Source organism: Schistocerca serialis, chromosome 9, assembly GCF_023864345.2.
Source record: "Schistocerca serialis cubense isolate TAMUIC-IGC-003099 chromosome 9, iqSchSeri2.2, whole genome shotgun sequence".
Taxonomy (NCBI): domain Eukaryota; kingdom Metazoa; phylum Arthropoda; class Insecta; order Orthoptera; family Acrididae; genus Schistocerca; species Schistocerca serialis.
The window spans coordinates 206,786,780-206,858,868 of NC_064646.1; the positions used below are offsets into that span (position 1 = coordinate 206,786,780).

A 72,089-nucleotide genomic window follows, 5' to 3' on the forward strand; every position below is an offset into this window, starting at 1 on the left:
GTAAACAAAAATACCCTGGAGAAGGTAACTTGGAACAGTTTTACTTACTGACAATGCGGTCACAAACCCAGAAAAATTTTATTGACTGTGACAATGGCCGCGTAAGCCTACGTTTATATGTTAGTTATAGTAAGTGGCATTTCTTGTGCTTGGCTGAAAATTCGTAATGTATTTTCATTGAGGCGGCCGCTGTAGCCGAACGGTTCTAGGCGCTTCAGTCCGGAACCGCGCTGCTGCTGCGGTCGCAGGTTCGAATCTTGCCTCGGGCATGGATGTGTGTGATGTCCATAGGTTAGTTAAGTAGTTGTAAGTACAGTGGACTGACGACCTCAGATGTTAAGTCCCATAGTGCTTAGAGCCATTTTAACCATTATTATTGAAATTTGATCTGACATCTTAGGTGTTAACTGATTTGAGATTTCATTATGTTTTGCGAAAACATTACCAAATTATTTAACTGACAACTCATCAAATTTTGATGATACATCAACAGATAAGTTATAAGAAGTCTTTGTTGTCTTTTCACTTTTAGTAGACTTAAGGAGGAAATATTACTGTTAATAATAGATACTTCAGACGATACAAGTTGATACCTGACTGTTCATTAAATTTAGTGGGTATTTCAGATAATACTTCTATTCACATTTTATTCATCTGTTGTAACACTTGGTGCAATATAGCATTTTTGGGGTGTGCAGGGCTGCCTCCAGCATAGTTCCACCACCACATTTCCGTCTACGTTTAGCGGATCAGGTACGGCCCCTGTCGCACCTACAAGTTTATTGATAAATAGAGGAGGCAAGGCATTGTATACAGTCGAACTGCCAGCAGCTTCTACAGGTCCAGGGATGCCACGTACTGAGGCGCAGCTCTCAACGCTGCGATCTGGAAAGCACTGTTTTACGCCCACGCTGTCACGTGCTCATGTGGTACCAGTTTGCATCCTTCTGCAGGCGGCTACGCAGGTCCTCGCCCACCGAGAGGAGGCCAGACACGTCCCGTACTCTAACGGATCAAGAACCGCTTCGATTCTCCACAACGGACCCTGCCTGCTGTGACCGCTGCCACTCCTGCTGCCCGCCGACTGCTGTCTTCGCCAAGAACTACACCTGCCGCTGCGCACACAACAGCCACTGACGAGGCATGACTTCAGCGTGGTTACCAGGAGCTGCCTCCGAGCCCCTCGTCTCAAAGGACCATGCCAAACTCTCTTTCCAGCCCCGCAAGATATTGTCCAGGACAGACAGTTTTCAGTTATGTATTGAAGATATTCTCTCTCAGAAGTGTACTTAGTTTACTTACTGTAATCAACAGTTGTGGTGTAAAAGTGTGTTTCATCACTCCTCAGCAGACAATAGAACTGCATTTATATCTAGTACTTGACTGATAGTTGGAGTAGCCATAGAATTGATTATAGTTAAAATCTGCAGATTAACCACAGTATTATCCGCATTGCCTTTAGCTCGAGATTCATCTTCACTCCCTGCAGCGTTCGCATTTTTTACAATTACGTCATCATACTCATTCTCGTCAGCAACAGATTCAGTTTCGGGTTGCGTTTCTGGTCTCGTTCGCTCCATTTTCCTATCTTTACCACACATGACTGAACTCACACGTTTTATGTGTAGCATAATTCAAAATAAACCCAGTATGCAAATACAACACGGATGCGCTGTTGTGATATGAATTCAGCCATCTTGAACGACTCATTAACTGCTAATGTTGGACCACGTCATTGTGTAACTATGAATTCTACTGTGATAAGCAAAACTATTGAATGAGAACTGGCTGCAATTGACATCAGTCTACACACGAGCTGTTGTAATTGACAATTTTGTACTTACCTGTTACTGTACGTCGAGTGTTGTCAGCAATTCTTTTGATATGATTTTCTTCGTGTTTCCAAGAAAATTTGTTGTTGTGGTTTACGATTCATATTTTTCCTTTCTTTTAAGCGACTGTCCTATTTATCTTCACTTTCCTCTTATAATACTACGCATTTTTCATTCGTAAACAAAACAAAAACAGATTAGAACAATGCGATAACATCTAATATAGATATAATATGCATTTTCTGAAGGGAGCCAGTGTGATTATTCCCGTAAAGTAAGTTCTGGAGTCAAGACAGGATGTTAATTGGCGGGACGTATCACATTCAGTAATAAGACTGACGTTTGATTTAAATTTAAAAGTAGATCAGTAAATGAAATAAAATTACGGAATAGTATTATCAAGTTAGATACATTAGGAATTGAGTATAGTTACAAGTCAAATATATTTTCGAATGGTACCTTTTCGAAACCAATAGAAATTTCCTTTTGGAAAATAAGTAATATTGTTAAGACATTAAAGAAATCGTGTTTATTTGCAGGTATCGTATGTTCAGTGGTAAAAGACCTTCTGTTTCTATGTGCAGGACAGTGCCGATCAACGAAGTACGACTGGACTGTCCATTCCAAATGGCTTCAATATATTATACATGATTCAAATGCATAGAGCGCAAAATAATAACAAAAGCTGTACAAAATACAACCTCATGTCTAACAACAACAGAAACGGTAGGCAATGGCGGAAACCGTTTATGGTGGTCTCTAGTGTGCATTCCTTCAAGTAATTCGAAAATAAGTCACTGGACTAAAGTGCCGATTTACAATAATCTTGTGTTCCCAGGTACACCATCCTCTAGGTTCAACATTCCCCTATATATGCTTAGTAATTAACTTTTTCCATAATTATTTCTAATCAGATCAGATCATTATTTGTTACTTTTTCATAATATAGTGTCGCGTAGCATGGCCACCATCTTGATGTATTTCGTGGATTCGTCTCGCTGTACGTCATTATTCTGACGTATCAGAGACCACGTATTGAGCTTCACTCGTAAAACATTAATAATAAGTTTGTGACAAAATAAAACGCCTACAGCCGTCCTTATGATTTTATTTTGTTGCTACCAGTTTCGCCGCTTTAATGTGCCATCTTCAGGCTGTAGGTGACGTGGAAGGGGTTGATAAGATCCCTACATACTATCACATCAGTGGCCAGCATAACTGGATACGCAGGTAATCTGAAAACTTAGGTGTCAGCACTCTAGGTGATGGTTGGAATTCTGACGCCTAAGTTTTCAGATTATCTGCATATCCAGTTATGGCGGCCAGTGAGGCAGTATATATAGGGATCGTATCAACCCCTTTCGCATCAACTACAGCCTGAAGACGGCGCACTGCACCACCGAAACTGGTTGCAACAAAATAAATAAAATCATAAGGACAGCTGTAAGTGTTTTATTTTCTCACAATGGTAAACAGCCGTCATCCCAAAGAATTACTGCCAGAAGGATGGAAATACAAAAACTTAATAATTAGTAGTCATCTTTGCATATTATCGGGTTTCAGATGACAAGGTAGGTCGACGGGTACTATTTAGACAATTACCGCTTGTTTAATATTGTGCACAGTGATTTCGCACATTAATGTGATGTTAGGTGTGACTGATGTTCACAAACGATGTGTTGATCCTGATGCCTTACTTATTCTTTTTTTATTTAAAGTCTATGATAGATAAACTGAGGAAATATTCTCATTCTCACAGCTGGAAGCTATACGAGGAAAGCTGATACTCGAATTCTTTTTTTTTTTTTCTTTTTAATCATCAGTCTTTTGATTGGGTATGATGCAGCCCGACACGAATTCCTCTCCTGCACAAATCTGTTCATCACAGAGTAGTATTTGCACCATACGTCATCAGTTATTTTATGGACGTATTCCAGTCTCTTGTCTCCCCAACAGTTTTTTCCCTCGGCAGCTCACTCTAGTACCACGGAAGTTATTCCTTGATGTCTTAATAAATGTTCTAGCGTCCTGCCCCTTCTTTTTATCAGTGTTTTCCATATGTTCCTTTCTTCGTCAATTTTGCGGAGAACGTCCTCATTCCTTATCTCATCATTCCGTCTAATTTACAAAATTATTGTCTAGCACCACATCTCAAACGCTTCGATTTTCCTCCGTTCTGGTTTTCCCACAGTCCATGTTTCACTACCGTACAATGCTGTGCTCTTAACGTACATTCTCAGAACTTTCTTCCTCGAATTAAGGCCTATGTTTGATTCTAGCAGAGATTGAACATTAGAGGTGAAAGACTGCATCCCCGTCTTACATCCTCTGAAAATGAGCATTTAGATCTCGGTCTTCTAATCTTTTTTTTCCCTCTTGGTTCTTGTGCATACTATATATTACACGCGATAGCTTACTTATATTTTTATCAGAATTTTGAACATCCTGCACCATTTTACATTGTCGAACGCTATTTCCAGATCGACAAATCCTACGAGCTTGTCCTGAGTTTTCTTCAGTCTTGCCTCTGTTATCAAGCACAACCAGAGAATGGCCTCTCTGCTGATTCTAACTTTTCTAAGCCTAACTGATCCTCATCTAACTGAACCTCAATTTTTTTCTTTCATTCCTCTGTATATTACTCTTCTCCGCGTCTTGGATGCATCAGTTTGTGCGCTAATTTTCTCATTTATCTGCCCTTGCGATTTTGGAATTGATTGGATGATATATTTCTGGAATTGTATAGTTGATTTCCGAAAGTTTGATGGTATGTTGCCAGTCCCATAGATCCTACACACGAACGTGAATATTCGTTTTGTTATCTCTTTCACTCATGATTTTAGAAATTCCAATGGAATGTTATCTACCCCTACTGTCTTATTTGTTCTCAAGTCAACCAGAGCGCTTTCGGATTCTAATACAGGATCTCCCATGTCTTCCGTTCCGTCTCCAGTTTCTTCTAACAAGTCATCAGGCAAGTCCGCCTCCTCATAGAGACCATCAGGGTGCTCTTTCCATCTACACTGTTCTCTGCGTATAACACTGGAATTGCTTGTGCGCTATTAATATTACAACCCTTGCTTTTTCTACGTGCTGAGTCAGCCCGCCGGGCGACCATTTCTTTTTCGATTTCTTCACTTTCTTCCTGCAGTCATATCGCCTTGTCTACCATCTACTTCCTATTTAATTCATTCCAAAGTGATTTCCGTTTTCTTGTTATTTCCCTGAACATTTTTGTACTTCCTTCCTTCGTGGATCGAATATTTTTCTGTTATTCAAGGCTTTCTCGGAGTTACCTTCTTTCTACCTATGTATCTATGTGCAACAACTGTGATTGCCCTTATTAGCGATGGCGACTCCTCTTCAATCTTCATCTTTCCTCAGTACCAAAGTATCCCAATTCCTTCTGGCCGATTCTTTTAAATTTCAATCTGTTCTTCATCATTACTAAACTGTCATCTGAATGTATGTCTCGGTATGCCTTACTCTGGAATACCTAATTTCGTAATCTCTGTCTGACCACAAGGTAATCCAGTTGGAGCCTTCCCATATCTCCGGGTCTTTTCCAACTACACTTTCTCCTTTTATGCTTCTCGAACATAGTAGTCGTTACTACCACTTGAAATATGTTGCAGAACTCAGTGTTTTCCTCTCTTATTACGACTGCCAAGCCCCCATAGCTCATCTTCTACTCCTTCCTCTACAACCGCTTGATCAGTCCTCCATGGTTATTACATTTTCATTTCCCTTTACATACTGAATCATTACTTGCTGTTTAATATTCAGATGATAGCTATACTAACCTCATTTTCAGATGCGCTGTATTATATAAGTGTGTATGACTACTTCCTTTAAATATACGAGTCAGCCGATGTGGCCGAGCGGTTCTAGGCGCTTCAGTTTGGAGCCGCGCGACCGCTACGGTCGCAGGTTCGAATCCTGCCTCGGGCATGGATGTGTGTGATGTCGTTAGGTTTAAGTGGTTCTAAGTTCTAGGGGACTGATGACCTGAGATGTGAAGTCCCATACTGCTCAGAGCCATTTTTTAAATATACGAGTCATATTACGTTTTAGAATCATTTACTGGGGCATAAAAATTATACTTACTAGATAGCTTGAACTTTCAGGGCCTTATTATCACTAGATTTGGAAGTATTTCACTGGTTTTTAACACGTACGCAGCTTCCACACACCCCTCCCCAACCGGAGAAATATCTGCGGGCGCCTACGCTCAGAGGTTGGTATATAAGTCCAAGGGAACTTTGCTAAATAGCTGGTTGGCCGAAGCATGCTGAATGTACTGTCATTTAAATTTTATATCCAGTTTAGGATTTTCAGTAAGTTCGTTTCCATACACTTCGTTCAAGATTCTGCTATGCATAAACCAAGGAATAAACGTAACCAGAATGAGATTTTCACTCTGGAACGGTGTGTGCACTGGTATGAAACTTCCTGATGACTCAGTCGGTAGACCATTTGCCCGCAAAAAGCAAAGGTACCGAGTTCTAGTCTCGGTCCGGCACAATGATTTTAATCTGCCAGGAATTTTGATATCGGTGCACACTACGCTGCATCTGTGGCTAAGCCAAGCCTTCGCAATGTCCTGTCTTGTAGATGTGCTAGTGTTGCAAGTTTCGTAGGATAGCTTGTGTGAAGTTTAAAAAGTATTAGATGAGTTACTGGCGGAAGTAAAGCTATGAGGACGAGTCGTGCTTGTGTAGCTGAGTCAGTAGAGCACTTGCCCGTAAAAGGCAAAGCCCGAGCTTGAGTCTTGGTCCAACACACAGCCTTAATTTGATACATAACGTCTGTTTTAGTTGTTATGTATCAACTACACACTCAAAGAAGCAAGGTTTCCTTAAATTGTATTACCATTATTGTTTCAGAAGTTGTTACATATCTTTTCTTTATTTGTGTTTTTTGAGAAGCTCCTGCTTTGGATAGATAGCACTACATATCTACTGCTGGAAGACATCTTTAATATGTGGTGATATATAAAAACCTTCCTCGGGAATCCGTCTATTAGTGAAATCCGTATCTAAAATCCCTGAAATTGCTGCCGTGACTATCTTTCGCATATAGACAGAAAAACAAATTGGGGGTTCCAGGGTACTGTAACAAGTAATATTTAAAGACTGTGATCAAGCTTCGCAGCTCTCTGGAGATATGGCAGATGTTGCGTTACTGCCTTTCCCACCAGACATCACTTGCTCTCTGGATGACCAGTTCTCATCTCTCATCATTACCAAAGCATGTCACTCCAAATGCGAACTGATTATGGAGCAGATAGTAATACAAAATACGTTACACACTTATCATCACTATAAGCAGTTCTTCGTGAATCAATTTGTTTCCTAGTGAAAACCCTATCAAAACCTCTACAGTAGTTCCTGGATTAGCCATTACATTCATACAGGGGTTATTTTTATAATATCAATAGATGAATCAAGAACTAAACTATTTCCATAAACCACATGAAGTAAAAATTTGCATTGCAACTTGGTTGTTTATACATCTCAAATACTTAATATTTTTACACCTAGCTGTAGGATTATCTGCATTACGAAAAACATAGGCCTTACATTAACAATAAGTGACACGGAACTCGAAAATTATTACTGCAAACGAAGAATTTGGCAGGTGGTACGACAAAAAAGTTTTAACGCTTCTCTCAGTCCGAGTTGTTGCTCGTATGTAAGGCGAAAGAAAATTATGGTCATATTTTAAGGATTAAATATATTTACTACATAGCTAGGATTAGCTATATCTTCTATCGTAGTGGGTAGTTTGTTATTTTACTTCTTGAAGGTCACCAGATTTGATTACCAAGTATTAAGGTTCTTGTTTTTACTCTCTTGTAGAATGCACTGGCTCATATGGTAAACTAATTTTGCTGTTGCAGGTTCGTCAAACAGTTAGAGAAGACAATGAGCTCAATTGCAATTATGCAATTCTGCTTCAGCGTTCTCAGCATATGTGTGACATTATTTCAAGCAACATATGTAAGATCTTAATTGTAAATTGTAGTAAACAGATCGTAACATTTCTATGCACGCACTTTTAGTGGTAAATAATATTTTTGCACGTAAAAAATGCGTTTCTTGTAAGTATTTACCTATACAGCAAGCTGCAGTGTTCAATGATTCTTTTCATTCAACGATTCGTTTATTAACAAGGGCACCTGTGTCCTTATTATAGACAGACGAAATAATTCTTTTTTGCCTCATTGATTGTGACACTTTCATTTTTCATGACTGTTTATAAAGATTTTGTTCATCAGAATACTGTATTCAATGCGACTGATAAAAGGAGTGACGATGTAGAAAAAAATTTGAAACATAGGTTTCAAACAGCCAACTAGCATTTATTTTTTACATTTCATAGTTAAGAATCAACTGATGTACATACTCCGTGCCTTATACTTGCTGATGGTGGCCCGTTTGGTTTTAATTAACGTCGCGTTTGATGTGTGAACATTCTGGAAGATGAACTTCCAGAAATTTTACCAAAATACTGAAAACCTTACTAAACGCAATAACTTTATGGAGACTATATATGTTGAAAACTGGCAAATAAAATTTAAGAAAAATACAGCTAATAAAATTATAAACAGCCGACCAGTTGCAATGGATAAAGAAATTCTTTACCTAGGTTTCGACTGTTTATAATTTTATTACGTGAAACCGTTTCTGTTGTGCAGCTATGTTTAAAATATTAAAAATACAGCTTTTGTTTTTCAAATCAAATCGTAATTTATAAAAGAAGTATGACAGTTTGATGTGTTTACATAACACATTTTAAGGATATTTCCTTAAAGAATTTATTTTTAGTGAATTTTCCAATGTTGCGCAAATAAGCAGAGTAATCAGGATGTGATGAACAATAAATAATTGTCTTTAGGATTTCACATGAACTTTCACCATTTTGAATAACTACTCACATCTCAGTTTTTGATTGATGAAAAATACAGAATAAAATACATTATTAATTAATACAGTTATATACCCACCACTCTCTGTTGTAGTTTACTTATTGAAAACTGAGGGAATGGAATGATAAACTTAGAAAAAAATTACGGTTATGTGTAGTGAGTGACAAAAACTTTTACGTTAATTATATGCAGGGAATATATATATATATATATATATATATATATATATATATATATGGTTTATACACCAAGAGTAGGTGTAAATATACTTAGTATACTTAGAAAGTCTATTTGTTGTGTATCTGTCTAGTATTTTAGACAACATATATATATATATATATATATATATATATATATATATATATATATATATATATATATATGGAGTGAAAAACACCACACAGAAAAGAAGGAAGAAAGTATTTTTACTTCTTAAACTCAAAAATAATTTTACAAAGGAGTGAGGAAGTTTTTTTTATTGCATTGTATCAGTTAAACTGGACAACATACACTATGTTTACACACAGAACGTGATCAGTTATAGTGACAGAAATGTAACATTTCCAAAGGAGATGACAGAGTCGTTATCTGAAGCATAAAATCTTCGATAAAATTGCTTATAATTTATAAAGCACAAAAGAATTTCATTAGGTGTTTCTTGTCAACTTGGCTCGTTACATCATCTTGGATCTTTTAATTTCGCACACTAGCACAACTGGGCTAGTTCTGCCATCGTTGATTTTGTTTGGCTGTTGAAAGAGGGGGGCAAAGTGAGAGTGTATGACTTGAAGATACCACTGATAAAGAGTCTGCTGTCATCTTGTTGATGCCTTGCATTCAAGGTCTTTGCCTCCGCCCTTGTATCTAGGCAAACCACGCTAACACTTGCACTTTCCGTGGTTACTTAAGAGCAAAGCGTGTCAGAAGCCACATAGTTACACTACTGTTAAAGGTGAACAGTTTATGCAGGTAGATATAAGGCTCTTTGATAATTAGTTGATGTATTCTCCCCTCCCCATGCCCCCAACACCACCGTTTCCCAGAAATACACTTCACACATCTAACTCTCTACTTCCTACTGTTTAATTCAGAAATGATGTTGCTATTAAAATTATCCCAATGAAGTATCCTTTCATTCAAGTTGAAAATGCCACAGCTGTCATTTATGTTAATTTGAAAACTATTTGATAGTCTTCAGCATCACCGACGGCGCTCTTAAATTCCTGTCTTGGGTACTGTTAACCATCAATTATTGGTTCCCAGAGAATGGTTTCCACACTTTTGATACTTATCTCCTCTGAGCCTTGGTAAGTCTTCGCACACTCGGTACTCGCAAAGCAAGATTATTTTTAACTGGCTGTGACAATTGTATTGAAAGAAAAAAAACACTGACATCGAAACAAAAGGAAAGGAAGAAAACAAGATTAGGGTTTAACGTTCCATCGGCGACGTGGTCATCAGAGACAGAGCGAAAGACCGATCGAGGTCGCGCAATGCATACACATTCGGGAGGACAATGGAACAGATCCACGCTCGGCTTTTCCAGATTTATATTTCCTGTGATTTTCCTCAATCATTCCAGTGCAGTGATCATTTTTTTTGAAAAGGATCGTCCGATTTCTTTACTCATCCTTGAAACATTCCGAGCATGTGCTCCGTCTTTAATGACCTGAATGTTGACAGAACTTTAAATCCTAATCTTCCTTCTACGTAGATTGCAAGTTCGGATTAGGAAACTGAAGCTGATAGGCCATCCCCTTCTCCTTGAGCTATTTAAGGATATCATATTGTTGTTGTTGTTGTTGTGATCTTCAGTCCTGAGACTGGTTTGATGCAGCTCTCCATGCTACTCTATCCTGTGCAAGCTTCTTCATCTCCCAGTACCTGCTGCAGCCTACATCCTTCTGAATCTGCTTAGTGTATTCATCTCGTGGTCTCCCTCTACGATTTTTACCCTCCACGCCGCCCTCCAGTACTAAATTGGTGATCCCTTGATGCCTCAGAACGTGTCTTACAAACCGATCCCATCTTCTAGTCAAGTTGTGCCACAAACCCCTCTTCTCCCCAATTCTATTCAGTACCTCCTCATTAGTTATGTGATCCACCCATCTAATCATCAGCATTCTTCTGTAGCACCACATGTCGAAAGCTTCTATTCTCTTCTTGTCTAAACTATTTATCGTCCATGTTTCACTTCCATGCATGGCTACACTCCATACAAATACTTTCAGAAACGACTTCCTGACACTTAAATCAATACTCGATGTTAACAAATTTCTCTTCTTCAGAAACGCTTTCCTTGCCATTGCCAGTCTACATTTTATATCCTCTCTACTTTGACCATCATCAGTTATTTTGCTCCCCAAATAGCAAAACTCCTTTACTACTTTAAGTGTCTCATTTCCTAATCTAATTCCCTCAGCATCACCTGACTTAATTCAACTACATTCCATTATGCTCGTTTTGCTTTTGTTGATGTTCATCTTATACCATCCTTTCAAGACAATGTCCATTCCCTTCAACTGCTCTTCCAAGTCCTTTGCTGTCTCTGATAGAATTACAATGTCATCGGCGAACCTCAAAGTTTTTATTTCTTCTCCATGGATTTTAATAAGTACCCAAACTTTTCTTTTGTTTCCTTTACTGCTTGCTCAATATACAGATTGAATAGCACCGGGGAGAGGCTACAACCCTGTCTCACTCCCTTCCCAACCACTGCATCCCTTTCATGTCCCTCGACTCTTATAACTGCCATCTGGTTTCTGTACAAACTGTAAATAGCCTTTCGCTTCCTGTATTTTACCCCTGCCACCTTCAGAGTTTGAAAGAGAGTATTCCAGTCAACATTGTCAAAAGCTTTCTCTAAGTCTACAAAGGCTAAAAACATAGGTTTGCCTTTCCTTAATATATTTTCTAAGATAAGTCGTAGGGTCAGTATTGCCTCACGTGTTCCAACATTTCTACGGAACCCAAACTGATCTTCCACGAGGTCGGCTTCTACCAGTTTTTCCATTCGTCTGTAAAGAATTCGCGTTAGCATTTGAAGCTCTGACTCATTAAACTGATAGTTCGGTAATTTTCACATCTGTCAACACCTGCTTACTTTGGGATTGGAATTATTATATTCTTCTTGAAGTCTGAGGGAATTTCACCTGTCTCATACATCTTGCTCACCAGATGGTAGAGTTTTGTCAGGACTGGCTCTCCTAAGGCTGTCAGTAGTTCTAATGGAATGTTGTCTACTCCCGGGAATTTGTTTCGTCTTAAGTCTTTCAGTGTTTTGTCAAACTCGTGACGCAGTATCATGTCTCCCATTTCATCTTCATCTGCATCCTCTTCCATTTCCATAATATTGTCCTCAAGAACATCGCCCCTGTATAGACCCTCTTTATACTCCTTCCACCTTTCTGTTTTCCCCTCTTCTCTTAGAACTGGGTTTCCATCTGAGCTCTTGATATTCATACAAGTGGTTCTCTTTTCTCGCCGTCCGAAGTGGCCGTGCGGTTAAAGGCGCTGCAGTCTGGAACCGCAAGACCGCTACGTTCGCAGGTTCGAATCCTGCCTCGGGCATGGATGTTTGTGATGTCCTTAGGTTAGTTAGGTTTAAATAGTTCTAAGTTCTAGGGGACTAATGACCACAGCAGTTGAGTCCCATAGTGCTCAGAGCCATTTGAACCATTTCTCTTTTCTCCAAAGGTCTCTTTAATTTTCCTGTAGGCAGTATCTGTCTTACCCTTCGTTAGATAAGCCTCTACATCCTTACATTTGTCCTCTAGCCATCCCTGCTTAGCCATTGTGCACTTCCTGTCGATCTTGTTTTTGAGACGTTTGTATTCCTTTTTGCCTGCTTCATTTACTGCTATTCTGTATTTTCTCCTTTCATCAATTAAATTCAATATCTTTTCTGTTACCCAAGGATTTCTACTAGCCCTCTTCTTTTTATCTACTTGATCCTCTGCTGCCTTCACTATTTCATCCCTTAAAGCTACCCATTCTTCTTCTACTGTACTTTTTTCCCCCATTTCTCTCAATTGTTCCCTTATGCTCTCCCTGAAACTCTTTACAACCTCTGGTTCTTTCAGTTTATCCAGGTCCCATCTCCTTAAATTCCCACCTCTTTGCAGTTTCTTCAGTTTTAATCTACAGTTCATAACCAATAGATTGTGTTCAGAGTCCACGTCTGGCCCTGGAAATGTCTTACAATTTAAAACCTGGTTCCTAAATCTCTGTCTTACCATTACGTAATCTATCTGAAACCTTCTAATATCTCCAGGATTCTTCCATGTATACAACCTTCTTTTATGATTCTTGAACCCAGTGTTAGCTATAATTAAGTTATGCTCTGTGCAAAATTCTACCATGCAGCTTCCTCTTTCATTTCTTACCCCCAATCCATATTCACCTACTACGTTTCCTTCTCTTCCTCTTCCTACTGTCGAATTCCAGTCAGCCATGCCTATTAAATTTTCGTCTTCCTTCACTACCTGAATAATTTCTTTTATCTCGTCATACATTTCATCAATTTCTTCATCATCTGCAGAGCTAGTTGGCGTATAAACTTGTACTACTGTAGTAGGTGTGGGCTTCGTGTCTATCTTGGCTACAATAATGCGTTCACTATGGTGTTTGTAGTAGCTTACCCTCACTCCTATTTTCCATTCATTATTAAAACTACTCCAGCATTACCCCTATTTGATTTTGTGTTTATAACCCTGTATTCACCTGACCAAAATTCTTGTTCCTCCTGCCACCGAACTTCACTAATTCCCACTATATCTAACTTTAACCTATCCATTTCCCTTTTTAAATTTTCTAACCTACCTGCCCGATTAAGGGATCTGACATTCCACGCTCCGATCCGTAGAACGCCAGTTTTCTTTCTCCTGATAACGTCGTCCTCTTGAGTAGTCCCCGCCCGGAGATCCGAATGGGGGACTGTTCTACCTCCGAAATATTTTACCCAAGAGGACGCCATCATCATTTAATCACACAGTAAACCTGTATGCCCTCGGGAAAAATTGCAGCTTTAGTTTTCCCTTGCTTTCAGCCGTTCACAGTACCACAGCAGCAAGGCCGTTTTGGTTAGTGTTACAAGGCCAGATCAGTCAATCATCCAGACTGTTGCCCCTGCAACTACCGAAAAGGCTACTACCCCTCTTCAGGAACCACGCGTTTGTCTGGCATCTCAACAGATACCCCTCCGTTGTGGTTGCACCTATGGTACGGCTATCTGTATCGTTGAGGCACGCAAGCCTCCCCATCAACGGCAAGGTCCATGGTTCATGGGGGGGGGGGGGGGGGGGGGGTGGGGGGAAGATATAATGGAAAATGTAAATTCGGATGACCAGAAGAAGATTTGAACCTCTGTCTACCCGAATGCGATCCAGAGCCCTACCCATGCGTTGTCTTACTCAGTGCCATCTGCATAAAGAAGAAAAATTTGATGTTACGTTCTGCAGACATTCTAAGGAAGGAATTTTTGCATTGCGGATGATCCGGTAGAGAAATAGTGGAAGTTCGCTGCTCTAACTCGTTTGGGCAATTTTCTGATCATCTAAGTAAAAAACTGACCTTTTATTCTGTGCATAAAAGGGCTAGCGGTTAATCTGGATTTTATGTAACATGCAGCTCACACATATCTGTAGATGGAAGCAAAAGAATGTAAAATCTTGAAAGATAGCGGACAGGAAAGCTGTCGTTCATGAACCTAGTTTCAGGCAGTGATGTAAAAGACACCATAAAAGATAAACTGCGAAGCGGCACATTACATACTACTTCGTCCCAAGGCGGATCAGTCCCAGATTCAAGAAAGACTACGAGCAATATGCTGAAATTGCTGGCAGTTATACTCAACATTAAATGAAGATAAACACTCCGGAAATGGAGGTATTAGAGTTAGATAGGACTGATCACTGGAAACCCATAAACACTAGCATTCGGAAAGTTCAGAATTGGAAAGGTAATTAAATTTTATCATTTAGTGAGTACGATAATTGAAGACAACAAGTTCACTCATAGGTAGTTAAACCTGCTAACTGTGAATTACTGTAGCATCGAATAAAAAGTGTCTTTTACTAAGGCTTTTGCCTCCAGTATGGCACTTTTTTAATGTGTGTCCTGTAAGACAGGTAAAAGTGTCATACAACAATTAGAATCTACAGAAATGTTGATGTACTGGAGAATCGCCTGAATAATCAGGATCTTCAGAAAGAAAGAAATAATAACGTTCTGAAAGTATAAATAATGAAAGAGAACTCGACAGTAGTCAAACAAAGTAAAAGAAAAAGACAAAACGTCTGAGCCATGTACAGCGGCATAATAAGTGGATAACGAACAGTTTTGAAGACAAAATTCGAAATGGAAGGGGCAGAGGCGGACCAACGGAACAGTTATTTGAAGACCTGAAGACGATACTAAGAATACTGTTACGGTTCAGAGCTTTTAATGTGAACTATGATTTGTTTCCACGACAGCTCATTCTGATGTCAGTTCAATACCCCTGCATTTAACTACGTAATGCTGGAAGATCGATTCTTACCTCATAATACGATCATAGGTTCCTACTAGGCAAAACTGTATTTTATCATTGTCTACATCTCAACTCGGATTGCAAAAACAGATATTATAGAAATACATTAAATCATTCACTGTTGTACAGTGCTTAATATAAGTTCATCTCATACTTTCTTGCCAAGTGAGCTTTTTTAGAAAAATTTAGTTTCACTTTTATCTTATTTATGTGTGTCTCACATACATGTTAATCTAATTCAGTAACTGCCGTTTTCGCCTTCTAACCGTTTATATTTGTGGCTACATAATTTATTTGTTACAGAGCACGGATTTCAGCTCAGTGCTAAAATGCGCCTGTTTTCTTCCTGTACCCACTGGTCAGATCTTCTTGTATTGCTGGGGAGCACACAACATTACCGAACAGGTGGGTACAACTTGGGGTTTGGAAACGGGAGCCCATGATGTTCAACAGCAGATGTTCATAAGTACAACAACAATCCTCTGTCGGTAGACTAGTTTCATGGGGTCCGTTCACAACATTAGGTGTGAAACTGCGGGCCACGGACAGCATGTGGCCCAATGAAGTGTTCTTGCAGCCTGCAGTTCTCCTATAGGGACACTCTCATGGGTTAATAAATGGTACTGATGAAACACGGAGAGTTTGTAGAGGGGCGAAACAATGGAAAACGGTTTTTTCTTGTTTGTGCCCAGTTTCACGTTCACGGGGTAAATCACAGCCTAAAAGATAATTTGGCACGTTAGGTTTAGACGGAATATCTTCCAAATGATAAAGTATAAAAAAATATTTTCATATAAAAGTTGATAAGTAATCAACATTCTTGAAAACCGTGTAATAACTTTTGCAATAATATTAAATTTTGCAAAATATCGCACCACCATTAAGTAGTTCCGGAAAACGAAAACTTCTGTTACAACATAAATTGAAGAAGCTACCAAGTCACATGTATCCATATATATTAAAGCTGATTTCTGCAATACCACTTTGTAAAATATGCTTCACACAATTTCATGTCAGGTTATTCTCAACGTACCTCGATAAAATATCTAATCATTCATTATTTTTCTAATTGTTTATTTAACTTGTATCTGTTTTACATTGTAAATTATGACTTTACATTTTACATTCCGTTTCTTTTGTTTTTAATTTACCATAGCATATATGTGTATTTGTTAAACGAAAATAATAAGTAACCCTTTATTACAATACAAAATCATTACAATAAGGATGATGTGAAAAGAAATGGTTAAAGCATAACGTTTTCTACTCAATGCACATAAAATTAACCTAATTTCTTCACAAGGGCGCCCATATCTGGGGGGTAAGCTGTGGCTGTAGATACCCCTAGTTCTCAGGAAAAAGAAAAAAAAATGGTGTAGTCAGTTATTTTTCTTTCAAGTGAATGATTTATAAGTCGGTTTCCTCAGGTTTTTAACGAGGCCATAACTGGAAGTTTTTTGTGACTATCTACAAGTCGGCAAATCGTAGTTAGTCTCCTCAAACACTGAAAATACTCCTTATTCGCAGGAGACTATCCGATGGGCGCCCTTGCGACTTGGTGCTCCAACACTTAAAATATAACGGAAGTGATCTTTGTTGGGTGCAGTTCTAATAATAAAAAAACAAATGGTGTGATTGAGTACTTAAAATTCCACAAATAAAATGTTGTTCAATAGGCTACAATATTTATTATTTATGTCACTAACTGGTTTTCTGCTGTTACACAGTCATCAAGTACAGAGATAAGCATGTGGTGTAGTGAAAGTTGACTGAACAAGGTAATTTTTTTAACACAATGAGAGAAATTATAGTAACTGAAATAATGGAAAATGGAGCATGTGAGTAAGAGGGGTAATTTAGAACATGGCCATGATGGGATTATGATTCGAATCTACAGTTGTAAGTAGCAAGTAAGGCAACTGAGTCTGGTCATTCAGTACTAAGCTTGGGCTGATCAACATAAGTATATTAATTTTCATTATTTCAAAATAGTTGAACTTCCTTGCCTGTGAAAGGGCTGTAATACGTTTTGTTTTACCTTGTAACTAAAGACTCCTTTAAGCAGGTGATACAAGTTTTCCTAAACGTGGAATTGTGCACTGTTTATTGCATTCTTGAGGTTTTGGTTCGAGAACAAGGTAAAGAAAAGAGCGCACATCTTATTTCTGCTAGGTGTACATTATGGGATCCACAAAGGTGGGTGGGTAGCCATTGTTTGACGTTGTTTGTCTGATATATTACATTTGTTGCTGTTTAAATTAGTTGTTGAGAAAAAACCTACAACTAATGTAAACAACAACATTCAAAATATGAATGTTAACTGCCATCAGAAATGTTGGTTCAAAACCGATAGTTCGTGTAAACAAATAGCATTGTTAACGATCACTGGATGCTTTTTTTTCTTCTTTGCAAGAATCAATTTGCAAAAACTTTCTTCTTGGCACAGGATCTGTTATTTTACTGGTATGATATTTAGAACGTTCTTAATAACGTATTATTTTCTGATGTGTTTCATTATTTTTTTGCAGTGGAGGGGTTAGCGGGACAAATCTGGGGCACCAGGATATCTTCGCTTTTTTTGAGATACAAATCAGTTATGTACAAATAGAAATAAAATATTTTTTCATTCTCCTAACAAATGTGAGATTTGACACTTACAGTGTTCACAATTTCCCCTCTTCATAAGGATTCGAAAACACACGAACATGTTCAAATGTGGTACATATTTTTAACAAGGAATATGAAATTAAATTAATATTAGAAAATGGCTGAAACTGAGATTTCGAGGAACCGAGTCAAAGGAATACTTTTGACCTGCCAAACAAGATGAGATCTGCAGAGAAATAGTATTTGATGAAGGAGACATTATTTCTGAGAGCTGAGGAAGTAGTCAAAGATAACAAAAAGTGAAGAGTAAAAATAACGAACCTACACAAGTCATTGAGGACAGAAAAGTATTAGAGGAAACTCAGAAGTACCGCAAGTTATCGGCGTTGATACAGAGGAGCTGCTGAAGGCACAAAAATAATTGCATCAATGAAACATGCGGAAGAATTGAGAAACTCTGGGAACGCAATGAGACCACATGCATGTTCAATGAAATGAACAAAGTAACAAGATGCTTCAACCAAGAACATACGTTACAGAAGACGAAGATGACACGTCTGTAACAAACATAGAATTAGCTGCTGATAGGTGGAGAATGTAAAAAGTTGTACATGAATAAAAATGGAAAAGTTGGCCGAGGAAAAACATTCCAGTAGAGAAGGACTCTAACATCTTAAAAGAAGAAGTCAGAAAAGCTATAGCTAAACAAAAAATAACAAGCTACCTGGAAAAACCTTATTACTGCTGAACTGATCAATATATCCGGAGATTTTGATTTGAAAATCTAGCGTGAAATATATAACAGCATATGGAATAACAGAACATGGATAGAGGACTGAGCCATGTGAGTAATGATTCTCTTTCATAAGAAAGGAAACGAACAGCTTTGTGAGAACCATTCCATTAACTTCATATGCCAACAAAATTTTCTAAATGTCATCCATGAATGCCTGAGAACATACTTATATAACAAAATATCACCAGAGCAAGCTGGGTTTATACATAATAAAGGAACATGAAAACAGATTCCCGGTGTCAAACAGCAACCGAAAAATGTAGGGAATTTAGTACCCCATCAGCTCTTCGTTTCTCGGACTAGAGCAAGGCCTTCGATTGTGTTCGATGGAAAGAACTTCGGAGCATCCTAGCAGAAACGGGTGTTCCTGATCATCTTATTATTCTTATCAGAAATCTGTTCTCTGATAGTAGGTAGTAATCAGACTAGATAAAACTGTTTCAGATCGATTTGAACCATGTAAAGGAGCTAGACAGAGGTGCATTTTATAGCCAGTTCTATTTGCCATCTACGGAGAATGTGTTATGAGAGAAGGTCTTCGTGGCTGGACTGGTCGGATCCGAATTGGAGGATGTAGAATCAGTAATTTAAATTTTTCTAGTGGCACCACAACGCGCACAGTGTCACAAGTGGAAATGAAGAAATTACTGGATAGAGTTAAGAGAGAAACCAAGAACTTTGGATTGTCAGTTAATAAGAAAAAGCCCAAGGTGACGATTACTGATAGAGGTGAGTGACTACCACCTACTATCAGAATGTGAAGAAGTCGATCGTTTTGTCTACCTAGGTCCGGTGGTTGAGAAAGACGATGACTCTACACAGGGAACACTATGTAAGATTGTTCTGGGTAGATATGCTGTATCGAAGCTGGCATTAACATGGAAAGACTAAGCCCTAACCAGACTTACTAAATTGAGAGTGCTGAAATGTTTGGTGTTTCCAGTTAGGGTGCTGAAACAGACAATAACTGAAGGGAACCGCAAAACAATTGATTCTTTTGAGATTTGAACATGTAGAGAACTGCTGAGAATATCGTGGATGGATAAACGGATCAAGAAATCAATCCTTCAAGAACTCAGGACGGAGAAAATGTTGTCCAGTATTGGTAATCCTGCAGTTCTTTGGGCACATAATTTGACGATAGGAGGATTTGGATGAGATGATCATCTAAGGCAAAGTCGAAGGGAAGAGATTACAGGGAAGACCACCGAGACGATAGACGTACCAAATAAAGGAGAAGGCAACTATAAAGGGTGCTAGGAAAGTTTTACAATATCACGCAAAAATAAGTCGCAGGAGGCTGATTGTCGCTGTGTTCTGAGAATAGTTCGTAATTGCACTGTAGCCGCTGTGCCAGACCTATGGGCGATGTCGTTTACTAGCAGTGTTAGTTTGAAGTGTTTGCTAAGGCATCGTGGTCATGAAGTGAGATTCGGGCAGTTTTGCGGTACAACTTGGCCCGTGGTTTAAGCAAAGATAAGTGCTTTGAAGAAATGAATCTTGCACTCTGTGATGTGTGTCCACATTGTACTGCTATATTCAGGTGGTACAGAGATTTCCGAAGAGGACGGGAAGGCCACGACCATGTGTTACGGAGGAAAACATCGATGCTGTGAGGAAAATGTTAGGCGAAGACAAAAAAATGGTTCAAATGGCTCTGAGCACTATGGGACTTTAATTTCTGAGGTCATCAGTCCCCTAGAACTTAAAACTACTTAAACCTAACTAACCTAAGGACATCACACATCCATGCCCGAGGCAGAATTCGAACCTGCAACCGTAGCGGTCGCGCGGTTCCAGACTGTAGCGCCTAGAACCGCTCGGCCACTCTGGCCGGCTAGGCGAAGACACGCGAGTGACCTATAAGCAGACAGAGGATACGCTAGGGCTAAATGCATCAGCAATTCGTTCAATTTTGCATGATCATTTGCAAGTAAAGAAACTTTGTCTCTGGGTGCCGCATAGACCGATGGAAGAGCAGATGTCACGACGTGTGACTTGGTGCTGGGAGATGTTAAAGAAGTTTTCTGAGGGACAATCTCAGTATGTGAATAACATCGTGACAGATGACGAGATTTTTCTGTACTATTGTGACTTGCCGACTGAGACTAAAGAAAAACTTTGGGTCTCTGAAGACGACGACAAACCCGGAGCTGTCAGAAAATTCCGACCAGTAAAGAAGAAAAACAAAGCTGTCTTTTTTTTTCAAATCGAATGGAATTGTGGAACTTGGTGTTTTGGACACACAGAAGACGGTCACAGCTAAGTGGTACATTGGGCAGTCCTTGCCCAGTTTTCCAGTCTTTGAAGAAACTTCCAGCGAAGTCAAGTATGGATACTTGGTTCCTTAAACACGACAACGCTCCAGCTCACCACGCCAAAGCATGCACCAAGTACTTGCATGGTACAAGACTGAAACGTCTTGAGCACCCTGCTTACAGTCCAGACCTTGCTCGTTGTGACTTTGCACTGTTCCCACATGTGAAAATGAAGCTGAAAGGAGTCCAATACCCTATTCTTCTATTTTGAAACTTACAGTAAGCGTCCTAAGTATATTTTCAATTTAAATGAAAGAATTCTTTAAGCTGCTTTTTAATAGATCGAGGATTCAAGCTATGCAATAAGGTACGTTTGTAAATTTTGCACTGTCTTTCAGAACACATAAGCAAGAATAAAGATGTGCGATTTACAGTATTCTGTGAAGGTGTTTCTTACCTTTGCTTTTTATCTTTTCTTTTTAAAACTTAATACACAATTAAATGTGCTACACTGACGAGTCTTAAATTGTTAATTTTTATTAATTGTTTTGTTTTGTCTTATGATAGAGCAATCTCTTTTACACTGCTTTGATGTACTAGACCATGACTTGTTTACATGTCGCGTTACTACATGAAATGTGTTTCCCACGACGTTCTTGCATTTTGCGTTTGTTTTACTACACTATTGACAAAATGCATTTTGCGGCACCGGATGTGTGTGAGTTCAGAATAATTTGTTGTTATTTGTACAACCATTGAGCGCGTAATTTGTAATACAACACTTGCATGTTTTTATTGTTGATGCCAGTTTTCCAGTCCAACATGGACCTGAAGATGATCTCTAGTACAGTTTGAAACCAATAATCGGTAATAAGTAATTTTATTGCAGATGTTGTTTGTTTATTCATTATAACAGAAGAGATCGTGATTTTTAAGACGTGGCGTCAATCATGAAAAACCCATTACGAAAAAAAGATCTACGTGCATTCCAGAACAATTTCGCCATATCTCCTCAGTTAGTGAACTGGATGTGCTGTTGGGCTGGGTTGTTTGGGGGAGGAGACCAGACAGTGAGGTCATCGGTCTCACCGGATTAGGGAAGGACGGGGAAGGAAGTCGGCCGTGCACTTTCAAAGGAACCATCCCGGCATTTCCTGGAGCGATTTAGGGAAATCACCGAAAACCTACATCAAGATGGTCGGACGTGGGATTGAACCGTCGTCCTCCATAATGCGAGTCCAGTCGTGCTGTTGGGTAATATCTACATCTACATGGATATTCTGTAAACCACATTTAAGTTCCTGGCAGAGGTTCATTGAACCACCTTCACAACTCTCTATTATTCCAATCTCGTATAGCGCGCGGAAAGAATGAACACTTGTATCTTTCCGTACGAGTGGCCGTGCGGTTAAAGGCGCTGCAGTCTGGAACCGCAAGACCGCTACGGCCGCAGGTTCGAATCCTGCCTCGGGCATGGATGTTTGTGATGTCCTCAGGTTAGTTAGGTTTAACTAGTTCTAAGTTCTAGGAGACTAATGATCTCAGCAGTTGCGTCCCATAGTGCTCAGAGCCATTTGAACCATTTTTTTCCGTACAAGTTCTGATTTCCCTTATTTATCTTGGTGATCGTTCCTCCCTATGTATGTCTGAGTCACCAAAATATTTTCGCATTCGGAGGAGAAACTTGGTGATTGGAATTTCGTGAGAAGATTCCGTCGCAACGAAAAACGCCTTTCTTTTAATGGTGTCCAGCCCAAATCCTGAATCATTTATGTGACACTCTTTCCCATATTTCGCGATAATACAATACGTGCTGCCTTTCTTTGAACTTTTTCGATGTACTCCGTCAGTCCTATCTGGTAAGGATCCCAAACCGAGCAGCAGTATTCTAAAAGAGGACGCACAAGCGTAGTATAGGCAGTCTCCTTAGTAGGTCTGTTACATTTTCTAAGCGTCTTGCCAATAAGACGCAGTCTTTGGTTAGCCTTCCCAACAACATTTTCTATGTGTTCCTTCCAATTTAAATTGTTCGTTATTTTAATGCCTAGGTATTTAGTTGAATTTACGGCTTTTAGATTAGACTGATTTATCGTGTAACCGAAGTTTAACGAGTTCCTTTTAGCACTCATGATGATGACCTCACACTTTTCGTTATTTAGGGTCAACTGCCAGTTTTCGCACCATTCAGATATCTTTTCTAAATCGTTTTGCAGTTTGTTTTGATCTTCTGATGACTTTATTAGTCGATAAACGACAGCGACATCCGCAAAGAACCGAATACGGCTGCTCAGATTGTCTACAAAATAGTTTATATTCATAAGGAACAGCAAAGGGCCTATAACACTACCTTGGGGAACGCCAGAAATCACTGGCTTGATTTTCCGTCAGTTACTAGGAACTGTGACCTCTCTGACAGGAAATGACAAATCCAGTCACATAACTGAGACGATATTCCATAAGCACGTAATTTCACTACGAGCCGCTTGTGTGGTACAGTGTCAAAAGCCTCCCGTAAATCCAGAAATACAGAATCGATCTGAAATCCCTTGTCAATAGTACTCAACACTTCAAGTGAATAAAGAGGTAGTTGTGTTTCACAGGAACGATGTTTTCTAAACCCATGTTGACTGTGTGTCAATAGACCGTTTTCTTCGAGGTAATTCATAATGTTCGAACACAATATATGTTCTAAAATCGTGCTGCATATTGACGTTAACGATATAGGCCTGTAATTTTGTGGATTTCTCCTAAAACCTTTCTTGAATATTGGTGTGACCTGTGCAACCTTCCAGTCTTTGGATACGGATCTTTCGTCTAGCGAACGATTGTATATGATTGTTAAATATGGAGCTAATGCATCAGCATACTCAGAAAGGAACCTAATTGGTATACAGTCTGGATCAGAAGACTTGCTTTTATTAAGTGATTTAAGTTGCTTCACTACTCCGAGGATATTTACTTCTGCGTTAGTCATGTTGGGAGCTGTTCTCCGTTCGAGTTCTGGAATATTTACTTCGTCTTCTTTTGTGAAGGCATTTCGGAAGGCTGTGTTTAGTAACTCTGCTTTGACAGCACTGTCTTCGATAGTATCTCCATTGCTATCGTGCAGAGAAGGCATTGATTGTTTCTTGCCGCTAACATAATTCACATACGACCAGAACCTCTTTGGATTTTCTGCCAGATTTCGAGACGAAGATTTGTTTTAGAAACTATTATAGGCATCTCGCACTGAAGTCCGCGCTAAATTTGAAGCTTCTGTAAAAGATCACCAATCTTCGGAATTTTGCGTCTCTTAGGATTTGGCTTGTTTTTTTCGTTGTTTCTGCATCAATGTTCTAACCCGTTTTGTGTACCAAGGAGGATCAGCTCCGTCGTTTGTTAATTTATTTGGTATAAATCTCTCAATTGATGCCGATACTACTTCCTTGAATTTAAGCCACATCTGGTCTACACTTAATTTGAAATGAGTGGAGATTGTCTCTCAGGAAGGTGTCAAGTGAATTTTTGTCTGCTTTTTTGAATATGTATGTTTTTCGCTTATTTTTCGAGGATTTGGGGATTACAGTATTCAATCTCGCAACGACAACCGTGTGTTCACTATAGAGTGCTGCAACGCTCGATGTTTGACCGGTCGCGGCTCGCCTGTTGACAGGCGGACCGAGCCGCTCGTGTCCGGCCCCACACGACTCGGCTCGGTCACGTACTCGCCCCATGTCTGTTGTCCGGATTCCGGACACGCGGATAACCGAGCATGACCGGTCACCGCTGACATCTCACCTCGCCTCGCCCCGGCTCGCTCCACTGCACTGTACAAATCCAACGCCTCTCTCTCTCTCTCTCTCTCTCTCTCTCTCTCTCTCTCTCACACACACACAATTTTGTTGTAAATAAAACATTGTTCATAAGAAACCAATCTGTGTTAATGTAATGTGTTGTAAGCGTCAAATAGTGCATCTGATTATGCGAATCAGTCCACATATCAACTGTCGCAGCACATGCTTTATTAATAACTTCCGCAATAACAGAAGGCATTATGCTGTATCGTATTGCATTAACTTGTTCTTTGACATGTCTGCTTATAGTAGAGAGATATGGCATGACATCTGCCACGTTAACTTCCCCATAATGCGCACCTAGATGTATTAATTCTTGGCCTAGTTCTCTGAAACCTTCACCAGAAACAGCATTAAAAGGTCTCATATCTTTAGCACACATTGCAACACACTTTGCTGTAATACTATTTTTTATTACTGCCGGTATTCCTGAAGGAGCTGTATCTTTGAGAGGTTTCTTACAACTGTGTTTCTTTAAATGAGCGGTTCCCGATTGGAAACACAATAATGTGGAGTAGTTTATGCACGATACGTACCCAGTAGACGCACTGTTTTCATCTACAACCAACAAAAATGTGCTCCGTACTTGGCTTTTTAGACCTTCCCGTCTCTTCAATGTGTAAACATTGGTTTCAATCTTACGTCTTACTGCACTGGCTTCCTCGCACTGCGTGATTACAGAGAGAGAGACACACCACAAATGAGAAGCCCGTACTGGCTGCAGTCTCACACGGATAATGACACGTGTAATGTGTTTGAAGTTACGTGCTACTTACTCGGCCACGGCTTCTATGCTTGCTCACTAGAAATAGTGCGGGCAGCCTATCCAGTTAGGGTGTGCTCGCCCCATCTCGTATTTTGTGCTCGCTTACTCGGTCATGCTGGACTCTAGTTCACTAATCCCTGATTCGGTTTTGACGCTCGTTATTAACTCAGGATCATTTGTTGCTTAGAGGTCAAGTGTGTTTTGATAACCGTAGTCTAAGATTCACCCCTTGTGCATTATCGCCACTGACATACAAAACAAACGTAGTAGTCCCTCCTCAACCCATAATAATCCTTCTGGATGAAGAACGATTGGATTGTCACTGTCCAGAAAGATGTTCGCTTTCTCGTGTCTCAATCCCCCTCCGACGCCTGTAGAGACACACAATATCGAAACAATTATGTTTCATTTTAGAAGATGATAATATTGAAGTAAGAAACTATAGCACATTCTCGCTGTGGTGATTCATATGCTCTTATGCAAAGTTAAAAATGTTCTTCGACATAAACTATAGCACATTCTCGCTGTGGTGATTCACATGCTCTTATGCAAAGTTAAAAATGTTCTTCGACATCTTGTATCGTCAGTGTTACGTAAGTGCCGAACGAAACACGATGATGTAGTGCATTCTGTGATTTTACCACAGCTTACTGTGTTACAAAGCATTAATTCAATTTGAATTCTGGAAATCTGAAATCCGTAGAAATTTGCTGCCTACTACAGTAGTTGCATGAGAACATTAAAGTAAACGAAAGAGGTGTGAGGAAGTGGTGTGAAATATTCAGCAGTCGTTGAACAAATCTGTGCAACGAAATTTCATTGCACGTATGATTTGAAGAATAAAGTGGAAAACAAAGTCATGCTCGACATATTTCCATGAAACTGGAGGAGTTCTCAGACTAGAAATGATTTGGAAATGATAACGAGGTGAAGAATGCAGCGACAAAGTGTCTAAATGTAATGGTGGCAGTTAACTGGTATGCAAAAATTATGAACTCCTGGACAGATACGACAAATGATTCAACATCCCAAGTAATTATGTGGGGATATACATTACGCTTCAGTTGTTCAGGTGACATGTTTTTTGTCAATAAAGTTTTGCGTATCTGCTACTTTTAATGTTTCATAACAAAATTTTTAAGATTCGATTAACCAAATTTCATCATTTCAAGTGAAACACTTCATACGTTTATGGTATTCACAGTTGTAAAGCAATGATTTTCGAAAAATATGTTAAGTGGCGTAGGACGTCAAACGGGCCATCTTGGAGCAGGAGAGACACCACAGGACATATTAATTGCCGGCCGGAGTGGCTGTGCGGTTATAGGCGCTACAGTCTGGAACCGCGTGACCGCTACGGTCACAGGTTCGAATCCTGCCTCGGGCATGGATGTGTGTGATGTCCTTAGGTTAGTTAGGTTTAAGTAGTTCTAAGTTCTAGGGGACTGATGACCACAGTAGTTAAGTCCCATGGTGCTCAGAGCCATTTGAACCATTTTTGAACATATTAATTTCCACTCTCTATACTTTTACGAATAAATTCATAAAACTTTGTCAGCATGGCCCAGAAGGATTCAGGATTCACAATCATAGCAGTGGAAGTTCAAAACAATAACAAAATAATTTCTTTTTACATGTGGAAGTTCATCATTATTTCACTTCTATTGGCTGCGTTTGTTGTTATAGGTACACATTTCTTCATAAGTAAGAGAGATTCTTCGATAAATTTTGCACAGCATACAAACGCCACTTACAGGTGTATGAAACTCTAGAAATTATTTAATTTATGAAAAAATGAATGTTCTGTTACATTTTATACTTCATGTTTAGAATAAAACTCAAAATTTATAGTTAATTATCTCAGTTTTTACAACTGTTTTTAATAGATTTGGAAAATTCTAGAGTTTCATTCACCTGTAAGTATGGTTTGTATGCTGTGCAAAATTCATCGAAGAATCTCCTTACTTATGAAGAAAAGTGTACCTATAGCAACAAATGCAGCCAATGGTAAGTGAAAAAAGGTGAAATACAAATGTAAAAAAATAAATTATTTTCTTATATTTTTGAACTTCCACCACTATAAATGTAAATCCTGAATCCTTTCTGGTCATTCTGACAAAGTTTTATGAATTTATTTTTAAAAGCATAGACTGTGGAAATTAAAAATTTCTGTGGTGTCTCTCCTGCTCCAAGACGTCCCGTTTGACGTCCTACCCACCTTAAAAGCAACAGTCCCGCTGCCCATCCAGGGTCAGTGGAACCAGACTCAAAGTGGTTAGCACACTGGACTCGCATTCGGGAGGACGACGGTTCAATCCCGTCTCCGGCCATCCTGATTTAGGTTTTCCGTGATTTCCCTAAATCGTTTCAGGCAAATGCCGGGATGGTTCCTTTGAAAGGGCACGGCCGATTTCCTTCCCCATCCTTCCCTAACCCGGGCTTGCGCTCCGTCTCTAATGACCTGGTTGTCGACAGGACGTTAAACACCACTAACCTAACCTAACCTAACCTAACCAGACTCAAATGTGTTAAAACTATTCTTGTGAGCTGGACTGCATGAATACCTGCAAGTTATTCTCTGAGACTCTGACTTCCTACATCAGACTTAATGTCAATAATTGTCCAATATGTTTTTAGTCTTGAACTGAATGAAACGGTTTACTTTATATTTCCAAATTAACTGAAACTTATTTTTCTTTCATTTTTACATCACAAAAACTCATGGTATTTGAACTAGTAGTATGACTTTTGTTAAGAGATTACAGCAAAAGGACATATGGTCAGTTTTGTAGTGTACCATTCATTTAGAATATTTAGGTTTTTAGAGATTTTGTTGATTGCATTTTCAGCGTGATATGAAACATGAAGCTAGGTTACAAATAAGATATACAGCAGTTACAAAACTGCATTTTTAAAATCGGAATCTACAACAAAATTTTGTAAACATCAACTAACCACATGCAGGCTGTAAATTCATAAATTAGTTTATTAAACAAAAGACGTTGTCAAACAAAAACGATTTCAGTTGATTTTTAGAGGATGCTCTGTCCACCAGTCCCTTTAATTCAGAAGGGAGTTCTTCAGAACTTTCAGTGGCTGCATAATTTACTCTTTTCCGTGAAAGAATAAGGTTAAGTTCTAGATACTAGAGACTACTTTCGTTCCGACAATAATGTTTATGAATTCTACAAATATTTCCGAATGTTGCTTGTTCTTCACAAGAAACTTCATAAGAGAGTAAACATACTGTCGTAGTGTTGTCAGTATAGTTCCAAGCACTATGGGACCTAACATCTGAGGTCATCAGTCCCCTAAGGACATCACACACATCCATGCCCGATGCAGGATTCGAACCTGCGACCGTAGCAGCCGGGAGGTTCCGGACTGAAGCGCCTAGAACCGCTTGGCCACAGCGGCCGGCGTTGTCAGTATGGATAGGTTTTAGATATCTACCTATGTGACCGGGATAAGTCATCATCCCAGCATTTGCTGCACAGGGCACCCTCTTGCCCTGGAAATGCGAAATCATTTCCAAAGGCGGAAGAACCAGCTGATGGTCAACGGCATAGGATGTGGAAGGCAACGGGAAACCACCACATTAAAGATCTACAGTTATCCCAAGCATCAGCAGTAAACCATGTCATTATCTTCTGTAAAATTTTCTGGAGATAAAATAGTCCCCCCAATCAGATCTCTGGGTGGGGACTGCAAAAGGTACAGACAACTTGAAGGAAAAGAATCCCAATTTTAACATAGCCACTTGGAATGTGAGAACACTGCTTCAGTGTAGCAAGGTAGAAAATGTAAAACTTGAAATGGGACGACTGGAAATCGATATCATAAGCATATCGGAGATGAGATGGCTCCAACCAGGTGATTTCTAGTCTGGAGAATACAGAGTCATTCATACCAGAACTGACCAAGATAGACCAAGAATGGGAGAAGTTGGAATAATTTTGAGGAAAAACTATGGCTTATTGTCAAGGGATATGTGCAATATAGCTCTCGAATAATACTGGTCAAACTTGAAACTAAACCACACTCTGATAATACAAATATACATGCCAACATCCAAAGAAGAAGATGCAGTCATTCACGAACTATACCAAGAAATAAGTAATGGGATGAGAAATGTTAAGGGAGATGGAAACCTGGTTGCCATGGGGGCCTGGAACGCAATTGTGGGTGAAGAACTGGAGGAAGGAATTGTTGGCAAATATGGACTTGGAAGAAGAAATGAAAGAGGAGATCTACTTATCGAGTTCTGCTCAAGGAACTAATTAGTTGTTCCAAACACATTTTTCCAACATCACAAACGAAGAAGATACACATGGAAGGCCCCTGGAGACCTGAGGAGACAACAGATTGATTACATTCTAGTGAAAGCACGTTTTAGGAACCAGATAAAAGATTGCAGGCGCTATCCATCTGCAGTCATAGGCAGTGATCATAACCTGGTCCTGATGAAAAGTACACTGAGATCCAAACGTTTGAAGAAGCAACCAGCAAAACTTAAATGGGAACTAGAAAAACTGAAAACTAATGGACTGGGAAAGCGCTGTGCTCATGAAACAGACAACCTAGCTAAGAATTTTCGACATGGTGGAGTAAATGAAGACTGGGATCAAATTAAATCTGTTATATACAAAGCAGCAGAAAAGACAGTTGGAAGAATTCAACCCAAAAACAAGAGGAAATGGATTCCAGCTGCTATTATTGAGCTTATAGATAAAAGGAGATTACACAAAAATGCAACGGATGAACAAGGAAAAGCTGAATACAGAAGACTAAGGAATTTAGTTAGTAGAGAAGCTAGGAAAGCAAAAGAAAATGTTCTTGGAGAAATGTGCAGAGAAGTGGAAGAAAATATGCAAAAGAGAAGAACAGATGTAGCCTACAGAACAGCAAATCGTAAAACAACACTCTGAGGCACAATAGAAAATAAAGAGAGGAAAATGCTGTTTGATGAAGATAGGGTGAAGAGATGAAAGAATACATAGAAGAGTTGTAGGCCGGAACACATCTTTCGGAGGAAGTAATGGGAAGAGAAGGGAAAGTAGACGAAGATGACAAGGGAGATGACATTCTGCAAGAAGAATTTGACAGAGCTCTAAAAGAACTACGTGACAACAAAGCAATGGGTATTGATGACAGCCCTGCAGAACTAATAATGAATGCTGGTGACAGCATGAAAATAGTGCTGCTTAAACTTATTAGGTCCATTTATAACACAGGAGAGATACCGGCAGACTTCCAGAAATGTATCATTGTTCCTATATCAAAGAAGGCAGCAGCTACAAAATGTGAACAGTACCGAACTCTAAGCCTAATATCACATGCATCAAAAATTCTCATAAAAATAGTTCTGAAGAGAATAGAAGAGAAGGTGGAGGATATGCTGAGTGAAGATCAGTTTGGTTTCAGAAGATTCTGCCACTGAGACTTGTTATCGAAAAGCAATTACAGAAACATAAACCAACTTATATTGCCTTTGTATACATGGAAAAGGCATTTGATAACGTTATGTGGCAAGAGATGTTCAGAGTGCTGAGGAAAAGTGGAATAAAGTACAAAGACATCCGTGTGATACTCAGTTTCTATAAGAATGAGGTGCCAGTGATTAGGAACTGTCACCATGAACAAGAAGCAAATATTAGAAAAGTGGTAAGGCAAGGATGTGCTCTCTCTTCTCTTATATTCAATGCTTACATACAGGAAGCTATAGACCAAGTTCGAGAAACTACTAACGTGGGGCTCAAAATTAATGGGCAGAAAATAGACATGTTACGTTATGCAGATGATATTGCTATAGTCACGGAGACAAAAGAAGATCTAGAGCAAGTCCTCTGAACAATGAAAAAAATTCTATGCATTCTATGGAATGGGAATAAACAAGAAAAAGACTAAAGTAAAGGTATGCAGTACAGAAGCAGAATATGAAGTTCTGAGAATGAGAATTGGAAGAGAGGAGATGGAAGTGATAGAGGAATTTAGTTACCTGGAAAGCAAAATCACAAGAGATCGTAGAAGCCGGAAAGAAATTGCGACCAGAATACAAAAGGCCAAAATTGCATTTAATCGGAGAAGGTACTCACCAGCAACAACATCAGTCTGAAAATAAGGAAACGTATCACGAAAGGTTTCGTTTGGAGTGTGGCCCTATGCGGATGTGAAACATGGACAATTGGAAGAGAAGAGAGAAGACGGCTAGAGGCCCTGGAGATGTGGTGCTATAGAAGTATGATGAAGATCAGCTGGAGAGACAAAGTAACAAATGAAGAAGTGCTTAGAAGAGTACAGGAAACCAGATCTCTGTGGAGGCACATCCAAACAAGAAGAGAAAAACTTGTAGGGCACATATTACGACACAACATCATTGGAACAATAGCAGAAGGAGCTATTGAGGAAAGGAATCGGCGGGGGTGACCAAGGATATCATACATGCAACAGATCATGAGTGACATTGGATGTAACACATACATGGAAATGAAGAGAAAGGCAGACAGAAGAGAGGAATGGCGCTCTGCTGCAAAACAACCTCAGGGTTGAACACTAAAAGAAGAAGAAGACCTATGTGAACAGCAAAGAAAATTTCTGTTAGTGAATACTTTATGCATGTGCACGTGTGTGTTTGGAATACCGAAGCTATTTTATAATTTTTCAAATGCTTTTATCACTAACAAAGCAATTAAACAGAGATCAAAAGTTGCTAAACTTAAGTCTTTGAGAAGACCTGTGATATGTCGTTTTGGATAACAGTTCTGAGCAGTATTCACAAAGTAAATTTGAACATTCAGTGTGTAAATTTCCTTTACCCTACGTTTATTGTTAATGTTGCAATTTCTGGTCTTGTATAGAATTAAATAAGCTGTCTTTCTTGTCAGTTATGCTGCAGATTATTAACTGACATTCATATTTCTTTTATCACTCTTTCTGCTGTTGCATTTCTGTTAGCGTTGATTATGAAGCATCATTCAGGAAGATTGAATGTCTCGAGTGCACATGTGCACTATAAAGGAGATGGGAAGCATGCAGTGAATCAAGAACGCTATTGGTCCCAGAACTTAACCCTGTGGGACGCTAGTCCATATTTACTCCCATTCAGAAGAAGATCCATCATGGAAGCTGCATAGCTGCAGGCTCTTCATTTCTTTAGCACAGACAAGCCCTGCGCTGATGTATTTTGATTACCTCAGCATACCTTCTCACATGCCACTGACCTGTATACCTTTAAAATTTGGTTGATTTTTGAAATTTTTTAAAACATATTAAGCGATCTTAAAAGTAGTTAAATTAAAATTTAAAACAGTCTTGATCGCAATCTTGTTAAAATATTTCTTTGTTGGAGTGAGTGACCAGTTTCGACTCTATTAACGAGTTATCTTCAGACTCCAGTAGCGATGGATGGACACTGCTAGATGAGTTCTGTCGACCTTCGACGACAAAGAATTGTCTATCCACCGCTGCTGGAGTCTGAAGATGACTCTTTCATAGAGTTGAAACCGGTCACTCACTCCAATAAAAAGTATTTTAACAAGATTGCGGTCAAGACTCTATTAAATTTTAATTTCATTTCATCTCCTTTTGACGGTTGAAATGCACCCATTAAAAGTCACCTGTCAAGTATTCTGAATTTTTGGACTTATTGTGAATCGATAAATTATTGGAAAGATATTCCGTTCCCAGGTTCAGGACTGCTAAGCATACTACAGCCTTTGGCTGCCAAAGTGAAGGTACATCTGTTATCGATACTTTGGAGGTAAATTGGGCTGGCCAGTCAGATGCCTGCGTCTTAGAATTTGGTCGAAGCATGTCGTGTTGTACGCTAAAGAATAGAAATCTGCTTCCTGCACTTGGTATTGTCTTTTATGCCCGGTTGTCCTGTTGGTGGTCGTGATGGATCTTGATGGATGCAAGGGCTGGCATGTGAACGCCGCATGGTAAGCTGGGGTTACTTTCTGATGGTCATTCCCATGCTGTAAGCTTCATTAATTTATGGTGACGGCCAGGCAATGATAGTGTAGCTTGGGGTAACATTCTGTTCGCAACACTTTCGTAGCTACGGATGTGCGGTCAGTGGCGTCCGGACTTAACTTCCATCGTTCAAAGAGTGAGATTATTTCCATGCTTGCATGACAGTATCAGTATTTCAGTTCTCCATCTGTGAAACAGCAGTATGGCATTGGTTCAGGACCTACGGTTTTATTATAACTGCTTTGAGTAGTCTAGAGTGTATGGAACTTTCTCTTGTCCTGATTCTCTTGGATCGTGGAACTTAACATCACATGGTCGATTATAAGACAAATGTAGTTTTGTTGTAGCTAGTGCCAATTGAGTACTTTGTTAATAGCAGGAATTTAACTGATTCACTTCGATTTCGCTTCATTGCACAGTCTTTTCTGCGTGGTATTGAACAGTTGCACTTTTTTTGTATTTTTATTTGAGTCATTGTTCGACTTGTGAAGAAGTTATTATGTACATTCCGTCTGCAGCGGAATTAATAGACGATACGAAAGAACTGCCATCCGCAAAATTTTTTTATTACTTTGCATGGCTTTACAGCCAGTAAGATAAGTCTGTGTTGGTGTGACTTCGAGACATTATGCTTTTCGGGACTTCGTTCGATGTCATTGTTATATTTAATGTCCTTTTTGTGGACAGGCGCTAGGCTTCCATACTGCGATGGCACGTCTCCATTGCAAGTGATCTACTTATAACGGAAGTAACACACTTATGAATCGTTGTAGGAAGCGACGAGGTCTAATTGTGGTCTTGGGTTCATCCAAATGCCCGTTCACGCTACCCTGTTTTTTTCCATTGTGCAGTCAATACACTTCTTACTTCGGAATATTTGAATTAAACAGTGGTCACATAATGTTAATAATCAATCTCGGGCCAAAATTTCGAGTAAAAAGGGTAATACTTTCAAGACATTTTACTTAAGTGACGTCTCTTAAGTCTTCAGTATAGTTCGAGGAAAAGCAGTTTGTGGCTTTCAGGGTCACCGATGATAAACTGCGTCTTACAAAGATTAAAAAAAAATTAAGCAATAATTCTACAAAACTTCAATTTCCTTCCAGAAGCTCCGCGTAGCTCGCCAAAGGAAGGATGATTTTTCTTTGTGCCTACGCTAATGACGTTAATTACAGCCCTACAGAAAGAAGGACATTTCAGCAGGTGCTTTTTACCCACAGGCGGAGGCGGTGACGCTGGCAGCGTACAGCTGTTCATGGCTGCAGGCGAGCCCACGTTTCAAGCGCGCCCTGAGAATCCTCATGTGTCGCGCTCAGAAGCCGCTGGTTCTCACCGCTGCGCACCTCTACCCCATGAGCAGGGAAGCATTCGTCTCGGTCAGTGCATAAAATATCACCATATGTATTGGAAATCAACCAAATATGTTACATTTATGTTATTTCTATATTTGCTTCTTGTCTTCAGTGAAGGACTGAATTCAGTTTTCTTTCATTAGCTAAGAAAATGAGAAAGAGGAAATATTTTAATGGTAGGAGCAGAGACGAGAATCAGCGTAATTCAGTAATTGTTGGTTCCTTACTGACAGTGACTGTGGCAAGAAATACTTCATTTCAATACCAGTATTTGCCCTGTAATGCAATGATACTTCGGATGGTATCGGACTTCGAGAAATTAATCGAAAGTAAATGCAGTTTCCTTTATGAAACATGCAATGGGCATTCGAGGCTGCAGCAATGGTGGCCAATCAATAGCAACACCATAATTAGAAGCTCTCAACTTCGTAAAACAATCTAATATCCAGGTTAGGATAAGTGATAATAATAATGGTAAAGATGTTACAGTTTGAATCAGATATAATTAATTTAATTTACACAGAGATTAAACAAGATCACCTCCAGCTTTCCATGCAGACAGGAGGGGCTCCAGAAAGGAAAGGATACATGAAGCTGAGCCAGTCCCAATGTTGAAACAAAAACAATATCGAAAAGGTTACAGATCTCATTTAAACTACAGACATTTGTAATATTATCTCGGAATTTGGGAAGCTGTGGACACTCTCCACAACATTCTATTATAGGTCAAAAGTCTCCTGGCTGATTTGATGCGGCCCACCACGAATTCCTCTCCTGTGCCAAACTTTTTATTGAAGGTAACACTTATACCCTGTATCCTGAATTATTTGCTATCTATATTACAGTTTCGGTCTTCCCTTCCGGGTTTCATCGTGTACAGCTTCCTCAAGAACCATGGGAGTTGTTCCTTGAAATTCTGACTCGTGTCGCATCACCCTGCCACATCGTATAGTCAAAACTTTTTCACATGCCCCTCTCCTCGCTAGTTCTGCTGAGAACCTCCTCTTTTCTGATCCCACCAGCTCATTCAATTTCTAACATTCTTCTATGATACCACATCCCAGCCAGTTTGTTTCTGTTCTTTCCATTCTCTGTCACAGACTATGATTCACTTACATACAACGCTGTGCTCCCGATGTACATTCTCAATTTCCACAAATTAACGCCGATGTTTGGTAGTATTAGACTTGTTTTGACTATGAGTACTCTCTTTGCCTGTGCTAGTCTGCTTCTAATGTTCTTCTAGTTTTGTTCATCATTCGGAATTTTGCTTCCAAATTACAAAATTCCTTCACTTCAACTGACGAGTGGTCCCCCCTTTCGATGTTAAGTTTACCGATGTTCTCCTTTCTGCTACTTCTGATAACTTCCGTCTTTCGTAGGTTCATTCTCATCCATAGTGCCTGCTCTTTAGAATACGGTTCGTTCCTTTCGACAAGTCCTCAAATTCTCTCTCTGTCACATTGAGGATGGCAATGTCATCAGCGTATCTTAGCATTGATACCCTTTCACACACAGTTTTAATCCCATTCTCCACCTTTCTTTTATTTCCATCATTGCTTCTCAAATGTTCCAACGTAGAGATTGAACAGTAGCGGTGGAAGCCTACATTCCCGTCTTCTACTCGTTCTAATCCGAGCACTTCGTTCTTGGTATTCCACTCTTAGTTTCCCTTGTTACTTCTTGTACATATTTTATGTTACCCGTCTTCCCCTAGAGCTTACACTTATTTTGCTAGCGTTTCAGATATTTTGTATTATTTTTTAAATTGTCAAACTTTTTCTAGGTTGAAAAATCCTATATCTTGTCTTAATTCTGCTTGTTTTGAGTCTTTTATCAAGTGCAACGTAAGAACTGATTTAGTGGCGCGCTTTGTCTTTCCTAAGGCCAAAATAATCACCCAACAGATCCTCAATTGTCTTAGAAAAGCAAAAAATGAAAAAGAACCTGACACGTGAATTCCACATAAGGTAACAACCTGAAATTTTAGCTTCCCACGAACCAACACAGTTAGCGCGACAGGTGGGGCAATGGTTAACATGCAGATCTCATATTCATGAAGATGGCAGTGGCAAAGCCCATCTGATCATCCAGATCAAGTTTTTCTGTGTTTAGGTAGTTCGTTGAGGGCGAATGCTGGGATGGCTCTGCTGGAAGAGCATTTCCCTACTCGGCTTCTTGAATTTTTTAACTCAAACTGGCACAAATGGAAACTTTTGGTGATTTCCCCTTACTGTCCTCTCTCCCCCCCCCCCCCCCACCCCGCCACACACATACACATCCTCCTGGCGTAATGGCCCAAGATTCAGTGTAATTTTCTTTTTGTATCACAGATGTCAGAGTGCTCAAGCCCATTATGAGAACCTGACAATCACTTCTGGTGGTTTCCCCGATATTATTTGTCGAAAGATTTGTAGGTGAATAGAAGTCAACATGCTTCAAATATATTTAAAAATAAAACTGCGTTTTTATTTCAAGCAACTAAAATTAATAAATATTGGTAAAGAAAACAAAACTCATCCAGGGCCAGAACAAACACACTCAGCCATTTCTCTTTCCTTCTGCTTATGGATTTTAAGCCCGTATTGTAAGTACTGAAAAGTATCCCTATTCGTAGAACTACGGTTTTTTGAATAATGTATACAGGGAGCTTTGTTTTGCATTGATTATTACTGTCAGCTGTATCTTAAATTGCAACACTGTTATATTAATCCCTTTCCTATTACTGGCAAAGACTCCAAGATCACATCTGAAACTTTGAAATGAAATACAGCGTCAGCTTTGCACACACAACAACGATATCACAGATAACGTATGTACTAGACAGCTCCATAAGATGTAACTGTGGAGGAAAATATTCTTAATTACCTCTTGTAATAATTAACTCTAAATTCTTGTGGTTTCTATACGACAGTACTGCTTACTCGGCATGAAAAACTATAATTATGGAACAACAAGCAATGCCGCGCATCTGCTTTAGAAGCATCGTGACATTCATGCAAGCTGCGGAGCACTATGAATCCACAAAGATTAATTATGTAACGACAAAATAAAAGTACCTTGTTGATAGTTGCTCTCTCCTCACGTAAAAATCCTGATCCACTAAAAAACCTGATCCAGTTTGTCTGACGATACTTAGCGGAAAGAGGATCTTTTGGAATTTTAATATAGGCTGGTACATTTATGTGTTTCCTAAACTGTCTCCTAATACGAATAGTTTAATTCAATGTCTTTCGAGAGAATTAGATATTTTACTCTTTAGAGGACTATACTTTGCTAGGAACATTTGTGATTCGGTAAAACTGTGTGCCAGAAGGGTACTGAAACCAAGTTATCTGTCTCTGTGAGTAGAACAGGCCTCACTGAAATGTTGAATTGTGCATTTCGTAGTAAACTCCTTTCAGTAGGTAAGTATCAGTCTACAGGTCTCATCTTGGTTTAAATTTTTAACTTGTCACTAATTCTCACGTTTAGTTGATCACCTCTTGCACTTCTGGTATGTATTTTTGGCGAAATGTTTGATAGTTTGTTTACACTGCAATAGGACTTCAATTTGTATCCAGGAACATTATTGAAATCTCAATGCTTAGCGTTGCAGAAGTATCGCAGCGACAGTACGAAACCGGAGAGTTACTGTATGTCCAGCTTGAACAGAATGTTATCCGTAGCTACTCTGAATTCATGTGCCACATACTGTGTCCCTAATGTCTTAAGTCGAAATGAGACAGCTAATCAAAGGACTCTATAAAAACTGATTGAATGTGGAAATCTAAAACATGGAAATTTCTATCTAATCCTCAATGCTGTAGGAGTTAAGGAAGAACATGTGAGAATTAAGTGAACCACTTCTTCACATTTCAAGAAAAACATAAGCCAAAACTTGACCAAACAAAAAAGCGATCGTATTTTGTACACACAGATGCAGATGCGAAACGTGATTACTCACAGATGGTAACTGGGGCAGAAATGCTTTCTACATTACATGCATGAACAACATTCTACACTTCAAAAGGCTTAAGTGGGCGAAGGGTGACATTATTTGGTGAAATCCTTCACAATTGTACATTTCAAAGCCTCGTTCACAAATGATGTTTCTTCATTTCCCTGTCTGCTGTAATTATAAGCCTGAAAATGCCATAATTTGAACACAAAAATATAAATTGAAAAGATACAAACTAAATGAACAGAACTGTGTTACACTTCTTAAACGATGGATGTCAACTACCACTTGGCAAAAATCTTACTGTTAAAATTAGTAGTAACTGTCATTAACAACAAAACTATTCCCTTGAGTTTGTATGCAAACAAATTGGTCTACTATTCAGTACTTTGAACATCTATTATTGGTTTGAATGATCCAATGACAAGCATATTACCATTGTGAGCAGGAAATTTTGTTTTTTTATAAGCACTGTTTAAACTTACCTGTCATCTGTTGCACTACAATACAGAAATTTAGGAACAACCTCCATTTACAGATATATTTCAATGAGGACTACCTCATCTACTTACATATTTCTGTTGGTTTCTTTTTTTCAGGTGGTGAATGCATCATATTCATTCTATGCATTGTTGGGTCAGATGAATAGACGATAGACTTGGTCGCTATTTTGAAATCAGATCACCACTGGTTTATGATACATATGGATTTTAATAAATGTACCCATATATTTCAAAACCTCTTTCACTAAAGGCGTTACCAATGTAGTAAAATGAGTCAAATTTCAGATGATTACATATGAATATAAGAACTGAATAGATACAAGCTAAATGAAGACATAATACTAAAATTTCTCAAAGGATATAAGTAACTTAAAATTGTGTAAAACTATTTGCCAAAGTTTTAGTAATTTTTGGTAATGAGGGATGTATCTTCCTGTACTGAAAATAAACAAAGAATATTTACTTAAATGGGAAGTAACAAATAATATTTGTGTCTAAGTTTCTACTATCTGAATATGAATTTCAAATATTTTTGTCTTGAAAGAAATTGTTAATGTTACAATATAAGGAATTTGATATGAGAAACTGTTTGCAGATGTAATCAATTATTTAAGATGCTTTCATTGAAATTTTAATTACGCTTATAATTTCTTCTCCTTGATAGATAATATAATACAGTTAGTTCATCTGATTATTCCAGATCAACTGGGATTTCACCATTTCAATTCTAATTTAAAAAGGTGTAGGAGTTTATAGAAATGTAAGTTACATTAAACTGTAAAGTCTATGTCTTTGTGCTGGTGTTCTGACCATTGCACTACATGTAACTAAAAGAGTTTGTAGTCCTAAAGCATTTGATCACGAATTTCTTGTGATAATAGCTCAGTTGTTATTGCTGTAATTGAACTTAAATTTAATTTTTACTGTCTTCAAATTAGTAATATTATTTGAAACTATGGAAAAGCTATGGATTTCATTTATTTTCATTTTTATCTCTATACATTGTAAGCCTGAATTATTATAGTTGGTGAAATATGTAATTATAGTTATTGATACATTTTAATTTCAGTTGTGAATAATCTGTGTTCTTTTGATCAATTATTTGACACAACACCATTTGTCTATATCTTAAACTAGAACATATTGTTGCAACAGGGAAGTATAGGAAACTAAAACATGTTATCTAAATCACATTCTTGGATACTTATCTAATTATCAGTATCTTTCTGAACGAAGGTATCAATACTAGATTGTAATACACCAGTAAAGATACTGTATGAAACTGATTGTTTCTATTCTAGTCATAATCACACCATGTCAATAGCTGGGCAAATAAAGAAGCCTTTCCTGTATTGGCATGAATGGTATATATTTTTTACAGTATGAAATTGATTTACTTTACTCTCAAAATGGACTTACTTACTGACAACATTGTGGTTAACCCCTTGAATTAAACCAATAATTATGTTTCTGGTAATAGAACTACGATACAAGCAGTTATATAATGAACTGCATGCATTTCCTGCATATCAGTATACACTGAACAGATTGGAAGGAACATCACAACATAACAAATTGATTCTACAAATACCTTTAGATATGGTGCATTTCTGAAAAGTTTCTAATAACAAATATATTTTAAGGTATTTAATATGCTGATCAAAGTAAGATGAGTAGGCTTCAACAAGGAACTGGACTTCAATAATCACATTATTACAAAAATCGACAATATACTCACAAGAAATTTTTCTAGTATAAGATTTGTTTAATTTCCTATCAAATGCATATTATGTAAGAGCAACAAAACATAATTGTAGGTATGATTATGAATTGTGTCTGCCTAAAAGAGCCATATAATTATATAATTATATAAATGTGTATAACAAAGTTTAGAAATAGTACCAGCATAGTACATTGAACAGTCAAATGAGACAGTATATTATGCTTAGTTAAAAAAGCATTTAAAGTTAAATAGTAACACTATCAAACCAATATAGTTACTACAATATTTTCGGAAAGAATGAGAACAATGTACATTATGCTACAGTATAAAGCTATTTCTTAATGTTGTAATTATGTGTGGTGAAATCAGCCATCTAACAGTTAATTCAACGTCATTCCTTAGAAACATTATATATTATGGATGTGAAAACCATTAGATGTCAATATTGTTGTAATCCTGCTACTAACTCACTTTAATTCACAAATTTTCATCTGGCAAAGTATGTTATTAATCTGAGAGGTCAGCATAACTCTTTGCAATTGAAATTTCCTCTAGTTCTTGGTATTGTCATCTTGCAATAATAAATTAATCATAAGAGTGTGCTCTCAAAGGGATCAATGTCTATTGTCTGCAACAGGTACACAGATGTTTTGGATTGAAGTGATACCTTCAACAATTAGGAAATCGTAGTATTGAATGACAGAATTAGCGATGCACTGCACATTCAGTGATCAGTAGTGAGGTGAGGGAGTGGGGATGGTTTATTGTTCATGCTGCACTATGTACCATTCATTGGAAAAGCTGAATGCTTATGCTCACACAGTGCTTGGCTGCATATCGGCAGCAGATGTAAAGATTTCTTTGTCTTTCATAGCTCTATTTAATGCTGTTCCCAATTTTCTAACTTCAAGAGTCATTACATCGTCTTGTAATGGTTAGCCATGTATGAAATCTGTCCACAGATTATGAAATCGTAATGTCACAATAGGAAAACTTCGTGTAGTCTCCTGTAAACGTTCTACAGAAATCCAGCATTTCTAGTATTCTACAGAAACTGCCCTGTCTAAAAGTCAGTTCTGTACAACAATATGCACTGATATCAAGAATACAAATAGACACGAAAATATTCTAGATACGAGGGCAAACTCACAAATACCATGATACTATCCATCAAAACTGTCTAGTAGATATTTACATCAATGAAAGTATCAAACTTTGTAGCAGGAATAGTATAATGAGCATTTAAGTTTGTTGAAACAGTTGGCGGTTACTGGTGATTACAATGTAAGGTAAGCTTAATTGCTATCACTAGACTCATATAAATGACACATTTGGAACAGTATTTATGTGTCAGGACTCATTGTTTGAAGTCACTTGCGGAACACATAGTACACATTATAGAAATGGTGACCAGATCAAAAGACTTGTATAAATCAACATCTTATTTCTTACCCCAACAGATGAGAGCACATGATGGCAACATCGACGTGGCCCAGCAACAACTTGTTTCTTAAAATAGTGACAATTATTGACTGTCCTCATAGGCCTCACAACAACTTGTTTCTTCTAATACTGACACTTACTGATCATCCTCATAATTAGAAGCTTTTTTGTCCAATGGAATATTTATTAATGTATAGAGGCCACATTTGAAAAAGTTAATTATTCAAAGCGTCGCCTTTCTTTGTGTTAGATTTATGTCATTACTGGTGTTCTGCACATGCCACTATCAGATTTGTGAGGCTTTCGGATGATGCTGTCGGTCATCGTCTAGTGTAATCAACAGACGATCACAATGATTTTCAACAAAAAGTTTCAAGTCTTCCAGATAGATATTAAGACAAATTTATTCACTTTCTTGCAGATAATAAGCGATACAAATTTAGTGGTATTTGATGACTGCAGTTTTGAACTTAAGTTAGAATGATCTGATACGACATGTAACAGAGAAGAAGAATCAAAGACGAAGTTATATTCGAAAAGGCTTAGAATGTTTAACACATCTACTAAGGGGACTGCTTACAGCAGGTTTGAATGTTTTTTTTTCTACGGTATTACTGTGCTGGATGGAATTCGTAATAGGTCACACTGATATATGATGTAGAAAAAGTTCAAAGAGGGACGTCTCGTTTTGTGTTATGACATAATGGGGAAAACAATAGTGCGAATTAACAAGCGAGATAGAAAGCAGAACATTACAACACCGACATTTCGATTACGGCGAATTCATTTGCTCTAAAATTAGACAAATTTTATCTTCATGTGCCAAGAGCTTGTACTGCCACCAACTCACAAATAAATTAGACAAATCAGAGCTCGCGGAGAAGGATTTAAATGCTCATGTTTCCTCTGTGCTGTTCGCGAATAGAGTACACTTAAACACATTCATGACAAGATGATGCTGACTACAAGCCCTTATGACAAACGATCTGTGTCGTTCAACGCCAAGCACGAACACTATCGTACAGTAAATGAACTAAAGTATTTGTATGAAGCCAAATCTGTCACGATGAGTAGGAGGAGTTAGAACAAGAAGTTAGAAATCACGGAGAAAAAAATATTTAAAGAAATTATGCTCATTGGGCGAACAAGATGAGTACAAACGGCGTCATAACAACATACTGCACTAACGTGTCAATGAAACTTACAGATGGCATCGGGGCAAGGATATTCGATTTCATTTCATTCCAAAGGCCACGACATAAGAATGTGCCGGAACAGACCAACCAAGCAAATTTTTACTCATTTTCTGGTCAAAAAGAGAAAAACAAGAAGGGAGATCCTAATTCACAGATGTTCAAAAGAACCTCTGATCAGTGAAGACAGTCGGGAAAGTGAACTTACCAAGAAAAAATTTTGAACATACGGGCTGAAGAAAGTAATGGTGGCCTATAGTAATGGGATTAGAGAACTCTGGAAGTTCATTAAAGCTCTAAGTAAGATACAAGTGAAATAACAACGTCTACAGGTGGACGAAAAGAAATAGAATAAAAATAAACAGTAAAGTTTATTGGATTCTGTTTGTTTTCATTGTGTCCAGATGTTTGTTCCGTACTTGCTTTGTGAAATAATTTTCATGCAATTGCATACGAAAGAATTCTATATGTGTTACATAATTGTGCACTTTTAAAAAGACATGGTGGAATACAGGGTTGTGGAATGTAATGGATGCAGCCACACTAAACAAGCAAGAGGTCACTTATCATATGTCTATTGAGGAAATGTATGTTTTTTGCTAGACTCATTATCTCCCATAACATAATAAATCGGCGATAGCGGAACACCACCGTGACTGTGGACAACCTATCAGGTTCCAGGAAGCCTGAGTACTGGCGAAAGAATCGTGGATGCGAGAGCGCAAAATACCGGAGGCGATCGAAATTATTAAGCAGCCTGACAACATCAACAGAGAAGATGTCTACAAACTCCCGGCGTCCTGGCTGCCGGCCATCCTAGTCCAACGGCCACGAGCGGTCGCGGGCAGAAGCTACACGGGACACGGACGTATCTGCACAAACAGCTGTAGAACAATAGTCAGTCCACTTCCGCACACACCAGAAGTAAAACTCGCCGACCTGAAGCCGAACGCTGATTGGCGGACAGCTACCAATCCTTGACAAACATCCACGAATAGCGGTGGTGGTGGTGGTGGTTAGTGTTTAACGTCCCGTCGACAACGAGGTCATTAGAGACGGAGCGCAAGCTCGGGTTAGGGAAGGATTGGGAAGGAAATCGGCCGTGCCCTTTCAAAGGAACCATCCCGGCATTTGCCTGAAACGATTTAGGGAAATCACGGAAAACCTAAATCAGGATGACCGGAGACGGGATTGAACCGTCGTCCTCCCGAATGCGAGTCCAGTGTGCTAACCACTGCGCCACCTCGCTCGGTCCCACGAATAGCCTCTTTCCTTCCATCTTCCCCTACGTCATGACTAGCCAATCCTATTAGAGGACCAATTAAAAGTTTACAACAGTGACGTCAGACATCGATAGTCTGTAATGAATAGAAGCACCTATCCCCATGCAAAACCAGTCGTGTCCTGAGGAAGGCCGTTGCAATTCGGCCGAAACGTCGATTCTATTTTATTATTGTTGTTAGTTTTTAATAGTGACGCGGCATAATACCCAGAAGAATTTTAATCACTGTGATAACGGCCGCGGAAGCCTACGTTCTTATAGTAGTTACCTCAGGGTCGTATTCTGATCATGTGCGTGTGCATAAACCATTCAGTATAACGTACTACGTACAGTGCAGCTACAACCAGGACTATTCCCATTTTAAATTATGACATATCCATTCTTGCTAAGTAGGAAGAGAGATCAACAGCCCACAGGGATATTACAATTTTCAATACTACCGTCAGCTGCAATTTCATTATCAGTTTATTTGCAACCAGTTCGATGACACACTTCGTCAGCATCAGGCCCTCTAAATATATAGTGGCTGAATTCTCTCCAGAGACATCGGTCTGAAAGGCCCACGTGAAAAAACCGGTATCCACATCAGCTCTAGTATTAATCAGCCACACGCGAAGAAATTGCTTACAGAAGATAATGAAATTACAGCTGACTGTAGTGTTGGCAACTGTATCATTTTAAGTTGTGTAAAGGGAGCGATTGAATCGATTGGTTTACTCAGCAGGTTTATGCTATCTCTGACATAGTGAATGCCTTTTTGGTACAAAATTATATGATGATATCCCTGAGGAAGAAACTACATTTTGCTCAGCAAAAGTCTGTAAGACATGCGAGGAACCCTCTGAGGAAGATTGTGTGAAATTAGGAGATCACTGTCGTGTCACAGGTGCGTACAGAAGCGCGGAGCATCCCGACGGCAGTGTGTGCTATAGGAACAGCTATGCTGTGTCCTTCGTATTCTACACTCTGAGCAACTGCGAAGAGTGTTCTTGATTAAGAACATACGTCACCAAAAGACAACAGACGGCGATCAAGAAGTTGTATGATGCCCAGGTAACGTTTATCCTCAAGCATGGAAAAGTACATATCATTCACAAAGACTATTCCAGAAATACACGAAGAAAACTACTGCTATATACATTTGAGATCTACTGAGTCGTTAATTTTTTTGACATATTCCCTTGAAAAGCGTGTATCTTATCCGATGAACTCAAGGTAATGAGAACATATTTTCTCGATGGTTATGAGCTGAATTTAGTTGACCAGAAGGGCTTTTCACCATATGAATATGTAAGCACTGAATCTGTTCTACGACAAGATTGCCTGCTTTAACTGGCGAAACAGTAACAGAGACTGCATACCAGAGAGCCGGCAGTGTATGGAACGCATTAAAGAGTAAAATACTTGCAGAATATTCTGATTTGCATTTCAAAATTGATGTGGTTAACCTTGCCAACGTGTTTGCGGACATTTGTCAGTCTTTCCCTTAGAACATATGAATTACATCATGCAAATTAGTTTTAGCATGCTACGTTTTGCTGAAAATTAGTAGGAAGGAGTTCAGGCTTATTAAAAATATTCAACGTCTTCAGTGTGTTGGACGAGGCGGAACTGTTCATTGTTCTAGCGGACATGCAGCTGCCAAAAACCGATTCATATCCGACTATGACTAAGAAAGCGACAAACGTTACATCATATACACTCCTGGAAATTGAAATAAGAACACCGTGAATTCATTGTCCCAGGAAGGGGAAACTTTATTGGCACATTCCTGGGGTCAGATACATCACATGATCACACTGACAGAACCACAGGCACATAGACACAGGCAACAGAGCATGCACAATGTCGGCACTAGTACAGTGTATATCCACCTTTTGCAGCAATGCAGGCTGCTATTCTCCCATGGAGACGATCGTAGAGATGCTGGATGTAGTCCTGTGGAACGGCTTGCCATGCCATTTCCACCTGGCGCCTCAGTTGGACCAGCGTTCGTGCTGGACGTGCAGACCGCGTGAGACGACGCTTCATCCAGTCCCAAACATGCTCAATGGGGAACAGATCCGGAGATCTTGCTGGCCAGGGTAGTTGACTTACACCTTCTAGAGCACGTTGGGTGGCACGGGATACATGCGGACGTGCATTGTCCTGTTGGAACAGCAAGTTCCCTTGCCGGTCTAGGAATGGTAGAACGATGGGTTCGATGACGGTTTGGATGTACCGTGCACTATTCAGTGTCCCCTCGACGATCACCAGTGGTGTACGGCCAGTGTAGGAGATCGCTCCCCACACCATGATGCCGGGTGTTGGCCCTGTGTGCCTCGGTCGTATGCAGTCCTGATTGTGGCGCTCACCTGCACGGCGCCAAACACGCATACGACCATCATTGGCACCAAGGCAGAAGCGACTCTCATCGCTGAAGACGACACGTCTCCATTCGTCCCTCCATTCACGCCTGTCGCGACACCACTGGAGGCGGGCTGCACGATGTTGGGGCGTGAGCAGAAGACGGCCTAACGGTGTGCGGGACCGTAGCCCAGCTTCATGGAGACGGTTGCGAATGGTCCTCGCCGATACCCCAGGAGCAACAGTGTCCCTAATTTGCTGGGAAGTGGCGGTGCGGTCCCCTACGGCACTGCGTAGGATCCTACGGTCTTGGCGTGCATCCGTGCGTCGCTGCGGTCCGGTCCCAGGTCGACGGGCACGTGCACCTTCCGCCGACCACTGGCGACAACATCGATGTACTGTGGAGACCTCACGCCCCACGTGTTGAGCAATTCGGCGGTACGTCCACCCGGCCTCCCGCATCCCCACTATACGCCCTCGCTCAAAGTCCGTCAACTGCACATACGGTTCACGTCCACGCTGTCGCGGCATGCTACCAGTGTTAAAGACTGCGATGGAGCTCCGTATGCCACGGCAAACTGGCTGACACTGACGGCGGTGGTGCACAAATGCTGCGCAGCTAGCGCCATTCGACGGCCAACACCGCGGTTCCTGGTGTGTCCGCTGTGCCGTGCGTGTGATCATTGCTTGTACAGCCCTCTCGCAGTGTCCGGAGCAAGTATGGTGGGTCTGACACACCGGTGTCAATGTGTTCTTTTTTCCATTTCCAGGAGTGTATATTCACACAAATAGCTTATACAGCTGGGAGATGTTGCAGCTTCCTCCAATATCTAATTTGGAGTGGTTTCCTTCAGAGAGCATGAAACATTTTATGGTGCAGGACACACCAGACAGTTTGAATACAGGATAAGTACTTGAGACAGGCCGTGAATACCGCAAAAGTAATCAGGATTTACATTTAGATTTACCCCTATGTCCAGAAAAATAGCACCGTCCACGATAGTAAAAACTCGAAGAACTGCATTGATTACAAATCATAAATTTCAAAGCAGCGTTATTTTGAAACAAAATCTAGTCGCCATCGAAATGGATAGACTAAATGTTCTTCAATAAACCAGTCGCAGTTTGAATGGCGACTTTTCGATTTAGATTATGGCTGCACACTGAATAAATTCCCATCGAACTATGTGAGACTACGAGAATGCTGCACAGCCACTGACAGTCTCGTCTACCACATCAAAACTCCAAATGCGTACGAAGATATCAGGAGTTGTGTGCATATAATGTTCGATACTTCGAGATTCAAAGCTAATAACAAATACGATATTCCCCTAGTGAATAAATGCATCTGGATTAATGAAGACCGAACTCAATGCTGCATCTACCTTAGAATTTTTGTGCCTGTGCTCAAAAATGTATAATCTTGAGACAGAGTCTCGGCGCATTATGCAAAGAGCAAGAGGGTTATGACAGTCATCAGCGAATAGGCTAATCATTGATGATTACAACCTGTGTATCCTGGACTCAGATGTGAAAAGCACTGAGCAGTAAGTCAGCGCCTTTAACCGCACGGCCACTTCGGCCGGCACAGAAATGATCAAAGTGGAGAATGAATGTATGGTGCTTGTAAGCTCGAAATAAGAACTCTGTAGCCGGCCGGAGTGGCCGAGCGGTTAAAGGCGCTACAGTCTGGAACCGCACGACCACTACGGTCGCAGGTTCGAATCCTGCCTCGGGTATGGATGTGTGTGATGTCCTTAGGTTAGTTAGGTTAAAGTAGTTCTAAGTTCTAGGGGACTTATGACCACAGCAGTTGAGTCCCATAGTGCTCAGAGCCATTTGAACCATTTTTAAGAACTCTGTCGTGGACAAGGTAGAGCAAGAGGAGGAAGACAGTCACCTCGTTTTCAGAATAATGACGAAAACGGAGGTGTAGAGAATGTACCGTTGAGAAAGAACGGAAAACAAAATGTGTTCCGATTAATGAAAGTAACAGGCCGCGTGAGCGAAACCAATTCCCAAGTATGAGGAAACTGGCGCTCATCAGCTGGAGACACCAACACAGCCACCAACTGACAAACAGACCAGAGTAAACCAACACACACAAGTCGTTGACAGCGATGATGATGCAGTGGCAGCTGCGAACACCGACGATTTTTTCATACTAATTCTGTAATTGAAAGTGTGTTGGACACACTAGGAAAGTGGCATAAGCATGAAAAGGAAAATGTGGTGTCCGGCCCACTCGTCTCTTCTAGGATGTCTAAAGGAAACTGAGTGCTCGGTAGCTAGACAACATACAAGTAAATCACATTAATGGAGTTTATGTGCCAGTAATTGAATTGATAATACTTAACTTTGTATTTACAACGAATTGTCGCGCTGGGCGATATGCAAATAATCAATGTCCTTCGCTATGTACGATGTCCACACAAGCAATTAATATAAGGCACAATTCTCAGTATTAGGATGAAGCCTCTTCTAGTGCTCACTTCTAGTCCGGGTCTACTAGTGTCTCTGCTAGTGCGCGTCTTCTACTGTCCGGCCGAGGCTGCCAGGAGCGGCGCTTACATTCTCTTCGGCTAGAGTCTGCGCCTGTCGTGGTGCGGTCCTAGTCAGAGTATTTTTGGCTGATGTCGTGTCACAGCCTTCTCTGCTCTTGCATTCTTCATCTTTGTGGCGGCGCTTGTCGTTACTCCGGAACAGAAAACAATCCAAACAATAGCGAAAAGCAAACTAATTTATTTGTAACAGGTAGTAAGGAAGAAAATCTAATTGCTTATATTTATGATAATGATGGCAGTAAGCAGGTTAAGATTCCTGTGCATTCAGTATTGTAAAGTTTTGAAGCGGAGGGGTTGACAGATATAAGAGGTAGCAACAGTAAGGTTGAAGAATACAGGGTGTTACAAAAAGGTACGGCCAAACTTTCAGGAAACATTCCTCACACACAAAGAAAGAAAATATGTTATGTGGACATGTGTCCGGAAACCCTTACTTTCCATTTTAGAGCTCATTTTATTACTTCTCTTCAAATTACATTAACCATGGAATGGAAACACACAGCAACAGAACGTACCAGCGTGACTTCGAACACTTTGTTACAGGAAATGTTCAAAATGTCCTCCGTTAGCGAGGATACATCCATCCACCCTCCGTCGCATGGAATCCCTGATGCGCTGATGCAGCCCTGGAGAATGGCGTATTGTATCACAGTCGTCCACAATACGAGCACGAATAGTCTCTACATTTGGTACCGGGGTTGCGTAGACAAGAGCTTTCAAATGCCCCCCGTAAATGAAAGTCAAGAGGGTTGAGGTCAGGAGAGCGTGGAGGCCATGGAATTGGTCCGCCTCTACCTATCCATCGGTCACCAAATCAGTTGTTAAGAAGCGTACGAACACTTCGACTGAAATGTGCAGCAGCTCCATCGTGCATGAACCACATGTTGTGTCGTACTTGTAAAGGCACATGTTGTAGCAGCACAGGTAGAGTATCCCGTATGAAATCATGATAACGTGCTCGATTGAGCGTAGGTGGAAGAACATGGGGCCCAATCAAGACATCACCAACAATGCCTGCTCAAACGTTCACAGAAAATCTGTCTTGATGACGTGATTGCACAATTGCGTGCGGATTCTCGTCAGCCCACACATGTTGATTGTGAAAATTTACAATTTGATCACATTGGAATGAAGCCTCTTCCGTAAAGAGAACATTTGCACTGAAATGAGGATTGACACATTGTTGGATGAACCATTCGCAGAAGTGTACCCGTGGAGGCCAATCAGCTGCTGATAGTGGCTGCACACGCTGTACATGGTACGGAAACAACTGGTTCTCCCGTAGCACTCTCCATACAGTGACGTGGTCAACGTTACCTTGTACAGCAGCAACTTCTCTGACGCTGACATTAGGGTTATCGTCAACTGCACGAAGAATTGCGTCGTCCATTGCAGGTGTCCTCGTTCTAGGTGTTCCCCAGTCGCGAGTCATAGGCTGGAATGTTCCGTGCACCCTAAGACGCAGATCAATTGCATCGAACGTCTTCCTGTCGGGACACCTTCGTTCTGGTAATCTGTCTCGATACAAACGTACCGCGCCACGGCTATTGCCCCGTGCTAATCCATACATCAAATGGGCATCTGCCAACTCCGCATTTGTAAACATTGCACTGATTGCAAAACCACGTTCGTGATGAACACTAACCTGTTGATGCTACGTACTGATGTGCTTGATGCTAGTACTGTAGAGCAATGAGTCGCATGTCAACACAAGCACCGAAGTCAACATTACCTTCCTTCAGTTGGGTCAACTGGCGGTGAATCGACGAAGTACAGTACATACTGACGAAACTAAAATGAGCTCTAACATGGAAACTAAGCGTTTCCGGACACATGTCCACATAAAATCTTTTCTTTATTTGTGTGTGAGGAATGTTTCCGAAAGTTGGGCCGTACCCTTTTGTAACACCCTGTATATGAGCGGCGATAATTTGTCAAAAAAGTAGAAGCAGACGATAATTTATACAGTAGTAATGCGAAGAAACACAGTAGCTCAGAAAGTTTAGCTTACGTGCGGCAAATAAAGGTGGAAGAGGTCGTCAGATCCTTTAATATGAAATTGTTGGGCAGTTTGGAAAAGGCAGATGAGAATGTGATTATTGACGAACGCGTCAATCTAACAAGGCAACTTAATTAACTCGAACTTTAGAAAAACGCATGAGGAAGATATGAACCCCAGCAATCGATCTCACAAGAAAATTCGGTCCATTATGCAGATACCACGCAGGTATGGCCCTCTTAGAGTACAGCTTTAAACTTTCAAGTGTCCTGTTTGTCACGCGGCCCGCTTCACTATGGCTGCGTAATGCTCGAGCGCGAAGTTCAAATGGTTCAAATGGCTCTGAGCACTATGGGACTCAACATCTTAGGTCATAAGTCCCCTAGAACTTAGAACTACCTAAACCTAACCTAAGGACACCACACACACCCATGCCCGAGGCAGGATTCGAACCTGCGACCGCAACAGTCCCGCGGTTCCGGACTGCAGCGCCAGAACCGCTAGACCACCGCGAGCGCGAAGTACTGTGCAACGAAGTGACAGCAGCGAGTCCCCCAAAATAGTAGATGTGAACAGCTAAGGAAGTGGAGAAGGGAATAGTAGTATGAAATGCAACCCAAACAGTGTAACTCTTGCAGTGTACTCCACTTTAATAGAGTCAGCTTTACATACGAGAATAAAGTGTAGTGAAGATATTGAAAATAAAATTACGCTACATTACATGTTGAAAGAGCGTCTCATTCGTTTCCATTGCAGTTATGAACCGCAATATAAAAATGTTCAAACCAAAGTGATCTTTGCCATACCTCCATTAGAAATCACGCACTTTGAGATAGTGAACGTAGCACTTCAACAGCGTCAAACCGATATTTCACTGGATTATCGCAATATTCTGGCGAGTCACTGATGTAGCCAATTCGATACCACGCGTACTGGAAGAATCACCTGACACTGGTGCTCATAATTGCCAGTGAAGAAGCGACTGCATTTGCAGGTTGGTCTTCATCTGATCGACGTTTACATCGACACCCAGAAGTCGTATCGAGTTGGTAAATCTCCGGGCAAACCCCTTGAACACGTGGAGGCCAAATACGCCTAACTCTTCGCAGTATCTTGCGCCATGTGATGGTATTGTCAATACGGAACGGCGGTATCTTCTACTTCGTGTCCTTCACGCATGACAAACATTTTTGATCAGAAAATGAGTCCACTATTAAAACTGGTCTGTTATCATCTAGGGGTGATGCTATAAAACATCTATTCTCGCCACTTCTGTAAGTGTTCTTTGTTCACTTTCCCAGAAGTTCAGGCGACAACTACAACATTGTCAGCGTGAAACAAATTTTGTTTGACACGCGGGCCAAAATATCTGGTCGGATCTTTTGAAACAATAGACAGAGGTGACTGGAAATGTCATTGCAGATATCGTTGGCATATTGTGTAACTATGAGTTGAATTATTAATGGACTGCACGAGTGTCCCTTTTTCCGCAAAGAGTTCGACCTGACTTCATTTCTAAATTAACCCCACTCTGATCCATATCGTAAACACTCGGTTTACCTACCGCATACATAACAGCTCTGGTGTCGGTGATCAATTTTTCACAGGCAGTAATTACGGCTGTGTCGTTCCACAGCATTTTTTTTGGTTGTAATATGGCTTACCTTTCGTGACACATTACCATACTTCTTCTTGAAGGGGTAAAGCCACCCATCAGATGCCCAGAGATTATTTAGGCCAATCTCCACCGCGGCTTGAGCGTCCCACTGTTGTACGTTAACATCGCGGATCCTGATCTTATAGCAGTATGCATTGTTAAATTTATCTAAAGAGATTGTATTTACTTTTTCATGCTTTTGGCGTTGCATACCATGGTTTCCAACGCATTCATTCCGAACCAGAAAATCCCTTTTCTTTTTTCCTGATTTAAAGCTGTTCTTTGCGGTCTCCAAAGGGATTCCCCTTCTTTCCGCTTTTCCGAAAGGCAACGGCCCGTTGCATACATTCCTCTGTTACGGACACGGGCAATGTGGTATTGGACGATTTTACATAGTCAAAGCAGCCTCCACCATCTCAGTGACGAAATGGCAGCTTCATTATCGCCGTCGTTATCATCTTCTACATCGCTGAACGTCAACCCACCTTATTGTTCTACACCTAACACGTCTTCACCCGTACAACAGTCTATGATATCTACAATGAAGTTAAAAGGTATGAGGAAAAGCAAGCAGAAAGTATCATGTGTTTTCGTTTACCGTGTGTCCGTGTGTAGAAGTTCGTCCAGTAACCGCAAAAAATGATACTTACTGATCCGTCAAGACTACCAATAGTTATATTTCTTTGACTTTTAATCGTTGCAGCTTAGCCGTCATTCAGTACTGCTCCTGGAGGCGTCGCACGACAACTTGTGGGTTCACAGACATCACGAAGACAAACCTCTTACTAAACTCCACGCGCAGTACTTCGCGTTCGGACATTGCACTGTGAAGCGGAGAGCGTACTAAAAATAAAAGCGAATGTTTAAAGCTGTGGGTAGAGAGGGTCATATCAGCGTAGTATTGCGCAATGGCCCGAATCTTCGCGTGAGATTGATTGCTGGGGTTGATATCTAGCTCACGAGTTTTTTCATCAAGAAGATACGAGGTCGAATTGATGAAGTTCCCTTTTAAGTGTAAATGTAATTCCAACTGCAAGAGCTCGTTTCAGCAGGCGGTAGACTGAATAATATTTGCTTGGAGAATTACATGAGACACCTATACAAAGTAGAATAAGCAACCCTGTTACAGAATTAAATATTTCAGGCATAATAGGGCAGTGTCTTCTGGACAGTGGCTGTGAAGCAAGTGCGTTGGACGAAACTTTTTTTTATTCTATTCCTAACAACAATAACATAATTGTAATGAGAGAATGTGCTTTATGGACAGTAGGTCGTGCTAGAAACATTGCTAGACTAGTAAACCAAGATACATTGATACCCATAAGAGAAGTAACTGCAGATCATCTGTGTTAAATTGTAATTGATTTAAGAGTGGATATGTTAACTCGCACTGATTTCTTATCAAAGTACCCTGAAAAGATTGACTCCGTTCAGAGCCAAGTGGACTTAACTTTTCCAAACTCTGATGTAGTTACTGTGGCTTTAACTGGAAAAGATGTTATGAATGGCAATGAAAAAGGGAAGCTACTCATGACAGTAACTGAAAGTGGGAGATGGTTTGATGAAAAAAGTGAGAAGTTTATGCATGTGTACGAAAAACCAAATGGAGTAATAATTAAGCCAAATGCAAGTTCTAAATGTAAGAAAGTGACTGGTCTCAGAAACATTATGTATATGAAGAAATTTGCAGGTAGCGGTAATTAGTGTCTGTACGGAATCTGCGGCTTCTTGGTTTATGCACAGTCTGGAGAGGTGTGCAATGCAATCTGAATGAAATCTTATTTGAAACTTCCTTTCGGATCAGAACATTGTACCAGACCGAGACTTGAACTGGGGATATTTGCGTTTTGGGAGCACGTGCTCTACATCTGAGCTACCGAAGTACGAGTCTCGAACCGTCCTCACAGTTTCAATTCCGCGAGTACCTCGTTTCCTACCTTCCAAACTTCACAAAAGCTCTCCTGCAGACCTTGCAGAAATACCACTCCTAGAAGAAAGTATATTGCGGAGACATGAACTAGCCACAGCCTGGAGGATGAGTCCAGAGTGAAATTGTCACTCTGCAGCGGAGTGTGCGCTGACATAAAACTTCCTTGCAATATCCTTTCTTCCAGGAGTGCTAGTTTTGCAATGTCTTCAGGAGAGCATCTGCGAAGTCTGGAAGATAGAAGATGACGTACTACGGAATTAAAGCTGTGAGAAGGTGTCATGAACCGTGCTAGGGTACCTCAGTTGGTAGAGCACTTATCCGCGAAAGGCGAAGGACTCGACTTCGAGTCTCGGTCCGACACACAGTTTTAATCTGCCAGCAAGTTTCATACAGCGTATACTCCGCTGTTGAGTGAAAATTTCATTCGTAATTTTTTTCCATTCAGATTTTACACCTTCTTCTGTCTGATCTATTCAGTAAGAATTACGTGCCTTTGTATTTGTAAATAATCCGTTAATGAGTAAGAATCTTCCTAGTTTAAGTATTATTACCAATTTTGACATACCGGTACCAGAACTGTGAAACATTAGGCATGAGAGAAGGCTTTGCATTAAAGAATTTAAGATTTTCGTCGAAATACTGTGACTTCATATGAGAGCAGATAAGACAGTAGTATGGGTCTGTATGGGCTGTAATATAAGAAAGTAATGATTAGCACAGTAGTATATACAAATATTTTACATGAAAACAGAAGTAAAAAGATGAAGTTTCTAAAATTCATGAAATGGGATCGTGACTAAGTTATATTTAAATTGACTGATATATTGTCAATAGGTGAGGGAACTTAATAAGCCTTATAAAGAAATGTAATAGCGTTTTGCTTTTATTTGAAAGTGGTGTGAGGAAATGATGTTCTTCCCAGAGATTTGTATAAAAAGGTGAGCCGGCTCACGTAAAGAAAATGGAAATATGGTCATTATCATGACCCTTTCAGTAGAGAAATGAGGTATAATGGGATCAGTAGGCTGACGTAATTAGTGGAGCAATTGAAATGGAGACGACTATTATTTATTTACATTTCTTAAGAAGTGTTTTAAAAATGCATATGCTACGTGGACAATAACGTGGGCACATAAAAGCAAAACGAGGGTAATGGAATGTAGTCGAATGAAATCAGGTGATGTTAAGGAAGTCAGATTAGGAAACGAGACACTTAAAGTGGCAGATGAGTTTCTCTATTTGTGCAGCAAAATAACTGATGATGGCCGAAGTAGAGATGATACAAAATGTGGACTGGCAATAGCATGAAAAGCATTTCTGAAGAAGTTTGTTGACATCGAATATAGATTTAAGTGTTAGGGAATATTTTCTGAAGATATTTGTCAGGAGTGTAGCCATGTATGGAAGTGAAACATGGACGATAAACAGTTTCGATAATAAGAGCTTTAGAAATGTGGTGCTACAGAAGAGTGCTGAAGATTAGATGGGTCGATCGATTAACTAATGACAAGTTACTGTATAGAATTGGGGAGATAAAGAATTTGTGGAATAACTTGACAAAAAGAAAAAGAGGGTTCGGTTGATAGGACACATTCTGAGATATCAAGGGTTCACCAATTTAGTATTGTAGTGAAGTGTGGGTGGTAAAAATCGTAGAGGAAGACCACGAGATGAGTACAGTAAGCAGATTTAGAAAGATGTAGGTTGCAGAGATGAAGAGGCTCGCACAAGACAGTAGCATGGAGAGCTGCATCAAACCAATATTTGGACTGAAGACCGCAACAGCAACAACAAAAACAAAATGGTTAGGGGATGCAGAATACTGAGAAACGTAAATATAATAGACTCAGCTTTTAATGAAGGAAACGAAAAAGTAAAGTTTCTGTCAACGAAGAAATAACTTTCGTAGTAAGCAAATCCATATGCAAATTAAGCTATGTATATATACAAGCTCGCTGGGGTTACTCATGTTTACAGAATAACAGTACAACTAACATAAGAATAAAATAATGCTATCTAGCCAAAATATGACAAAGTAAATATCGATATGGACATATTGCAATAAAAGTAAACTTTTGTAAGGAGCAGAGTTAATAAATCAGGCCCTGCAATAAAAAAATTAAGATGTCATTAATAGCTTTGCATATTTTGAGAGGGAAGTGCTGTCAGATAGTAATCTTGATGACGGAAATGTTCTTTCTGTTAACTTGTATTACAGTTATTTAAGTCAGTAAGAAAAAGAACGTAGATTTACATTATATTTTGTCCTCCCTTGACACAATAAGAAAACAGGAGCTGACGCTGTGTTTTCTCTTTCTCAGCGACATGGAGACATTGTGTAATTGCAGAATGTGAGCTGCGTGGAGAGAGAGACGAGAAGGACAACAACCAAAGAGAAATAGTGTGGTGAGAAGAATGCTCACCACCCTGACTACCCCCTTCCCTTCTACCCACAGTGACTAAAGCAGAACGGAAAGCCTCTCCAGTTTGTCTGACGAACCGGTTTCAGGCTCTGTCTCAGGCTGATACTGATCTTCGGCCTGACATGGCTGCTTGTCCTGTTCCAGAGGTTGCCCCTCAGTCTGCAAGATCCGGGCAGTTGCAGAGGGTGGGCTTACTGGTAGTTGGGAGCTCCAACGTCAGGCGCGTAATGGGGCCCCTTAGGGAAATGGCAGCAAGAGAGGGGAAGAAAACCAATGTGCACTCCGTGTGCATACCGGGGGGAGTCATTCCAGATGTGGAAAGGGTCCTTCCGGATGCCATGAAGGGTACAGGGTGCACCCATCTGCAGGTGGTCGCTCATGTCGGCACCAATGATGTGTGTCGCTATGGATCGGAGGAAATCCTCTCTGGCTTCCGGCGGCTATCTGATTTGGTGAAGACTGCCAGTCTCGCTAGCGGAATGAAAGCAGAGCTCACCATCTGCAGCATCGTCGACAGGACTGACTGCGGACCTTTGGTACAGAACCGAGTGGAGGGTCTGAATCAGAGGCTGAGACGGTTCTGCGACCGTGTGGGCTGCAGATTCCTCGACTTGCGCCATAGGGTGGTGGGGTTTCGGGTTCCGCTGGATAGGTCAGTAGTCCACTACACGCAACAAGCGGCTACACGGGTAGCAGGGGTTGTGTGGCGTGGGCTGGGCGGTTTTTTAGGTTAGATGGCCTTGGGCAAGTACAGAAAGGGCAACAGCCTCAACGGGTGCGGGGCAAAGTCAGGACATGCGAGGACCAAGCAGCAATCGGTATTGTAATTGTCAACTGTCGAAGCTGCGTTGGTAAACTACCGGAACTTCAAGCGCTGATAGAAAGCACCGAAGCTGAAATCGTTATAGGTACAGAAAGCTGGCTTAAACCAGAGATAAATTCTGCTGAAATATTTACAAAGGTACAGACGGTGTTTAGAAAGGATAGATTGCATACAACCGGTGGTGGAGTGTTCGTCGCTGTTAGTAGTAGTTTATCCTGTAGTGAAGTAGAAGTGGATAGTTCCTGTGAAATATTATGGGTGGAGGTTACACTAAACAACCGAACTAGGTTAATAATTGGCTCCTTTTACCGACCTCCCGACTCAGCAGCATTAGTGGCAGAACAACTGAGAGAAAATTTGGAATACATTTCACATAAATTTTCTCAGCATGTTATAGTCTTAGGTGGAGATTTCAATTTACCAGATATAGACTGGGACACTCAGATGTTTAGGACGGGTGGTAGGGACAGAGGATCGAGTGACATTATACTGAGTGCACTATCCGAAAATTACCTCGAGCAATTAAACAGAGAACCGACTCGTGGAGATAACATCTTGGGCCTACTGATAACAAACAGACCCGAACTTTTCGTCTCTGTGTGTACAGAACAGGAAATCAGTGATCATAAGGCCGTTGCAGCATCCCTGAATATGGAAGTTAATAGGAATATAAAAAAAGGGAGGAAGGTTTATCTGTTTAGCAAGAGTAATAGAAGGCAGATTTCAGACTACCTAACAGATCAAAACGAAAATTTCTGTTCCGACACTGACAATGTTGAGTGTTTATGGGAAAAGTTCAATTCAATCGCAAAATGCGTTTTAGACAGGTACGTGCCGAGTATAACTGCGAGGGACGGGAAAAACCCACCGTGGTACAACAACAAAGTTAGGAAACTACTGCGAAAGCAAAGAGAGCTCCACTCCAAGTTTAAACGCAGCCAAAACCTCTCAGACAAACAGAAGCTAAACGATGTCAAAGTTAGCGTAAGGAGGGCTATGCGTGAAGCGTTCATTGAATTCGAAAGTAAAATTCTATGTACCGACTTGACAGAAAATCCTAGGAAGTTCTGGTCTTACGTTAAATCAGTAAGTGGCTCGAAACAGCATATCCAGACACTACGGGATGATGATGGCATTGAAACAGAGGATGACACGCGTAAAGCTGAAATACTAAACACCTTTTTCCAAAGCTGTTTCACAGAGGAAGACCGCACTGCAGTTCCTTCTCTAAATCCTCGCACAAAAGAAAAAATGGGTGACATCGAAATAAGTGTCCAAGGAATAGAAAAGCAATTGGAATCACTCAATAGAGGAAAGTCCACTGGACCTGACGGGATACCAATTCGATTCTACACAGAGTACGCGAAAGAACTTGCCCCCCTTCTAACAGCCGTGTACCGCAAGTCTCTAGAGGAACGCAGGGTTCCAAATGATTGGAAAAGAGCACAGATAGTCCCAGTCTTCAAGAAGGGTCGTCGAGCAGATACGCAAAACTATAGACCTATATCTCTTACGTCGATCTCTTGTAGAATTTTAGAACATGTTTTTTGCTCGCGTATCATGTCATTTCTGGAAACCCAGAATCTACTATGTAGGAATCAACATGGATTCCGGAAACAGCGATCGTGTGAGACCCAACTCGCCTTATTTGTTCATGAGACCCAGAAAATATTAGATACAGGCTCCCAGGTAGATGCTATTTTTCTTGACTTCCGGAAGGCGTTCCACACAGTTCCGCACTGTCGCCTGATAAACAAAGTAAGAGCCTACGGAATATCAGACCAGCTGTGTGGCTGGACTGAAGAGTTTTTAGCAAACAGAACACAGCATGTTGTTATCAATGGAGAGACGTCTACAGACGTTAAAGTAACCTCTGGCGTGCCACAGGGGAGTGTTATGGGACCATTGCTTTTCACAATATATACAAATGACTTAGTAGATAGTGTCGGAAGTTCCATGCGGCTTTTCGCGGATGATGCTGTAGTATACAGAGAAGTTGCAGCTTTAAAAAATTGTAGCGAAATGCAGGAAGATCTGCAGCGGATAGGCACTTGGTGCAGGGAGTGGCAACTGACCCTTAACACAGACAAATGTAATGTATTGCGAATACATAGAAAGAAGGATCCTTTGTTGTATGATTATATGATAGCGGAACAAACACTGGTAGCAGTTACTTCTGTAAAATATCTGGGAGTATGCGTGCGGAACGATTTGAAGTGGAATGATCATATCAAATTAATTGTTGGTAAGGCGGGTACCAGGTTGAGATTCATTGGGAGAGTGCTTAGAAAATGTAGTCCATCAACAAAGGAGGTGGCTTACAAAACACTCGTTCGACCTATACTTGAGTATTGCTCATCAGTGTGGGATCCGTACCAGATCGGTCTGACGGAGGAGATAGAGAGGATCCAAAGAAGAGCGGCGCGTTTCGTCACAGGGTTATTTGGTAACCGTGATAGCGTTACGGAGATGTTTAATAAACTCAAGTGGCAGACTCTGCAAGAGAGGCGCTCTGCATCGCGGTGTAGTTTGCTGTCCAGGTTTCGAGAGGGTGCGTTTCTGGATGAGGTATCGAATATATTGCTTCCCCCTACTTATACCTCCCGAGGAGATCACGAATGTAAAATTAGAGAGATTAGAGCGCGCACGGAGGCTTTCAGACAGTCGTTCTTCCCGCGAACGATACGCGACTGGAACAGGAAAGGGAGGTAATGACAGTGGCACGTAAAGTGCCCTCCGCCACACACCGTTGGGTGGCTTGCGGAGTATCAATGTAGATGTAGATGTAATCCGTAGCACACCGGCCAAAGTGACTACAATCTGTAAAGTGATGAGTGAATACAGAAGTTTTGCTTGTTTAGTGTTTATTGGTTTTCCCATATAAATATTAAAGTAAAACTTTTTCAGAACCAATATCTTCTGAATGTAAATAATTACTAAACTGTAAGAATATCTAAAACTTTCTCACAGCTTATGTCTTGTATGTAATAATATACTGACTTCTGTTTTGAAGAGTATATATAACTGTTTTTGTGTGCCCATTATTAAGCAAGAAAATTGCTAGTTACAGATTTGAATATAGATATGAGATTTTGACTAAGCTCTTGCTTCCCAATAGTTGATTTTGTTCCAAAAAATCTTGTCACAAAATATGGGAAACCAACCAGGCACTAGCGTGGTGAGGAAAGTACTGATTTTTCCCAGTGGCTCAGCCAAGGTCCAACAGAGAGAAGCACGCCATGAGCCGCTAGCAAAGAGATTTGCCAAAATACTTATGTAAAATTACATGTTTACATATTGTTTAGAAATCTGGACAAATAATGGAAGAGTGTGAAAAGATTAAATCTTCTGAATGCCAACGTGATTCGATAATCGATTACTACAAAAATCAGCCATTTGTAGAATTTTAAGACGCTCATAGTATTGAAATTAGGAAGTCCTATTATGGAATTAGATGCAGTTTATTGTAAGGACAGATGGTAGGAGTTTCCATGAAGTTAACTCTTTTACTTTTTGAATTATTTCACTTTTCCAAAATTTAACAAGCGAGTAATATTAAAGTTATAAAGTTCTACTTCTGGAATTACCTTCACGTTATCATAAAAGTACAAGGTGGAGCTTTCCCCGATGCTGCATCGTGTACGTTTCAATTTTTAAGAAGAAACCAATTTTTGTAACTAAAATTTGTTAAGTGATAAAGATCAAGTAACGTTGGCTATTAAGCTACGAAATCCAAGGTGACAGCACTGTATTTGTTATTTGTAATTATGAAGCTGTACGATTTTTTGTGATCATAGAAAGATACATAAAGTAAAACAGAGACAGTTCAGAGGCCACCATCTACTCCCGGTTCAATTTGAAATATTTTGGTGTCAAAATTTTCGAGTTATCGGGCTAAGGAATTTATAGAACATGAAAAAAATACAGATTCATTTAGAGAAAAATTGAAATCGTTGTTAGTCTTCAACTAACTACGATGTAAATAATGTTGTAGTCATAAACGGTGCTGACAGGACACTACTGCCAAAGCTGGATGATTTTGGAGCGACTGCATCGTTCGCCATCCGCACGGAGCATGTATGCATACATAGAACGAGGTGTTCGCACCTGTGAAGTTCTACCTCCATGAGTCGTATGTCCTGTGTCTCGCCATGCTACATAATGTGCTGTGAATGTTTCTGTGACTGTGTCGGCTTAAGCCTCAGAAGGCGTTAATAATGACTGAAATGACTGTTTTTCGGTCTAATGAGACGTCGTGCTAATCTACAGCAAATATGTAAAAGTGAACTTTCATGGCTTTAGTAATTTAACTGAAAGGCCTATGTTATGTTTTCGATGTTATGTTTCATATACCTCCTCCTGTATTATAGCAAACCATGTGGTAAGAGGCTTAAATTATACTCCACATTTAAGGCCAGCAACTAAGCTAACATAGTTGGGAGAAAAGGTGTAGGAATCATCTCTGAACTGTGTTGAGAGCTGATAGAACAAGCTTTAGTGATTTACAAAAATTAATTATTCTTATGTCTGGGAACCCTGATCGTAATATACTGTTTAGTTTATGGTCACAATTAGTGACTCCTTTGCATTATTTATAGAGGGTTAGAACATTTCATTTCATTTCCGCTAAGCTGAATTGTGGAGTAATGCACTGAAGACTATACCGGTAAATAGTACAGTCTCCATCAACTCCTGGCTTTTCGTAAAAATCATTTTCAAGGCGTTTAAAAGGCTGTGGTATCGAAAACTCGTTCAAGGTTATCAGACATGCCAATTTGCATAAACTAATTAAACGAATAATTTTTCCCGCTGCCCCACAGGAGGAAGTAGGAGGACATTATGTGCACATCGTTCTTCTGGAGATAGCAGAGTGAAAATATTACACCCATTGTTAAAACTAAAAATATTTCCGTTAGAACAATGGATGTAATATTTTCACTGTGCTAACAACAGAGGAAAGAATGAAGTAGACTAGCAAGATACCTAACAGTCTTCCGAGATTATATGTGAAATAAGTAACTGCACTCAAAATACAAATATACGGGTAGTTTCAAAGCTTTTGCGACAAACGCGAAGAGGTGATAGATCATTTCATAGAGAACAACTTATATTAGAGACAAAATGTCCTCTGATGCCTCCCGGTGACGGTGGTGACTTAAGACTAATTATGACAGTGAGATTGGCAGGGCGTGGGCATTCTTCGGCGTTCGCCTACAGTGTGTGTAGCCTATAATCCTGCCATCTGCTCAGTGTAAAGGCAGTAGGTCAAGGAAAATGAAACATCCTCATTCACTTCTAAAACATGTTTATACACTTAGAGACATTCTTATGTTTGGTTGTTGAAAGCACTCTATCAGCTGGTGTAGGTAGCATACATCTCAATACATAGTACCAATACAAGGATTAAGAACAATGTACAGTAAGACCTAAAATCATTTACCATGGTCCAAAAAGGGGTCCAATATTCAGGGACACACGTTTTCAATAAATTACCATCACCCATTAAAAATTTGCTTTCAGACAAAACACAGTTTAAACAGAGTTTGAAAGACATTTTGATAGCTCCTTCTGCTCTATAGATGAATATCTTAACAATGACTATTAGACCAGATTAAGTAAAAATATCAGTTAGATTTCAGTTTTGACAGCGCTTGGCCACAACAGTCAAGATTAGGTATTTTGTGTGTGATAAATTCATTAAAAGTGCATAACTATCTTTCATTCTGACAGTGTATTAATTGTGTAAATATTAGCAGTCCCAGTTTACTTTAAAGTAATGAACTATTTTGACAAAGATCAGGGTAGCGAGTATTATATTCAAATGCTTTATGTTTCTTTATGTTATACTTTCTAACTTGTTCCACACACACGACGATCATCTCATTTTTGGGTTTATGGAATGAAAACAGAATCTAATTTAATCTAAAAGAAAGAAGAAGAATACTAGTTCGCTGACATCTCTTCTTCCAGAGCTGGCGAACCCTAAAAGACTCCTACTGTCACTGCAAGCATAAGCTATCATTTTGTCTCTAAAGAAAGCTGTCCCCACGATGTGATCTGTCACTCATAGACCTTTGTCGAGAGACTCTGAAACAAGTTTTACCTCTGTATCTGGAATATAGTTATTTAACTCATACATACTCACGCATGACAGTTTAGTTCATCTTGTACAGCATACATAAAAGTCTATTTTGTGTAAAAGTTGGATATTATGAGCAGAAATGGATTTAATTCCTTATAAAAGCATAAATAAGTTTTTCACACATATTGATGAGGAATCGTGAGAAATGTAATGGCTTCCTGACAAACTGACGTAGACCTGTGGAGTCGGTAAAGGGAAAGACTCACATTGCAATAAAAATGGTAATTCATTGTAGAACTGTATTTCTGTCGTAAGCAAAAAGAAATAATTACAACGTTTCTGTTATCCACTGATCCGATTAGTTGTAAAAACGATTATTTTGCATTAATAATGGAAATTTTGGAGACATCAGGTTTACTGTAATAATACCTATGTAGTACACGGTCTACTCACATTAATGTGACCACCTCTCAAAACCATGAATATCGAAATTTTGTAGCGTGGACGTGTAGGGAGAGACGGTGTGGGGTTCTGGAAGGTAACGACGGAATTTCCAGCCGTACTGATGTCAGTGAAGTGGTCAGCTGTGGCTTGATTTTTGCCTGATGATACATTGTGTAAGGTGGTCATACCATTTTGATTTTTATGTGTTATCAATGTACACGTCAGAGAGAGAGCAAGTTAAGTTTGTATTAAATAATCTTGATCCTGTCGTGGCACAGTCTTTGCCTTTGCGCTGTCTGATACATTCTTAGTTGAAGAGTGATAGGCGATGGACGTATTCATTAGTGCTGTGTTGAATTGTGATGGTATCTGTTAGATGAAGAAAGATTTATCGTAAAGGACAGCATGGATAGGTGTCAAGTATATACTGGAAGGCGAAAAGGATATAAATTTTAAATAATGTCATTATTCTCGAAGAGAAGAGGTTTTTGGGGTAAGATGCAGCATAGTGCAGTTTGGAATGATTAGTCAGCTAGTTAATTTGCTCAAAGCTGAGGGAAAGACCACCCCACTTCCCTGAGTCATGTATTAAGGTATTAACTGATTAACCCGTTTGGTTTCTATAGAAATTCTCTGTTGATACTGCACCCTTTTAAAATCATTGTTCACTTTGTTAAGCGAAGTATTGTTCAGACCTATGTTACATGTGAAGATCATGCGAAGTATTGCTGTGTCTTTTTGAAAACATATCTCATTCTAAAATCGTTGTCTTGGAATGCCGTTTGACAGGAATAGATACTCTCCCCACCCCTCTTTTTATCACGATACATTACCACATGCAACACACTGAATATGAGTTTAAAAACAGAAATCAAGCTTAGCCTTCTTGCTGTTTGCTGTTGTGCTTTCGAGATATCTGCAACATATGATGCGAGGTAAGTGGAAATTTCGATTGGGGCCAGATAATTGTTTTACTCCAGTTACGCATTTAATGTAAAGACAAGCTGCGTTCAGATCAGTTAGACTTTTATGGAGTGGGAGGTAAGTTGTGCTAGATTTCAGACAGAAGTAAAGATAAATGTCGATCCCTCTGGCGGGATAGTTCCTAGGTTCATTTGGTAATATGTAGTAAAAGAGTGTTCGATTTGTCGAAAGCAAAAGTTGTACTTCTTTTTCAGGGAATTCATTTAATATTCTGTATTCTGTGTTCAATTTGTGAAATTTTGTGACGTGTCACGAGTATCGATTACTTTTTTGCGTAAGCAGTTGGCATAACAGTACAGTTTCTGTGTGGATTTATTTCACCGTTGAGTATTTGCGTTTTAGATACTACAGTATCGTTTGTTTGGTCATTGTAGCAGTTCTGTTTTTCCAAGAAATAGTATTCATCAAGTAGTGTTCATCAAGTTTGGTACAACAGAAAACAATATGAAAATCCGTCATAGCGCGAGACAACAGAGGGTGTTGCAAATTAAAGATTCGGCACAGTTTGAGAAAAAGCCAATTAACAAATACCAATAGTTCACATGAGACTGCAGGAAATTGCGTGGATCGATAACTGTTCATCAAATTAGCGAAAAAAAAAAAAAGAAACAGAACAAACGATAGGTAATGAAATTGCGAATTCTGAATTTGAATCGGTCGGCGATAAGTCGCTACAGTCTAGCGAAAGCTTACAAAAGTCACCAGAGTCGTTCGAATTTTACAGCTGATAACAGACACATCTCGTCGGCTGCTTCTAGTCCAGGTTTGAACACTATTTTACCTGACTACTTGAAAAGACACATAACACCTTACAGTAGAAGAATCCTGGTCACAGAATAACCGCTGGCCGCTGTGGCCGAGTGGTTCTAGGCGCTTCAGTCCGGAACCGCGCTGCTGCTACGGTCGCAGGTTCGAATCCTGCCTCGGTTATGGATGTGTGTGATGTCCTTAGGTTAGTTAGGTTTAAGTAGTTCTAAGTCTAGTGGACTGATGACCTCATATGTTAAGTCCCATAGTGCTTAGAGCCGTTTGAACCATTTTGAACCATAACCGTATTTTGAGAAGCTTATACACTTTTTTAAGGATTCGAGAATCACTGTCAGTTACAGTTTGGAAAAACAAGAGTAAAATTTCTTGGCAATTATAACTTCGTCAGGTGCTATTGAAACAGACCCACAGATACTCGAAGCAATTAGGACAATCCCCCTCCTTTCACAAACCAAATTCGAAGTGTGCTTGGTTTAGCAAATTTTTATCACCTGTTCTTAAATACGAAAACTCTTGTCACTCCTAAATTATGTTCACTTACTGGAAAAAAACACATATGACACTGGGATGAACAAGCACAGTTAGAGTTTGAAAGATGCACTTCTTAATGTCCAGTACTTGCTCATTCTGATTCATCACGAGACTTTTGTTTATCAACGGACACGTTAAAAATCGGGCTTGGCGCTCATTAATTCCAAGAACTTGAAGACAATAGTATAACTGTACAGAGAAGTATAGTCTTTGCCAGTCGTGTCTTGTCTAAATCTAAATGAAATTATTCTGTGACAGAGCTGGAAGCATTGGCGCATTATTTGGGCACTTTCTAAATTTCGGTTCTTATTTGGGAAACATACTAAAGTGTACACTGCTCATCGAGCAGTCCAATTTTTAATGTTATCTTAACCAAACCACGACCATTAGAAACGATGGGCTTCGTATTTACAAGAGTTTAGCTTCACTGCTGCTCAAATTTCCAGTACTCAAAATGTTATAGCGGATACTATATCACCTGTTCCTATTAGTTTTGCTAACAACACTTCTGAAAACGATTTGGAGAAAAACTTCAGTTTCTTGTATATACGAAAGGTCGACTTTGATAACTTTGTCTCCTCTTCTTTACCAGACACAGAGCATGAACAGAATAAGGAATCTATCTGAAAAGATGTAAAGCGTAAAGTGTATGACAAAACAAACACTAGTATAACACAATTTTATTTAGTACATAGGAACGTTTTTTCCCAAAGATGTACAGTCAGTGACTCTCTTCGTGTTGCGTGCATACCCGATGATATTCTAAATAAGCTTATTCTCACAATTGTCCGAGAAAATGTTTTCACAAACTTTGCACCACTTGTTTCTTTAATAACATGCTGAAAGGAATACGGAAACGGTTAGCAAAATGCAAATTGTGTCAGAAAGCCAAACCATCAATCATTACACATCGAGCACCATTATTTCCTATAATTCCTTCTAAACAAAAGGAGTTGGCTGCAGCAGACCTGTTAGGACCTCTTCTCAGATCACTCAGTGGATTCGCATACATTTTGTTGTCGTTGAATTGACTTCAAAATTCGTTTCATTCACTCCTTTACGAAAAGCTACTGCCAAAGCAGTATCCAAAACCTTTCTAAATAACTTTCTACGAGAAGTTGGTCACACTGATAAAGTAATTTCCGACAACAGTCCACAATTTCTCACAAATACTTCTTTACACACTTTACGACCTCACAAAATGAGACCTGTTTCTATTGCAGTCAGCTGGCCTCATTATAATCCTCCAGAACGTATTATGTGAGAAATGATCTGTGCAGAATATATTGTCATCGTCAACACCAGACTTAGAACAAATGCAATCACACATTCCAAGAGCTACTCAATAAGTTACCACACGATTTTACATCGTTATCTTCGTTACTTGTACTCAAAAAATAGCAACCACCACATATATCAGGGAGCTAATATCAGTTCGAGTTTCAAAAAAATTACTTCATAAGGAAGTAAACAACATCAAAAAGGCTGCCGAAAGAAGAAAGAAAATCAGCAGGGACAGGTTGACATCAGAAAGATACAATTTGGACAGAAAACTCTGGTTAAATCTCACCCTTTATCTTGTAAAAGTAAACATCTTAGCCATCTTTCTTGTATATAATGGACCTTACGGCATTCATAGAACTTTACAGAACAATGTTGTGGAAACTGAAGCCATTGGGACACACACGAGCAAGAAACTTCATCATGTTTAACATATCAAACTATGTATAGAATAATTCTATTTACTTAAGTTGTTGCACCCAGATGACAGAATTACATGTCATCTGCTCGAAAATATTCCTTGGTTACAGCACACAGCAACACTTAGGGATAAACAGTGCTACTGCAATGCATGCCAAAGAGTGTCTCATCATTGGGCTGGCAACTTTTGACAAGAATCGGGCGACTATTGTCGCGCAACGAACTTCATTTATAGTGCAACAACTCGAGCGATTTGCTGCCACGACGTGTACGCTAAACAAATTGCTACAAACTTTGAATTTAATCTAGAATCCAAATAAGAACAAATAATTTCTAAGAAAATGAGCAGTCACAGTATTTTTAAACAATTTCTGAGAGGATATACAGGTTATCAGTAATGTTTACTTGAGCAATATTTTAGGTTACACAGAGTGATGATAATACAGAGACATATAACATTTTCTACCACTTTTGGTGAGATATACAGACTGTTAGGATGGTAACTGTGTCACCTGGACAGAAGAGTGATAGGTATTTTGATGCAAGAAGTTTTTCAGAATTTATAGTGAGGTAGTGATGCCGTGTTTTCTGAACTGTGATATGTACATTTATAGCTATGAGGTGTTGACTATGTGGAGGCAAGTGGGCTAAAGCTGGAGAGGTAATTGTTATTTGAAGTGTATACTGAGGCAAAGACAGCAAATATGATTAATATTGTGATAGAACAATGAGATTTATGTTGGTGAGGTACATTAGATGACAGTTACGAGATGTATCGTGCATGCTGTAATAGGGTGAGGAAATTATTATGATGATTAATGTAGAAACAAATGAGTGAGTAATGGTTAGAGCATAGGGACCCTGTTTCTTGTTATACTCAATTTTTGTGCCATGGGGATGCATTTCGTGTTTATAAGCACAAAAGGTAAGTTTTTCAAAGGATATGGTTCTACGACAATAGTGAATGAAGCTAACATGAGTAAAGGCAACACATTTATTCCCTTGTTGTGTAGTTCATAATTATCTGATGTAAATTATTCAGCCTTTTCATTAAACATGTATGTCATTTTTTCATCAGAACAACACAATATGTAATAGTTGTACTTTACAATAATTCGAGAAGTGTATATTTTTGTCTCCATTTGTGCATGAAAGTGTTTTGCAAAGATGTGGCTCAGCACTGCCCATTACTCTGTAGTGTGGCACACTCTTTTAGTACATGGTGCCTCACTGAACATGGACCACGACCTTACATCCCGGAAGGTTTACCAGAAGAATCTGCCTTTTCTTTGTCTAACAGATAAACTTGACATATGTATGAAACGATGTCATAACAGTCTGTGTTTTGGAAATTTTAAATTCTTGGGAAGTGATGATGAAATTCATCACTCACAAGGTGCAACATGGACCGACAATACGTAGGAAGTATAAGGAATATTAATGATGATGTCTTTTTTACTTTTCAGCTTTACTCTCTTTTGCCATGGCATGGAATGTGATTCTTCCACCTCTATTTTTCTACAATCAAGTGTGACATCGCAGACTAACTGTCTTCTTGTATCTACTTGTGATGTAACGTAATATCATGCATTGCTTTAGCTTAAGAATATTTCAGGTCGTATTTGCTCTTACATTTAGGTCTTTCATTGATTTTCTTTATAATGCATATTCTCTGTATAAATTGTAACAATATGATGCAGAACCGTTAGTTTAATAATTATGTTATGTACATATTGTAGGAAGCTCCCTTAAGTCATTTATGATGTGTAAGAAATCATGAAAGATATATAAGGAGGAAACAAAGAGGAAACGTATGAAAGAGCAAATAAATGAATGTCAAAGTGCGAAGAAATGTTTGCAAAGATGATGTGAGGTGAAATGATTAGGTAGGGCAAATATCAGAAATGGTTAGGTAAGGCAAATATGAGAAATCATTAGGCTGGGCAAAGATGAGAAATGGCTTGTACGGCAAAGATGACAAGTGGTGCTAAATAATATGAACTTATGAGAATGTATGAAACATAGAAAGAAGCGAAGAGTACAGTAAACAGTGGTATTTGTGGAAAGTTTGATGAAATTATAGGCGAAAGGTTTAAAAGGTGCACAAACTAAAGGATAAAATGTAACTAGATAGCATGCACTACTGACCATATTAGGTGTAATCATAGACTGACGCTTGACTTACTGCATAAAGTATACTTTGATGTGAAACTTGATTACTTCATACTCCATGTTTCTCCTAATTATATATTTGTGTTCACCTTATCTATGTGTGTGTGACCACTGTCATATGTTTATTTCTTGTGTGTGACCACTACCCTTATGTGTCTCTTTCTGCCATACTCCCTATACTTTTGTGTATTTTTACAGATATTATTAATACATATTTATTCCTATAGATTTAGAATCTTCTGTAGGGTCATTCTACGCAGGTATTATATAATTGTTTATTATCATGACTGTTACCTTACACTGTTTCAAATGATTTAATTCTCTGATGTTTCTGTAATTCATTATTGTAAAACCATGATGCAACTTTTTTCTTACTTTTTCATACATCTAGAAATATGATCTTGTTACCCCTCTCTTATTATAAGTAATTGTATATTGTAAATGTAACAAATTATAACTGATTGACCCTTCACCACAAATAACTGGGACTTGCCAGTGCAGAAGAAATAAAACTGCTGATTATATAGTGAAACATTCTCTACCAAATACATCGATACAAGCAGCAAATGACTTTCATAAGAAACTCTTCGATACTGCAAGATGGCTTTGGAATTATCAATGGATCTACAGTCTGCTTCAAGCAGATACTACTACATTTTACTGTTTGTGCGTGTGTGAGGCTGTCAGCTGAGAACTGTGCTTA

General features: G+C 39.6%; 1 protein-coding gene across 1 annotated transcript; it reads left to right on the plus strand.

Annotated features, from left to right (window-relative positions):
* Positions 1-7,773: 7,773 nt before the first annotated feature.
* On the plus strand, positions 7,774-39,542 carry LOC126418479 (odorant receptor Or2-like). Its single transcript, XM_050085251.1, has 4 exons — positions 7,774-7,834; positions 15,596-15,697; positions 34,747-34,902; positions 39,418-39,542. Exons 1-4 carry the CDS (start codon positions 7,778-7,780, stop codon positions 39,472-39,474), a joined length of 372 nt encoding a protein of 123 aa, XP_049941208.1. The 5' UTR covers positions 7,774-7,777; the 3' UTR covers positions 39,475-39,542.
* The last annotated feature ends 32,547 nt before the right edge of the window (positions 39,543-72,089 follow it).

What these genes read in the sequence shown, in the direction of transcription:
- LOC126418479 (XM_050085251.1), top strand. Translation starts at nt 7,778, where the DNA reads ATGCAATTCTGCTTCAGCGTTCTCAGCATATGTGTGACATTATTTCAA. An exon ending in CATTATTTCAAGCAACATAT is followed by an intron (nt 7,835 to 15,595) that starts GTAAGATCTTAA and finishes TATTTGTTACAG; the next exon opens with AGCACGGATTTCAGCTCAGT. An exon ending in CACACAACATTACCGAACAG is followed by an intron (nt 15,698 to 34,746) that starts GTGGGTACAACT and finishes TTTTACCCACAG; the next exon opens with GCGGAGGCGGTGACGCTGGC.